The sequence below is a fragment of the Camellia sinensis genome, chromosome 12 (assembly GCF_055761805.1).
Source record: "Camellia sinensis isolate YWXY chromosome 12, ASM5576180v1, whole genome shotgun sequence".
In the NCBI taxonomy this organism is placed as follows: domain Eukaryota; kingdom Viridiplantae; phylum Streptophyta; class Magnoliopsida; order Ericales; family Theaceae; genus Camellia; species Camellia sinensis.
This window is the reverse complement of record NC_138972.1, coordinates 99127167-99188114: the sequence shown is the minus strand read 5'-3', so window position 1 is coordinate 99188114 and position 60948 is coordinate 99127167. Positions and strand designations below refer to the sequence as shown.

Below are 60948 nucleotides of genomic sequence, written 5' to 3'. Positions count from 1 at the left end.
TACTAAGTCCGAGAGGCCAATCCGAATCCTCTTGGGAAGGCCTATCCTAATCCGGAGTTCCCTATTAATCCCATTTCCATCTCTAAAAGCAAACACATATTAGTGGTCCCACCTCACTGTCAATCCCAATCCCTCTCTAACACTCGAAACAAACGGGCCTAATATAACTATGTGAAATTTGTAGCAATTTTTAAAAAAAATATTTTTAAATAAAAAAAATTAAATCAATAAACACTTTTTTGTTTTTCCAAAACCTCTCGTCTTTATCAGTCTGATGTTAGCTTATTTCTCCGCCAGAATCTTCATTATTTTGATTTTGTTATCGCAACAATAGTTGGCGGAGGTTGGTGATGAAATGAGGTTCGCTGATGTTTCTGTAATTAGGGTTTCGTTCAAGAAGTCAGTTTTCATCGTGAACAGAAACTTCAGTACTCGTTTCTGGGGTCGAATTTGAAAATCTTTTGGATTGATTGTTTCGCAATTTATGTCGTCGTTGTTCTAATCTATTTAATTGAATGAATATTAATGTTAATTTTGGAGGTTAAAAACCAAGTAGAAATAGCTAATTGGGGTGGAGTTTGGTGAGAAAATGTTCATTTAAGAGGTTATTAGATCATGGATCATGCTATTGGTGGAAAGTTTAAGTTGGGGAGGAAAATTGGGAGTGGCTCTTTTGGAGAGCTCTATTTAGGTAATGCATATATTATTATAGTTTAATTACATCTTTGTGTTTCACAATAATTTTCTTCAGCATAATTATGTATGAAAAGTTTGTGTGTAATGTAGTTGTTTTGTTCATTCAGGTGTAAATGTACAAACTGGAGAGGAAGTAGCTATCAAGCTGGTATTCTGATATCTCTTGTTACTAAATAATGTAGTTTTTTTATTGCATTGGTTGTATTTAATTGTACTTGTAACAATTTATTGATGTTATCAATTTCTTTTGTAGTTTAACATTCTGCATTTTATCTCTGTCAAGTTGTGGATGATGATTGAATCCTTGAGGTTGTCTGTGAGAACTTGATAGAACCCAGAAACTTGTTTTACGCTTGTTTTCCCTTTTATATGATTCCATATTTTTACTTTGATTTGACAATCTTTTAAAAGAATGAAAATTATTTACATTATGTAATTGATTGCATTTTTACTTGGCAATTGCTTTTACGATCAATCAGAAAATTGATATTTTCCCTTCATTTTAGTCTATATTACTTTCTAAATTTGTCTCTATGATTTGATTTTGACTTAGATCTTTCTTTTCATTAGGTTGATTGCTTTATTTTTTCGTTAGTGATCCTTAAGTAACAAAATTATTATACAAAGCTAGAAAGCAGTAAATTATTTGTTCAAGTTCTTGATAGAGAATTAGCAATGACTCCTGTAGTTTTGAATGAGGTCCATCCATATATATATACACTGAAGCCTTAAATAACCGCCACCCACTTTGGAAAACATAAGATGATCCTTTGTTCACTATGTTCTGGATATAAAATGCTGGGTGCAAAACTAGATTTCATTTATCTAAGTCTTATTGCATATTTCTTTGTATTGTATTGAAGGTACTGTGTGGCCACTTCATATTGTAGTTTGTATCCTTAATTTCACAAATTGTATTTTCAGGAATCTGTCAAGACAAAGCACCCTCAACTTCATTACGAGTCGAAAATTTACATGATTCTCCAAGGAGGAAGTAACTCTCTCTCTCTCTCTCTCTCTCTCCACCATGTAGTACTCAGGGCTTTATGGTTAGGAAGTAGTTTGTTTTCAAGGGGCCATTTTGAATTCTCAGTAGTTTCTATATTTTTATAGGAAACAGTAATCAGATTAGCTAATAAACTGTAAAAATATAGGGAAATAGGAAATCTGCTGCTTTGATGGCTTGTAGTTTCCTTTTTTTCTTTTTTTAAATGTATAAATATCGTTGGAATCTAACACCACTAAGGCTCCGTTTGGCAACATGGGTTTGTAGCCAAAAAGCCAAAAAGGCACTGTAAGTATAACATCACCCTCTCTACTTTCTGCACATCTTTTCGTAAAAAGTCAACTAAAATAGTCAATACCCAAATGAGGCCTAAGTTTCAAAATATCACTATGTAGCATTAGAAGTTTTTATGTGATGTAGCCATATTTTTATTGTCAAACAATCAGTATACAACTGTAATTCTTGTTAATGTTCATGACGCTTGCCTGTTGGCGTAAACTGTGCTTTGTACTTAATAAATTTCTTCTCTTCTTGTTATGTCCTGAATGAAAACACTTTATTGCTGGATGGATCGTGGTTGTTTTGCACTTAACTTCAAGCTATGTTTTAGTTGATGCTTTTTTCACCCTCTAACTTTCTTTATATTTATACATTTTCACAATAATTTTTGTATCTTATTTTTCTTACCAAATATCTGATTTTTTTATTTATGTAGCTGGGATTCCTAACCTCAAATTGTTTGGACTTGAGGCTGAGTACAATGTCATGGTAATTGACCTTCTTGGACCAAGCATGGAAGACCTATTCAACTATTGCAACAGGAAGTTTACATTGAAAACAGCATTAATTCTTGCAGCTCAGTTAGCAAGTACATGTAGCTATTCTTGATGAACAATTTTTCCCTGAGCTGCCAAGTAACAATCTAATGGTTCCATTGTTATCTTTATAGATTAACAGAGTGGAATATGTCCATTCGAGAGGTTTCCTCCACCGTGATATAAAGCCTGACAACTTTTTAATGGGCCTAGGGCGCAAAGCTAATCAAGTAAATGTTTTATGCATATGTTGGCTGTTGCTGCGTGTAATACATTGCTTTCTAATTTACAATTTGTCTGTTTGTTCGAATTTGGAATTTTGTACGCTCCATGATTACAATGATTATTGAAGGTAAATTCTTTTTAAATAGATATTCTTTTTTCATAAGCAATTCTTGTTTCAATGGTTCTACGGAAGCTCTTTACATATATGTATACAACTTACAGTTGTGCATAGCATAACTATACACTATACATTCACTAAAGTATACACATTTATAATTTTGCATGTGCTATTGTTGATGGGAAAATAGTAACGTTGCAATTAGATGTTGAGAAACATTCCAATTTGTTTTTTCTTCTTCTATAACAGTCACAATTCTTTATCACAGGTGTACATCATTGACTTTGGCCTTGCAAAAATGTATAGGGATCTTCAGACTCATAAGCACATACCATACAGGTAACAGATCTATTATATTTGTCTCATAGTTGATGCTTTGTTGCCCTTCTCATCCTTGCAGAACTCATTTATGTAGTCTTGACATTTCTGGATTTTTATCATGCAAAAACCAGTTTGGGTAGCACTTGCAGATATGGAAATTTTTTTCTGCATGCAAATTAGGTTCTCCACCAGCGTATGGTTCTTTCATTTATGTAAAGATTATTATATAGAATAATGTGTTGCCTACTCCTCCAACACCTGCTACATTCAGAAAACTCATAATTTATCTGGGCCCATAAAAGGGATGTTTAGCATATGAATGCCTGAATTGAACTATTTAGCCCAACAAGATAGGCATTGGTTTAAAACTTGTCTAAATTAATTTACGTAGGAAGGAAAAAGTAGACTTTTCTACAACATTATTTCTATCTCGTTGCATTTCTTAATCTATTGCATATGGTTCTTTTGCACCAGTCTTCCGTGGCAGGGGCTGAAAGCAGGCACCAAAAAGCAGAAATATGACAAGATCAGTGAGAAGAAGATGTTAACTCCAGTAGAGGTATTACGTCCAACCGCCTCCATTGCTGCGTTCTTAGGATAAATGATGAGATTGATTCCCTATCAAAACTGATGCTCTTACCTAACGTGGCAGTTGCAGCCCAGCCTTCTGATTATGGATTTAGTATTATACTTCAAATTGTTCTCGACAAATATAATTTTCGTATTACATAATGCCTTAATGCTGTTAGTCTTGCTCTTTCCACAAATTAGTTACAATATAGCTGGATCCAGGTTATTTATCAAAAAAAAATATATAGCTGGATCCAGGTTCAACTAAGGCTTGGTTTGGCATGTCTTGAAAAAGACAAATAGTCAAAAAGTTACTTAAAAAGCTATAAAGTTATCACTATTTACAAAAAAAAAATACAAAAAAAATAAATTTACACAAAAAAATACAACTCAACTTTTTGCTAAAGTGATGGGTTGTCCGCGTGATTGGTCTGCTGTACTGGTCTAGAAATGATTGCCTCCTTCGCGGGCAACCATTTAGACTGTGCTGTTCGGCCCATGGGGGGCCATGGGTCACATTTTGATAATTTGAACCGTTCAATATGTAAAACTCGTTGAGTACTATATGCCTATAAAAAATCACGTTGATCGGATATCGCTAACTATATGATCAAATCAGTTTTGTATAAAAAAAGGATGGTATTATAGTTAACTGGTGAACAAAAACTAATCCGATCAATGTGATTTTTTACAGGTATATAATACTCGACGAGTTCTACATATTGAACAGTTCAGATTATCAAAATGGGACTTGTGGTGGGCCCCACGGGCTGAACAACACAGACCAAATGGTTGCCCACGAAGCAGGCAATCATGTCCTTATCTCCTACACTCTGCCCAAAAAAAGGTGCCGTATAGTCTATTACTCTTCTCCTATACACTTTTTTATACAATTTTTTATTATACATTTTTTCGTAAAAAGACAAAAAGTTAACCCAAACATTCATCTTTTTTTCCTCAACTTGTTAGTCCAAAAAGACAAAAAGTGCACTTATTTAGGACACCTCAAACAACCCCCAAGTCTAATTACCCTTCGGGGCTGATATTGGGTGCTATACTATGACCTGTCTTTGGGCCTTTTCTATGTTACCATGTATCACACCTAGATTCAGTGGTTGGGCATGACTCTAGTCATTGATCATGTTGCTCTACTTGTAATATTGTAAGAATAAGAGTTTATTTGAGATTCACTTGTGTTCTATAGGTGCTTTGTAAATCATATCCATCGGAGTTCATATCATATTTCCACTATTGCCGATCGTTACGATTTGAAGACAAACCAGATTATTCATATTTGAAGAGGCTTTTTCGGGACTTATTTATTCGAGAAGGTAAATGAATACTACAAATATTCCTTACAGGATATATAATTATATGCTCAAGTTTGTTATCGCCAGTGTTGTTAGTATCTTATGATTCATGATACGTATCTTATGATTCTATATGTATAGAGATAAATCAATCATGGTTGTTGAAATCGCGATCCGGATCGTAGGATCCTACGATCCTACGATCCTATTTTGCCAAAACGATCTAGATCGTTGTAGGATCGATGTTATAACAGGATCGCAAGTAGGATCACATGGGATCGTGTAGGGTCGTATAGGATCGTAGGTAGGATCGCAAGTAGGATCGTAGATTTTATGATTTTTTACCTTATTTTTAATATGTATCATTTTAATTTTTATTTTTATCTTTTTTTTTAATAGAAAATAGGATTTTACGATCCTCGATCCGATCCACCAGACCCTCTCACCGATCCTACTTAGGATCCCAATTTTAACAACCTTAAAATCAATATGTATTGTCAATACGTATTGTCAATACAAATGTTATGTTGAATGTATCTTATGATCATGATGTTATATATGATAATGCGTAACATAATGCAATACATATGATATATGAATACTTTATTTGACATTTAAAAAAATTTACTTTGTGACAATTTATATTATTAGAAAGGTTCATCAACACCTATGAAGCACGTGTATAGGTCAAAGTTTCTAAAGACGAATGCCTAACTTGAGGTGTTTTATTTCATCTATTGTGAGGCTAGGCGTCAGCCTAAAGGCATTGAGGCATAAGCATTATGAATTTTTAAATTTAGTAAATAAATTAAATATTTTAAAACAGTAAAAAAATATTATTAAAAATTAAATATAAGGTGTATATATTTTTCTCCTCAAGATGTTTAACATTTCACTACAAAGAAGAAAGCTTTCTTTCATTTAAAGTGAAATTGTCATTCTTAGTTTTAGTAATCAAGTTTCTCACTTGAGCCTTAACTATGTCTTTTTTCTTGATTAGTCATTTACTAACTTTTTTTTTATGGAATATAGTTGCAAAATAAGTTTTTGTTTATTATTTTTATTATTTATTTTTTTCCTATTTAATACTTAAACCGTCTACTAGACCAAGTGTAAAAAGAGCTAAGACAAGCTCTTCATAGGCCTACTCCTCATGTGCTTATGTGTACAAGGTGCACCTAAGGCACATGCCTTAAGATTGTGATGCGTAAGCTTTTGGAGAGCATAGCCTAAACATCGAAGCCTTCATGCGTTTTGTCTTAGCCTTGTTACACAATCTTGGGTAGAACTCATCTCAAAAGCTAGCTATTACGGTGAGCGTGCCTTCACACTTATATGCTTAATATTACTTTAGTATTCAGGCGATGTAGGACTTCACTTCATACCCTCCCTCACGCCCAATGTGCTTACTCGACAGCACCTACGGTGTGCAGGCCAGGGACCCTACCCATCCCTAAGTACTCCGGCTCTAATACCATGTTACAGGGTCTTGGATACCCTTACGCTTATATAATATTACTTTAGTACTCAGGTGATGTGAGCCTCCGCTTCACAAGCCTCACCTTAGTAAAGCCTTTTAAAACTTTACTATGGGTATAAGTATTGGTATGGTACAGGTTCATTGATACTATAAAATTTAAGAAAGTAGGGCATTGGTACGGTTTGGTATGCTCGTAAAAAAAGATATTTATTTTTAAATTGAAGTAATGTAAAAATTAGTTAAATAGTTTAGTTAGTTAAGATCCAACCTACAATTCACATTTAATGCTAAAAGTAAGGTATAAACCAAAATTAAATGTCATTATATTAAATAAAATCATGCTAAGCACACAACAACAACAACAACAACAACAACAACAACAACAACAACAACAAAAAGTCCTATGAAACTAGCTTTACCTCTGTATTATTCCGACTTAGATATGACTTGAATATATACTAGGTACATCTATACATGATGTCATAATGCTAGCATAATGTAATATATATTATATATGATTACTTAAATTTTATTTAACATTTAAAAAAAAAAAAAAAATTTATTGTGACAATTAATATTATTAGAAAGGTTGGTTATTTTTTTAGAAAAAAGAACATTGTTAAGATGAGAAGTTTATTTTTTTCTTTTGTTTTGTCTTACTGTTTTACACATTTCTACTTGTTTGATATTAAGTATCCTATGCTATATTTATACCAAGTTTTTTTTTTTTTTGTACCAAGTTTCATCAAACAAAGCTTAAAATTTCTACTATTGATAAACTATTTGGGAATGTAGAAGTTTTAAGTTAAAATCTAAAACATCAATGGTGATTTAGGACAATTTGGGAAACATCTTGTACAATTATTATGAACGAGAAAAAAAAAATGAGGGTAAATTTTGAGGATATATTAATATATTGTTGTGTAATATCTTTTGTTTTACTTTTTTTTTTTTTTTTCCTCCACTCAACATTTTATTGTATTAGGTATTGATGCATGTATGTCTTTAATTCTAGGAATAACAAATTCTATTAGATGAGGAACCTAGGAGGTACCACCCTCGTGCAAAGAATTAAGAGATACACGCAAAGACTAAGAAACTATGCACTGAAACCTATTCAAAGGTCTCTACAAAATCCGATTTTGAGTCAAAGATGGGTCATCCTTCCTTGAGAACCAACTATACAAAATAGACTAAGATTTACTATAATCTTGAACAAAATTTGTTGTATTCTTTCTTCCAAAACTATTTACTTGATCACCAATCTCTCTTTTGGGGCATTTAAGCCCCTCACTTTCCAACTAATGATTTTTAGATTCATTAAACACCACTAAAGCCCCTTGCCCTTTCCTACTTCCCCCACTTCCACTCACCTTATCTCTACCCATGTAATTTACGGACCCCTCCAATCATTTTAACTCCCTACCCAATCTATCTTTTGCACCCTCTTTTTGCGTTGCCCTTTGTTGCAAGCTAAATTCCTCTGTCTCTCATCAATAAGCTCAATTAATTGCGTCATCTCCTTTTCAAAACCTTCACAATATATCCCCATAAATCAGCTAAACCTCTTCATTCTTTTGAGGACACAGTCAGACACCAACTTATTGCCATCTGCACCTCCAGCCCTGCATACTCGCAAGAGGCAGGTGGCACCACTACTAGAGGACTGCAAGACACAGGTTGCCCAAAGTATACTCCACAAACTCCTCCAGTCTAGGATAAGACTTTACCCCTCTCCTCCTTGCATTATGAACCTACTACACCTAGTTGATAGGAAACATTACTAGAGACCCTGTCCCAAAATGGAATAATATCCAAAGACCCTCTTGAAAATTCCTATTTTCTTTCTATCTTGCGTAGGCCGGATGACTCTGGAAGAGATTTCTCCAGCCTCACCTACCAGCATGCTCTTTCCATCACCAAGAGGGAGACTTTGGGGCTGTTTGGTGCATTTTATTGAGGCTGCTTAATAGTTAGTTTATTTTTTTTAAAGATTATTTTAGAAATCTGCGCCAAAATGTTTGTTACATATTCTCCTTACAGCTTATGATGCAAAATAGCTTAAATAAGCTATAAAAGCTAATTATGAAGAAGTTGGGAGAGAGATGCTTGTAGCTTTTGCTTTTTAATTATTAACTTTTAACTTACAATAAGTTGCACCAAACAAGGCCTTTGCACAACAACGACCGTCTTCTTCAGCGATTATTCATGGATCAACTCGAAGGACTTGTCTCTTGCCTGGAGAATAGGAATGGCAACATGACAGGTTTGTAGTCCCCGTCCCTGTCTCCGTACCTGTCGGGGCAGGGGCCAGGTGAGGCGGGACGGGGAATTTTTGGTATAGTTTGTCACCTTCAAGAGAGGGGATGGTACTATTGAAGAATGGATGATATAGCATATGAGAGAACAAATATTGATGAGTAATAAGAGTAGGAAATATTAAAAATGAAAAATAGAGGGGTAAAAAATAAATATATATGAATGTTTTGGTGTTTGACTTTTATTATATTTAACAAATTAAATTATATATTGATATATATACATATAAAAGTTATTTATTATAATCGGGGCAGGGACATGGAAAATGGGGCGGGTGAAGCAAATACTATCACTTCCCCGTTTTCTTGGGAAAACCCATACAAACTGGGTGGGGGATACGGGGCGGAGGCAGGGCAATTCCATCCTTGGAGAATCCTCATCATATTTCTACGTTAACCACAGGTAGGAAATGTTCCAGGCATTATAAAACCATGATTTCTTAGAACCTTACTTCTATAATGTTAATGATTATACATTTATTTATTGTGTTGTTCTTGCAAGATATTTGTGTTATCTATGAAGATATTTATTTTCCTCTATCATATAATTTTTTTTTTTAATATGCTAAAAAATATACAATATTATGATAAGTGATTCAAAAAATAGAAAAACAATAAATGATTGTTATCCCAATTTGACAACCATGGTTATCCCCAATTCAATTTCTATGATTATTATTATATTAGTATCTTTATTTTGACTTTATTCCTGCTGCAGGTTATCAGTTTGACTATGTGTTCGATTGGACCATATTGAAGTATCCTCAGATTGGTGCTAGTTCGAGAGGACAGGTCAGTGCTTGTAGAATTCGTGTTTTGAATTTCTTTTCTCCCAAGAATGTCATTGAATTTTGTTCCACTATAATTAGAATCCGAGTGGGAGTGCAGTCCTAAATCCAGCACCATCTGCAGAAAGACCAGAAAAGACCTCAGGTATTCTCTCTAAACATAACTAGATTTGGGAATGAGGTGAGTATTGACTACTGATTTGGGAGTGTAGAACTTCAGGACATAGTGATTGCTAGGTCCCATTGATGGCTTGACCTATGGGGATTTAGTTTTCTGACTGTGGTCAAGTCTGAGGTTGATGGGTTGTGTCAGGGTTATATGCCCTATTGCAGACGAAGATTGCTAGTTTCAAGTGTTGATGGGTTGTGTCAAGGTTATATGCCCTATTGCCGACGAAGATTGCTAGTTTCAAGTGGAAGCGCATTTTTTAAGAGCACTTAAATTTTTTGGTGACTTCATTTTTACAAGAGTGCTACTATTAGCACTCTATTAATTATTTTGGACCCCCCATTTATAAATTCTAAAGGAGTGTTGCTATTAGCACCCCATAACTTATTTTAGACTCCCAAATTTTTAGCCTTTTTTATTACAATAATAACTTCAAATAAAATTACTACAAAGGACATTATTAATTTTGGAACACCCCGTCTCACAATTAAATCTACACACCCACTACATCATGAATTAGGATTTATGAAAGCACTCACCTTCGTCACAACCCATCCATCTTTCCCAAATCTCACCTTCAAAACCTACTCACCTTCAAAACCTTGAAAACCCTTTGGCGTTAATATTCCAGCAGTAGCAGTGGCAACCATTTGATTTACCTTCATTTCTCCGGCAACGACAATGAGTGGAAGTTTGTCTGGCAATCACAACTCCATAAGATGAAAGGAGTACAATAATAAAAACTTAGAGGAGGTTCATAGTTTTGATGTTGTTCTTAACTCAGAGGAGATAGGGCCTTGTAAGGGTAGGTTTCTTGAAAAAAATGGTAAAAATAATAAAATATGTTTGTCATTTTTTCATGATTGAACTCCTGAACATATGACCGAAATTCGGGAACACAGGCCCAAGCATTGTTTATTTGTTCTGGTACCGGTAACCGAACATTTATTTTTTGTTCGGAAACAAGTAACCGGACATTATTCATAGGTTCGGACCTGTTTTACTGAGAAACTAAACCAATTATTATAATTGTTTTCCTGCAAGAGAAGAAATTATTATGAGAAAACTAAAAAATTATATGTATATATATATATATAGAGAGAGAGAGAGAGAGAGAAGAGAGAGAGAGATAGCATACCAACTGTGATATGGTGGATGGGGCAGCAGGGATAGTAATCACATTGCCTCATCTTCTTCTTCTTCGTGGGCTTTGTTAGGGTTTTTGTTACGAGTGAGATTTTTTTGGGGTGTGGGAGGTGTGCATTCAATTGAATAGGTGAAATGTTTTCATAAGGATAATTTTGGTATTATTTGTGGGAAGAAAAGAAATTATACGGGTTTTAAAATTTAAAAGTGAGGGTTCAAAATAATTCATGGGGTGCTAATAGCACAACTCTTCTAAAACCCTTAAAATTTCTTTTCTCCCCCCAAATAATACTAAAATTATTCTTGTGAAAATATTTTACCCATTCAATTGAATGTACATCCCTACACCCCAACAAGCCTCTCTCTCAAAAATCTTAACAAAACTCACGAAGGTGATTACTATTTCATCTCCACATATTTGTTCATGACCTGAAAAAATAAATGTTTGGTTATCTGTTTCTGAGCAAATAAACGATATTTGGGCCTATGTTCCCGAATTTCGGTCATATATTTGGAAGTTCAGTTTCGAAAGTTTTATTTAGTGTGTTTGCTTTCAATTTTCTGAATTTAGTTTTCTAAAACTTGTGTATTTTGTTTTTCATATTTTTTTGATTTTAGTGAATATTTTTTAAATTTTAAGCAATTTTTTTTACTTATTTAGATGCACCTTACTCAGATGTATCTAAATAGTAAAATATTTGTGAAAAAATATTTTGAAAAATTAATGAATACACAAAAATACGAAAAATATATTGAATTTTCGTTTTTTTATTTTTATGTTTTTTGGTATTTAGCATATTTTTTTATTTTTTTTTTACAAATATTATATTTTTTAAGCATATTTATGTTAGGTGTGTCTAAAAATTAAAAAAAAATTTCTTAATATATTAAAAAAATTCATTAAAAATATTAAAATATGGAAAATAAAAAAGTAGAGTTTTTTGAAAACTAAAACCAAACAAGCTTATTATTTTTGCCATTTTTTTTAAAATGAAATTTACCCTTATAAGGACAATCTCATTTGAGCTAAAAACACCATTAAAGTTATGAACCTCCTCTGAGCTTTTATTGTTATACTCCTCTCGTCTCATGGAGTTGTGGCTGCCGGAGAAATTTCCGCTCATTGTCATTGCTGGAGATGTGTAGGTAATCAAATGGTTGCCACCATTACCATCGGAATATTATCGCCAAAGGATTTTTAAGGTTTTGAGAGTGGGTAGGTTTTGAAGGCGGGATTTGGGGAAGATGGATGGGTGGTAATGGAGGTGGGTGCTCTCATAAGCCCTAACTCATGATGTAGTGGGTGTGTGGGTTTAATTGTGAGACGGGATGTTCCAAAATTATTGATGTTATTTTTAGTAATTTCATTTGAGGTTATTATTGTATTAAAAAAAAGAGCTAAAAAATGAGGGTTTCAAAATAATTGATGGGGTGCTAATAGTAGCATTCTCTTACAAAGTTGTCTCTGCTTCTAATGAATCCATCATGCTTGACTTGTATGTTTTATCTATTTTATCCAGTGGGGCAAGATATTAGAGAAAAATTCTCAGGTGCTGTCGATCTATTTTCCAGAAGACATCCTTCAGGATCTGGTCAGCATGGTGACCGTTCCAGGCACAGAACTTCAGAGGATGTAACTTCATCCAAGGATGTGGCATTGTTTATTTTTTCAAGATAAATTTTTTAGTTTGTTTTTATGACTTAATTGTATCCTCCAATATATGTCATGTGACTGCTTATCTTTTCCCTTCAAAGAATCACACATGTTTCCCTTCTTGCACAGCAGCCCTGGTTTAGGTGATACATGAGAACGAGTACCTGGGTGTGAGTAGGCAAGGTTGCCACACTTAATAGACGAGGGTGAGTAAAGAAGCTAGTAGTATGATGTGCTTAGAACTTGGAAAATATGAATAATAACAAGCAATAGTAACCTTGGTTGGGCTATCTATTTCACTTAAAAAGTTTTCTGTTAGGTTTTTAAGTCTAGTTTATCTTGAGCTTAAGCCAAATCTGATTTGCCAAGGGAAAGATTGAAGAAGGAATGACAGATCGGATCACGGGATAAAGAGAAAGAGAAACTTGCCATATTGGTATGAGCATTAAACCAGTCAATGCAAGTAAAGAAATCACGTCAAACCAAGAAAATAACAAGTGATAGTAGATACTATCATTAGAAGGAGAATTAACATTATTTGCTTACAAGAAACTAAAATGGGTAGGAAAAAATTTAGGGATACTTAAAAACAGTGTGTTTTTATTGACACTGATCTTAATGGCAATGTAGGGAAATGCAGTGGGTGATATGAAAGAGTATAGTAGGAGAGTCTCACTGCATAACATAGGTTTGGATAATTCTATGCGCATACCGCAAAAAATTTCAGTACACACACCCTTTATGTCGTTCGGATATAAATTTTCGAACAAAAGTCAAATGTTTAGACAAAAACTTCCACACACACAAAAAAAATAGTTGTTACACATTCCGTTCAACTGTTTATATCCAAACAACTATTTATTTTTGTTCAAAAGTTTATGTTTGAACATTTGACTTTTGTTCGCAATCCAAACGATACAACTGGCTGTACTGAGATTTTATGGGTTGTGTGAATAGGATTTCCTCACAGGCTAATGATATTAGATGTATCATGTATGTATTTGGAGATGAAAGAAGGGTAAGGACGTAGGGATCCCCAAATTAGATGGTGGAATTTAAAAGACAAATTTTAAACACTCTTTAAGAGCATAATGATTAAGGAAGGGAAATGAACATTGAATGCAAACAAACTACATGAGGTGTGAGATGGATCAGTTGTACTAAAAAGCAGTAAAAGAGATTCTTAGTGAATCAAAGGGAAGTGGGCTACCATCTAAAGAATCTTGGTGGTGGAATGAAGAGCTTCAAAAGTGATAAATAAATAAAACAGTTGTGACAGAGCTTTGGAATAATGAAAATTTTGAAAAATATGAAGTAGCTAAAACTGAAACTAAGAAATCATTTAGGGAGGCTAAATTGATATTTATAAACTTGCCAAAGATAAGAGAGAGAAAAGGAAAGAGACCTAAGGGTAAGGAAGATGAATGAGTGATAGTTAAGGAAGATACGATCAAGGAATGGTGGAGTTATTTTGAAAAGCTATTTAAATAAAGCCTTTTGAAAGAAACATAGACTTTAGAACTTGTTAATTTTAATAGTAATATTAATTATAGATTCCTTCCTGAGGTAAAGGAGGCTATGAGGAAGATTAAAGTAAGAAAAGCTATAGAACCAGATGGAATTGTCATTGAAGTTTGGGAGTGTTTGGGTGATGATGGAACATTTTGGTTGACCAATTTGTTTAATAAGATCTTGAATTCTAAGAAAATGGTTGATGAATGGATAAAAACACATTAGTTCCAACTGATAAGAACAAATGTGATATTCAAAGTTGCATCAATTTTGTGGTATTAAATTTATGAGTCATATAATGAAATTCTGGGAGGGAGCTATTGAGTGGAGATTAAGACATGAGACAATATCTTCAAAAATCAATTTGGTTTTATGCTTGAGAGATGTACCGTGGAAGCTATTTTCTACCTAATTTGAGACTAGTAGGGGGGCAGAAATAAGTAAATTTCTAAAAATGATAAAGTTCCTACCAAAGACCAACACCCAATCTTTACATTTTTTGTATTAGTTATGGATGAACTTTCTAGAAACACTCAAAGGGGATATTCCTTGATGAGAGAGTTTAGTTTACGAAACAAGAGGAGTAAATTTTAAGCTAGAATTGTGGAGAGATACTTCAGATTTTAAAAGGTTTAAGTATAAGACTAAGAATATGCAGTGTAATTTTAGCAAAAGTAGAAATAGATAGGGATGAAACTAGAGTATAACTTGATGAGCATGAAATACATGAGTGATCATTTTTTATATTTTGGGTCAATTATTCATAAAGACAGAGGTTGAGGAGGCCGTGGCCCATAGAATTAGAGTGGAATGCATGAAATGGAATGCTTCAGAATTGTTGTGTGTTCGTATGATTACTATTAAGTTGAAGGTAAAATTTTATGAGATTGCTTTAAGGCTTGCTATGATGTGTAGTATTAAATACTGGGCTACCAAAAAAAATGGTCCATACAGTGAGTGTAGCTTAAATGAGAATACTGAGATGGATAAGAGGTGTTACAAGAAAAGAAAAATTACGAAATGAATTCCGTTAAGAAGTTAGAAGTGATACTAATTGAAACATAAGATGAGGAAAAGCAGTTTGAGATGATATGGTCGATAAGAAAGGATGACTATTTTAAAACTTAGTTAATACGATAGTGAATGGAACCAATTGGAGGGAAATGAATCTATATAGTAGGCCCTAAATAATTGGGATAAATGACTTCTGATTTTTGAAAGAATTGCAGGGTCAATCTGACTGCCATCCCATTGGCTTTTCTTAATCGTTTTAGATCGGATTTTAAGCATAGCTACCAAGTGTAACTTAAATGACAACAGTCCAAAGCTAAATCCTGTCTTGGAAGTTACTACCAAGTTCCCCGAACTTCAGTTTTTATTATGTGTTTCTATATTAAAAATAGTTTGTTCTTTCTTCTTACTGGCTATAGCGCTGGTAGGTATTCATTTAAGTACTAGATTCGTTTACCAAATTTTGGAAATCGAAATTACCCTGGTTTTTTTTAATAGTATGATCAGGAAAACATTTGTTTACAGATTAAACCTTACCATAGCCCCTATATATGCTGATGATTAAAATTTTGATGTTCCGTTCTTACTAATAATTTTGCGTTTACAGGAACCTGATTCAGAAAAAGGCCTAACTTCTCGGAATGGCAGCTCATCAAAACAAGCTATCTCCACCTGCAGAACAACCTCCTCTGGGGAACCCATTGAAGTGCAGTCAAGGCGGTTAACCTCAAGTGGTGGGCTTGGGTGCTTGTCTACTACTCAAAGAATCCAACCTGGGGTGGAGCCGAAATCATTATCTTTTTCTCATACTTCAATCATGAAGGGTACCCATGATGACCCTCTTCGCAGTTTCGAGCTTCTCTCCTTGAGGAAGTAGTAGAAGGGGGTTGGATTTGTCATCAAATTGAGAAAAACCATTCTATTTGTTGAATCTTTAGCATTATCTCACTCAGTGTATATACAACACAATTAAATGTCACTTTTTCGTTTTAAACAACATTTCAGTGTTTCTGCCAACCTAAGGAGATTGGGATGTATGGTCAAGTTGGTAGGGTCATGGTCCAGCCAGTTGTGGCCCTCGTGGGTTTGACACTAAACTAAAACCAACCTGGACCGGACCACAATCCTACCAACTTACCATCTAACTTGAGCCTTAATAATCAAGCTGCATCAAAAAACAAATGAAACAGCCTATATTTTAGGGATGCATCATGACAAAACTGGCTTAAAAATGTGAAGGTCAGTTAGTTTCCATCCCAGAGGGTACGTACAAAAAATTTAGTAATCAAATGCAACTATACTGCTACAAGCATACACAATCTGACATTAAAACAGAATCATGCAAACATAGATTCATGATGGTGAGTCAAAGATCACAAATTAGACAAGGTCTCAAAATAACACTATTAATTTCAAATGGAGTTCGGCAATATTAATAAAAACAAAAAAATAACCGTTGGGGTCTCTCTTCCTGTGATTAATCCATAAACTAACGAAAATAAACCCGAAATGCAGATGGCAACACAACTTGCAAAAACCTATGAAACGATCTCCAGAGAAGAAGGGAATAGAAATTAGGCTGTGCTATGCTTCTTAAGCTTTGCAAGTTCCTGCCTGACAACTCCAGCTTTCTGCAGTCACATTAATAAAAACATATCAAACTCTCATAAAAACAAAAGGCTCCAAAGTCCAGCTACTTCTGTGTAATATATGAGATTATAGATATTTTCTTTACTTCATTCATGAAGCTTACACGGGTGTAATTTCTAACCAACCCTAGTTTATGCATCAACAACACAACTTCAGTAGAACATGTCCTAAAAGACTCTGGAGTCAAGTAGCCAACTATGCAGGTAATACAAAAAGTTGGCAGTTCCAGTGGTTTTAATGTAATCAAAGAAAAAAACAAGAGGTTGCATAGAACATTCCCAGTTCCTCAAAACCACTAAATAACTAAGTTGAGAAGAAATGCCAGACACAATTTCAGAAGTATCCAAACCTTGATTTTTGCAAGCATTAGTTTGAACCTATCAAAATCATTAAGAGAAGCCCTTCTCTTCTGCACAATAAGCTTCCTGCCCCAAGAACTGTTCTCCCATTTGTTCTTGACATCTGTCATAAGAGGTTAGGAGTTCAATTTCAGAATCATGCAGACAGCAGAGAAAGTGTACATTCAGCTGTTTTGTACTCACCAGCAGCATCCATGGCTGCAACCAGAGTCTTCTTCTTTGGAACCCTTTTAATGTCAATCGTGATATCGGTGAGTGAAAGCCTCTTGAAATTCATTTGGGTACGCACCATATCAGGGGCATCTACAAGAGCCTGCACATGAGAAAAAGGCTTAGGGCTGGTTTGGCATATACTGAAAAGATAAAAAGTCAAAAAATTATTAAAAAAATTAAAAACTTATCACTATTCACCAAAAAAATATATATAAAAAAAACAAATTACACAAGCGCCAAGTACAAGCATACACAGTGGTGAAGTGATGGTCAAGTACAAGCCATACATATTGAAGTGATGGTCAGTGGTACAAATTTACAACGCGGGGTGCACAAAAAAATTAACCTGGAATGGTGCTATTCAGCCTGTGGGGGCCCATCACGGGTCTCATTTTGATAATCTGAACCGTTCAATGTGTATAACTCGTCGAGTACTATGTGCTTGTAAAAAATCATGTTGATCGGATATTTCTAACTACATGATCAAATCAGTTTTGTATAAAAAAATGGATGGTGTTATAGTTAACAGTTGACAAAAAATTAATCCGATCAGATAGCTATCGATATCCGATCAATGTGATTTTTTACAGCATATAGCTACACATTGAACGATTTCGATTAGCAAAACGGGACCCGTGGTGGGCCCCCCACAGGCCGAACAGCACCGTCCAATTCAATGCTCGAAAAGGAGACAAGCATCTCCTATACAAACCGTGCTGCCTACAATGCACAAACTTCTCCTATGCACTAATTTATACAATTTTTTAATATACATTTTTTCGTAAAAAGTCAAAAAGTTAACCCAAACAATCATTTTTTTCCCCCCGCAACTTTTTAGTCCAAAAAGTCAAAAAATACACTTATTTAGGACATTCCAAACAACCCTTAAATAAAATGGCAAAATCCATTTATATCCGGGAGGCAGTAAATGCATCCTCGAACAACCTAACTTATTCACAAAAAATTAATGAGTAACGTATGCATTGTCAAAATGTTAAAGAGTGAACACAGAGAAAAATGTAGTGTATGTACCTACAATAAGCCACCTCAAATGACAACTCCATTTGGTTTTCAAGAGGAATGAGAAAGGTCAGAAAAAACAGATTTTTTTTTTTTTGGTTTGGGGGGGGGGGGGGGGGGATAAATAAAGACAAAACTGATAAATAAATAAATAAAAATAAAAACTGGTATGCAATGAATTAAAAGGAATATTGGTATGTAATGAAATTAGACAACAAAACTTCCTAACTAATGGTTTTTAGCTAAAATGGTTGCAAACACAACAAACCATGCCCAAATTAAAGATAAAATATACACCATACTCTTGCATACATCCTCAGGTAAAGCCCCAAGACTAGAATTTACCTACATTTGCAAGACTAGTTGAATGGTAGCAAATGTGACCATTCAATTAGCAGAGTAGACATGGACCAAGCATATAGCATACAACAATTTTTACTTTTCTTTTACCCCCTAATTTGGCCAGGTTGTGGGATCTAAAATCAAGAGAATCTAACACTGCAAACTCCAAAATATATGTAGCACACGTAGGATATGTAGGGTTTTAACAAGTAGCAGTACTAGACATCAATTTTTACCATTGTTTAAGACAACATCTAGTAGATCCGGCGTTTCCGGCCGAAGTTATTTTAAGCGAAAATGTAGTTATTACAAAAAAAAACAATTCACGTCCAAATCGTTTTGTGATTCCATTTGGAGGATTGACGATTTTCGCCCATATGATGAGCCTCATTTTTTCCATTTCGATTTGCCGGAGGTTGGTACTGAAAAGGATGAACGACTTGGTCGAAAATTGAAGTTGTTAGGACTCTACCTCCAGGGTGTAGTTTTACGCCAAACTGGTGGTCTCTCTGAAATTGCCGCCGATATGCCTGGGCTCGAAAGCGACATGCGCGACGCTCCTACTCAGACTGTGGAGTCTGATCCGTTTGGTATACTTGACAATGGGCAATGTGAATTTGTCGTTGTGTTGGACCGTTTTCCTAATCCTGTGTATACGCCTAAGTTTGAAGATGTTTTACAGTGGTCCAGTGGTGACCCACGAACTGGTTGTATGGTCAGGGGCACGGAAATAGATCGTTTTGTTGTATTTCGGCGTGTCTCTGTTTTAATGCCGTTGCAATTGACTGAATATTCAGTCGTTAGCTGTCAAGGCGTGAAAACATTTATCAACATCGGAAAGAATGTTGTATCCGAATTTCGAGATAGTTTTGGTGTGCTAAACGACGCGTATAATAATATTGTAAAAAACGCAATTATTTGTTATTTTGTATGGGAATGTCGCACAAAATCGTTCGTAAGGGCGCATTTGAATTGTAGATTGAAATATTGTTATTAATAAAATAATTTATTACAACGTATTTTACATCGGCCTCCGTTGTACATTTATTTTTTGGGCTGATATGGACCCTTCGACTGCGGCCTTTACAGCTTCTGCTACTAATTTGGATGCCTCATCTGTAGTGAGCCTTAATGATTCGGAATTATTGGATCCGGCCTCACTTACAGATGGGCCTATGTCGACTGGTCTGCTAAGCTGGGTGTTGGGCCCAGTGTTGATTAATAATGGGCCGTGTGTAGGCATAGTCATGTCGCGATGACTGAATAATTCAGGCCCATCTCAAATTGAACTTGCTGACAACCGTGCAACCATTATCCTTTGGGCCGAAGAACCGTATTGGCCCATTGGTGCTGATAATGTCATTGTCGATTGAAAACGTGATTCAGAATTACAACGTGTTAGTCTTGCCTTTGTCACGCTGCGTGCCACGTGCCAAATATCCACGCGGTGGTTGTTGAATACTTTGGACAAAACATTTATTAATGGTGGTCAATACGTTATTTCATCTGGGAAAGACGATGTTTGAAAGGCCAAAGTGGCTTTCATTTTGCAATATTTGACATTGTCGTTGATGTTTGTTTGTATCAATTTGTACGACGCTGCCCATAGGCATCCTTTTTTATCTGCGGCAGCATATCCGTTTCCAAAATATGTGATGTCTACTGAGCATGTAACTGGAAAAGTAAATCGAGCCTGTAATTGATCGTTCGCCTGTAATCGTGTGTCCCGTATTTCTACTTCGATGCGACCGGTTGAATTAAATGGACACTGTGGTCTGTAGCTTAGTTTGCATTTGTCAATTATCATTGACTTGAATGTGAGCTTCTGCCACATTGCATCGTCTATCTTCGGATTGGTTATTGATATATTGGATACCGGTAAGTTCGATGTCACGTCTATTATGTCGATTTCTAATTCACCTTCTTCATTTTCATGGAGCTCATCTGTCAATCCGGCGGGGTTGATTTCCTCTGACATAATGATTTTAGAATGTTGTTAGTGCAGCGGCCTCTCTGAATTGTCAAACACACAATTCGTCTATGAATGCGGACTGTATAATTCATATCGATATATAAAGGTTAAGTGCATAGAGTTGGGAGAATAATTAATCTAAAACGACGTCGCATTGAGACCATAACTCACTCTCAATGACGTCACTTACTCTCTCTGGTGACGCAAGTCACTCTCTGAAAACTTTACTGGTAGAAGAGAGTGAGGGAGTGACTTATATATGATCTCGGGAGCGTCCCTATATATTACTGGGACGCTCCCCCCCGCGCCACGTGTCGTCCCCTGATTGGTGCGTCCTTCCGCATTTGGTACCGTGTTGTCGGCTATAGGGCTCCGCTCCGCTCCCAGATCTGCGACCAGGATTAAAAGATTTAAAAAGGCAAGCGCAAACGGGAAATTTGAATTCAAATGATGGGTTCATACGTATGGCCCACGAGTTGCCTTCTTTTTGCATCCTTTGCCATATGTTATTATGGGTCGTAAAATTATTTCGTGCCATACGGTATACACGTACACGGTTTTAATGTCTATTATGCCGTCTATTTTACAAATTAATAACTGTTAACGTTGACCCACGTCACGGTCAACATATTACGCCTATAAAATAAAATCGAAGTGATGCATTTAATGGTCAGAGTTTCACCATCGATTATGGCGACTACGTTCCGATTTTCGCAACGGCGTCCATACACCCCAAGAACAAAATTAAATTTTAGTCGCCGTTGGACAACGTCCAGTAGATCCGGTGTTTCCGGCCGAAGTTATTTTAAGCGAAAATGTAGTCATTACAAAAAAAAACGATTCACGCCCAAATCGTTTTGTGATTCCATTTGGAGGATTGAAGATTTTTGCCCATATGATGAGCCCTGTTTTTTCCATTTCGATTTGCCGGAGGTTGGTACTGAAAAGGATGAACGACTTGGTCGAAAATTGAAGTTGTTAGGACTCTACATCCAGGGTGTAGTTTTACGCCAAACTGGTGGTCTCTCTGAAATTGCCACCGATACGCCTGGGCTCGAAAGCGACATGCGTGACGCTCCTACTCAAACTATGGAGTTTGATCCGTCTGGTATAAAATAAAATCGATGTGATGCATTTAATGATCGGAGTTTCACCATCGATTATGGCGACTACGTTCTGATTTTCGCAACAGCGTCCATACACCCTAAGAACAAAATTAAATTTTAGTCGCCGTTGGACAACATCCAGTAGATCCGGTGTTTCCGGCCTAAGTTATTTTAAGCGAAAATGTAGTTATTGTAAAAAGCCTCGTCATTGTGGTTCCTCAAATCGATGTGACCGGAATAATAATTATGCGGACCCAAAGACCGGGCCCAACATGTTTTTCCAATTCTAGATGTGCCTTCAATTCTAGAAGCTCACAGAATACACCCCATACTGTATCTGTAAATTGATGAACATACGGCAATGGTGGAGTAAATGAAATCCTGTCGTAATTGGGTGACAACTTGTCATAATTTAGCCAGAAACAATTTGGATTGCCATTTCTTACCAGTGCCAATGCTTCTTTACTTCCGGCTGCAAGAGCTTCGTGATATACATTTTCTTTGTTGTCCTTATTTGCGCAGCGACCCCTCTCACGGAATTCACCCCATTCCGTGTAATCCCCGTATTTGGAGATGTATTCCAGCACAGCCTGATGGTTGTTGGCCCCTTGTATATTTGGATGGAAATGGCGATTAGTGCGATCGTGAGTAATGTCAAAGAACTGTTCATCCTGTGTTTGAAAACGGTATCGAAATTGGGCGAGAGCATGCAGATGTGGTTCACCGTCCTTGTGTAATTCATGTGCAACCCTCACATAATTTGGTGGCCTGTTAGTGAACAACTCTCTAATTTTCTCTCTTTGTAGGTACAGAATATCTGAGATATGTGAGGAAGATGTTCTTGTTTTGAACTTTAAAATGATGTCGCATTGAGGTCATAATTCACTCTCAATGACGTCACTCACTCTCTCGAATGAAGCAAGTCACTCTCTAAAAACTTTACTGGTAGAAGAGAGTGAGGGAGTGATTTATATATGATCCCAGGATCGTCCCTATAATATTACTGGGACGCTCCCCCCGCGCCATGTGTTGTCCCCTAATTGGTGCGTCCTTCCGCATTTGGTGCCGTGTTGTCGGCTATAGGGCTCCGCTCCGCTCCGCTCCCCTCCCAGATCTGCGGCCAGGATTAAAAGATTTAAAAAGGCAAGCGCAAGCGGGAAGCTATTTAATCCAAAAATAATTGGGGATTTTGAATTATTTTGCAATGGATCTCTGAGATCTAGGTCAATTTAGGTGGTTGATTTTAAAATACGAGCCGGATCTTTTACTGCTGCATTGGTCCTTGTTGGTCGTCGGCGAAGAGAACGTCGAAAATTTAATCCGGCTCATCAACGCCTTACAGCGGCAAGCAGATGCTCTATTTGCCGGTCTGGAAGCTTGTTCCGCGTTAGAGACTCAAGCGACGTCTCCGTCCATGGAGACAATGGAACGATGTACAGACACATCTGTGAGTGTTGCGTTTGATAAACAAGATACATCAAACTTCGGCTGTGGACTTAGGAATAGTGACACAATTTCCTAATTACCATAATTGTATAATTGTTACTATTCCTTAATAAAATAATTTGTTCAAATTTGTTGTAGTTTTGTCCTGTTGTGTATTATATTGGACTACTTGGCCGTCCCGAACTAGTGTCCACTTCTTTCATAGTTTTGATGGGCCTATGTATAATGGGCCTATGAAAATCATTGGAGATGTTATGGACCTTGTCGCGTTATATGGGCCTCTGGGCCTCTTAATTTGCAGCAGTGTAATTGGGCCAATGTAGATAATTTGTTGATGATCCAAACCAATAATCACATTAATTAAATGTATCTCAACATTTATTATTAATTAATCATGAAAATGTATATAAATATTTTTCCACCGCCAATCTTTTACATAATATGAAAGTTCGTCGAGTACAATGGTCAGTGAGAGACAATAATTTACAGGGCTAATAATTCCAAAGCTGGATAATTTGTTCGTCATCCTGCATGCAATAAGCTGGGTAAATACAGTCTCCGTCAGGCTTCTGAGACCACTGTATGTCAGCCACGTATACATTGTGGCGGTGAACGTCCAGACTCCCAGCGCTTTCCGAAGGTTGTAGTTGAACAGGCATTCTATCTTGTATACCCCTTGATTCCCCGACATGGACATGTTTACGGCTCTGAACCACATCGGGTTCCTCAAAGTATCGTAGAAGACCCCTGACAACATCTTCTCTCTCCAGTGGATGTGGTTCGATACATCCGTTCGTATGGAATATCGAACAGCCACATTGGAAGTGGAATATCTTCCTGTGTTGGGCCTTCTTCTTCTCATTGCGATGCCTCTTCTTGATCGGTTCTGGTGAAGAAGGGCTGACTGAGTGTGTAGAACTCAGCGTTTCGGATCGTCCACGCTTGGAGCCCGGCGTGTTCATGTTTTTTCAAAAATTCTTTGTAACTAGAATCGGCTCCGGGGTTGCATAATATAATACTTGAAATCCCGCCTTTTATTTTGTTTGGACGGTCATATTTACAATTTGAAAAAAAATCCCGTTGCGCTCCAATAAATTCCCGCCAGTGTTTCAAATATTGTGGGGCCACATCATCGATTATGTTGCAAAAAGCCTCGTCATTGTGGTCCCTCAAATCGATGTGACCGGATCCAACATGTTTTTCCAATTCTAGATAGGCCTTCAATTATAATGCTCTTGGGCCTGTGTGGTCTTTGGGCTTCGTCGCTTATATTTTCTGCAACCCATTGATGTATGGCTGTTGAAACGATCCATCCTGTATCTATAAATTGATAGACATACGGCAATAGTGGAGTAAATGAAATCTTGTCGTAATTGGATGACAACTTGTCATAATTTAGCCAGAAACATTTTGGATCGCCATTTCTTACCAGTGCCAGTGCTTCTTGAAGCTTGGGTAACCAGCTTAGGGTATGATAGAATATCAACCCCTATTTATAAATGAAGATTAGGGTTTACAAGAAAGACAATTACAAGGTGATCCCTGAGGGCACACAATGATTACAGACCCTAGTGTATCTTTCGGCTAATATAATATGCCAATACTTTCGGCTAATATAATATGTTAACACTCCCCCTCAAGCTGGTGCGAAGATCTCTCTCATGCCCAGCTTGCCTAATATGTCATGAAATGGTTTATTCCCAATCCCCTTGGTGAGAATGTCAGCAAGTTGTTCACCAGACTGGACAAAAGGAGTACAAATGGTACCACTAGTGAGTTTCTCCTTAATGAAGTGGCGATCAATCTCAACATGTTTTGTCCTGTCATGTTGAACTGGATTGTGAGCGATGTTGATGGCGGCCTTATTGTCACAGTATAACCGCATGGAATCCGTCTGATCAATACCTAGATCACTCAACAATAATTTGATCCATAAAAGTTCACACACCCCTTGTGCCATAGCTCTAAACTCAGCTTCTGCACTTGACCTGGCAACCACATTCTGTTTCTTACTCCTCCAAGTAACTAGGTTGCCGCCAACAAATGTGCAATACCCTGAAGTTGATCTCCTATCAGTTACTGACCCAGCCCAGTCAGCATCTGTATAAGCTTCTACACGAAGATGATCATACTTTGAAAAATACAGACCCTTACCAGGAGCAGACTTCAAATACCTCAAGATTCTCATGACAGCCTCAAAGTGAATCTGATGAGGAGCATGCATAAACTGACTAACTACACTGACAGCAACAGCAATATTAGGACGGGAGTGAGATATGTAAATGAGCTTACCCACTAATCGTTGATAGCTCCCCCTATCCACAACTTCTCCTCCTTCATCATCCCCCAATTTCTGATTGGGTTCCAGTGGGGTGGCACATGCCTTGCAGCCAAGCATCCCAGTTTCCTTTAACAGGTCAAGCACATATTTTCTTTGTGAGATAAATATCCCATCCTTCGAGCGAGCAACTTCAATTCCCAGAAAATACTTCAAGCTTCCCAAGTCTTTGATTTCAAACTCTTGAGCTAAATATTTCTTCAACAGAGGTATTTCCCCACTATCATTGCCTGTAAGAACTATGTCATCTACATAAACAATAAATGCTGTAGTCTTACCGCGTGAGGAATGTTTCACAAACAATGTGTGATCTGCCTGACTTTGTTTGAAGCCATATTTGACCATAGCCTGAGTGAATCTCTCAAACCAAGCCCTTGGAGACTGTTTGAGACCATATAATGACTTCCGAAGTTTGCATACTTTGCCTTCTGTTTGATGATCCTCAAAACCCGGAGGAATGTCCATATATACTTTTTCTTCGAGGTCACCATGGAGAAAAGCATTCTTGACATCAAACTGATAAAGCGGCCAATCTAGATTAGCTGCTAGAGAGAGAAGTACTCTGACTGAATTCATTTTAGCCACGGGTGCGAAGGTCTCCTGATAATCAATGCCATATGTCTGAGTAAACCCTTTTGCCACAAGTCTTACCTTGTAACGCTCAATAGACCCATCTGCTTTGTGTTTCACAGTATATACCCATTTATATCCCACAGGTCGTTTGCCCGGAGGTAACTCAGTCAATTCCCAAGTGCCATTCTTCCTAAGTGCTTTCATTTCCTCAATCATGGCTAGTTTCCACTCAGAGGTAGCAAGAGCATCCTGAAAATGGTTAGGAATGCTAACAGAGGAAATATTGGACACAAATGCTCTATATGAGGATGACAAATGAGAGTATGATACAAACTGTGAGATAGGATGTTGAGTACAAGATCTCACACCCTTCCTCTTGGCGATAGGAACATCAGGATCAATGGACTCAAGAGATTCAAAGTTACCTAGACTCTCATCAGAAGCAGGAGATGGCAGTGGAGTAGCAGAGACGATCCCGTGTATCCAGTTAACTTGTTTTCTGTCTATGTCCAGGACATAAACATGCCCGTCCTTATTCTTGGTGACAGTGGGTTCTAGAGAAGAGGGTGGTGCAAGAACAACTGGTTCCATCATAGGAAGCACAGTAGCAGAGGGTGGTGCAAGAACAACTGGTTCCACCATAGGGGGCACAGGACTCACTTCACACCAAGGCTCCCCCGGAAATGAGGACGGTGACACCGGAGAGGACAAGAAAAAGGACTAGGACTCAAAGAAAGTGACATCCATGGACACAAACCACTTACGAGAAGAAGGGTGGTAACATTTATATCCCTTTTGAGTAGGAGAGTAACCAAGGAAAACACACTTGAGGGAGCGAGGGTCCAACTTACCACGAGAGGGAGAGTGATTATGGACAAAACAGACACAACCAAATATTTTGGGAGGAATAGAAAACAAGGACGGAGAACCGAGGAGGACGTGAAGCGGAGCCTGTTTGTTCAAGACCTGGGTAGGGAGACGATTAATAAGATGGGCAGCGGTGAGAACAGCGTCGCCCCAATAGGGCCGAGGCACATTCATAAAAAAACACATGCACCGAGCCATGTCAAGAAGATGCCGATTCTTGCGTTCGGCCACCCCATTTTGTTGAGGGGTATTGGTGCAAGAGGTTTGATGGATAATGCCATGAGTAGAGAAATATTGTCCTAACCCAGAATCTATGTATTCCCCGCCATTATCAGAACGAAATATTTTGATAGTGGCCCCAAACTGAGTACAAATCATCTTATGAAAAGTGCGAAACACAGAGAAAACCTCACTCTTATCTTTCATGAGATACACCCAAGTAGCACGAGAAAAATCATCAATAAATGTAACAAACCAGCGATGACCTTTCACAGACAGAACACGAGAGGGACCCCAAACATCTGTATGTATTAATGAAAAAGGAACGAAGCTTTTATTCAAACTGGGAGCAAAAGAAGCTCTATGTTGTTTTCCAAGTTGACAAGACTCACAAAGAAAGTCAGACACATGATGATTTGCGAAACTAGAAGGAAATAAATGCTTAAGTAAATGAAATGAGGGATGCCCAAGACGCCGATGCCACAACCATAAATCAGCGAGGGTAGTAGAAGACGTGGTGGAAGAATAAGCAAGTTTGTCTGGTTGATCGAGGAAGTAGAGACTATTTTCTGCACTACCACTGCCAATCGTCCTCCCCGTGACAAGGTCCTGAAAAAGACAATGATCAGGAAAAAACGTCACACTACAATTCAAATCCTGGGTAAGACGACTTAAGGATAACAGATTAACAGAAAACTTGGGAACATGGAGAACAGAAGATAGATGTATGGTAGGAGTGACTTGGACTAAACCTTTTCCAGAAATGGAAGAAACAGTACCATCGGCAATCCTAACTTTGTCTTGACCTGAAGAGGGCTTATAGACAGAGAAAAGATCAGAAGAGCCAGACATATGATCTGAGGCACCAGAATCAATAATCCAAGGCAAAGATGTATGACACAGGAAAACACAAGGAGAAGATGCTAAGTTACCTGAGCGGGCAAAGGACGAGGAAGCGGTACTGAGAGCAGTAGAAGATCGGCGGTCCAACAATTGGCGCAAAGCATCCTCCAGCTCAGTATCAGAAGCTTGGGTAACAGAAGGAGAATGAGAATCAAGGGTATCAACGGCACTAGACTGATGAGCCCGGGAATAGGAACCACGTCCTCTAGATTGGCCTGACCGACCTCCTCGAGAACCAGACCGATCACCTCGACCCCCGGATAGAGTCCCATGAAGCTTCCAACACGTCTCACGAGTATGCCGCGGTTTCTTGCAATAATCACAGAATACAGACTCTTTAGCAACAGACGGAGGAGGCAGGCTAAGACCATCTCGAGGAGTAGACAGTAATGCGGAACGGTCAGTAGAGACTGGGGACATCATAGCAGACCGGCGACTCTCCTCATTTTGTACATAGGCAAATGCCTCCTGAAGTGAAGGAAGAGTGTCCATACTCAGAACTCGACCCCTAACTGGATCATACTCCACATTTAGGCCGGCCAAAAATTTAAAGACCCGTTCCCGTGCGATGAACTTTTTGTACCCGACAGAATCAGTAGGGCAAACGGGTTTATAGTCTTCCAGGTGGTCAAGACGTTTCCAGCCGTTGGTGAGGAAAGTGAAGTACTGAAGAACAGTCTGCTCCCCCTGAAGTGAGCTCTCAATAGAGCGGCGCAACTCAAATGCCTGTGAAAAATTCCCTTTGCGGGAATAGGTAACAGCCACAGCCTCCCAAACGTCCTGGGCAGTCTCCATAGACAAGTAGCTCTCACCAAGTTCTGGAACCATCGAATGGATAAGCCAACTCATAATCAAAGAGTTGGTAATCTCCCATTGGTCATAACCTGAGTCAGTGGTACTTGGTGCCTGTATCCTGCCATCAACATACCCCATCTTCCCTGGGCTCTTCAAGAACATAATCAAACTTTGAGACCATGCAAGGTAGTTCTGACCATTAAATAGAGAGGTGGTGATTTTCAGACTAGGGTTAGGGTTCTCAGTCATGGTAGTAGGTAGAATGGGACTCTCACTCTTTGGCGTTTGAGAAGAAGGGGACACACTGGTGGAATCTGTCATGGATACAATACTACCGAACCCGCAACAAAACTAGTGGTAATCACAAACCCGGAAGGTGGTCGTGGGATAACATGCACAATGATCACTATAAAGACATACAAAATTAAGAAACCATTTTTTTTTGTTTTTTGTTTTTTGTTTTTTTTGTTTTTTTTTGTTTTTTTTTTTTGTTTTTGTATATATATATATGTTGAGTTATTTATATATACATGTATTTATATATAAATATATATATCAGGCTATAGTTATATATATATCAGGATATATATATATTTATATATACCTGGGTTTGAGATCAGAGGACGACGAGGGGAACGAGGGACGAAGACGACAGAGGACGATGAGGATGATGAAGACGAGCGACGAACTGCGGGAGGAGATCGACGAGCTGAGGAGCTGAGACGAAGACGAAGCAGATACGAGGGCTGAACTGCTGGAGGAGATCGACGAGCGGAGGAGCTGAGACGGAGACGAAGAAGAAGCGGAATGATGATGGTGGCAGAAGATCGATTCAGCAGATGATCCAACTAGTTATGCTTTGAACCCTAGCCCTAGAGGTGATGCTCTGATACCATGAAGCTTGGGTAACCAGCTTAGGGTATGATAGAATATCAACCCCTATTTATAAATGAAGATTAGGGTTTACAAGAAAGACAATTACAAGGTGATCCCTGAGGGCACACAATGATTACAGACCCTAGTGTATCTTTCGGCTAATATAATATGCCAATACTTTCGGCTAATATAATATGTTAACACTTCTTCTTTACTTCCGGCTGCAAGAGCTTCGTGATATACATTTTCTTTGCTGTCCTTATTAGTGCAGCGACCCCTCTCACGGAATTCACCCCATTCCGTGTAGTCCCTGTGTTTGGAGATGTAGGGGGGGAATAAATAAAGACAACTGATAAATAAATAAATAAAAATAAAAACTGATATGCAATGAATTAAAAGGAATATTGGTATGTAATGAAATTAGACAACAAAACTTCCTAACTAATGGTTTTTAGCTAAAATGGTTGCAAACACAACAAACCATGCCCAAATTAAAGATAAAATATACACCATACTCTTGCATACATCCTCAGGTAAAGCCCCAAGACTAGAATTTACCTACATTTGCAAGACTAGTTGAATGGTAGCAAATGTGACCATTCAATTAGCAAAGTAGACATGGACCAAGCATATAGCATACAACAATTTTTACTTTTCTTTTACCCCCTAATTTGGCCAGGTTGTGGGATCTAAAATCAAGAGAATCTAACACTGCAAACTCCAAAATATATGTAGCACACGTAGGATATGTAGGGTTTTAACAAGTAGCAGTACTAGACATCAATTTTTACCATTGTTTAAGACAACTTCAGGAACTTGTTTACAAATGCATAAGTTACATAGAAAATAAATTCTCAAAACTCAGATTATAAGGTTCCATCGGGTTACAGTTGGCAGCAAAAAGCTGTTAATTCCTTCTTCCTATGTCAAGACATCTCTAAGAACCTCAGTTTTCATTGTCTGCTAGATATTTCATTCTAGAGAAGCACAATGACAAATATACCAATAAAATCCACACCAAATCAAGAGAAAAAAACTAATTCATTCATTGAGAAAAAAAACTAATGAAATCTTGAAACACAACGAATACCAAAACACCAAGAACTAATGCTGTAGATGACATTAAAAAAAAATAAAAAATGAGAGCATATTACTCAAATACACACATGCAAGCCAGCTAACTCATGTTTACCATAAAACTTGTAATATGAAAATTAATAATCTAGAAAGAAATTATAACAGAAAATGAAACTTCATAACTTGTAGCTTCTATTATTGAAGCAGAGAGAGAGAGAGAGAGAGAGAGAGAGAGAGAGGGGTCATATTAGTAAATCCAAGATGCCAAACAAGACATACACGCTTGTAAAAATAAAGTTTCATTTTACTTGTAAAATAAATAAATAAATAGCTTCATTTGAACGTTCCATGAGTTTAGAAATGCTTAATTGTTTTCATATGTAATTTTTACAAACTAATTATAAGTGTGGATTGGCATATAAAAACTCGGTAATAAAGATTCCAAATATTGGCATTGAATGAAATCTCAATGCTAACCCATCTCATCAATTACAGCAACATTTCTAATCTTCTCCACCGTCCTTGTTCTTGAAAACAAATGTGCAACATAGGTAAAACTTTAAAAAAATGCAAGCCATCAATGATCATGGGTCAACAAATGCACCAAAAAGTTGCAAATGAGTTTTCCATGGATTTTATTAAGTACTACCCGCAACCTGTCCAACCACCTAGATGTAACCAATTGAGTATACATCTTACTTTGAGTTGAAGATGCACCCAAGGCCCAAAAGACTAACATAAAAAAGGAGATATCTTTTGATTCACATACACTTTAACCAACAAAAGAATGCAAGTAAGCCATTAATGTTTCATTGGGTAAAAAATGCACTGGGTAAAAAATGCACGAGTAACTTGTAATTGAGTTTGCAACTACTACTCGCTATGAAACAAAGTTGACTGTAACGGTGATACCATGCCATCAGTATCACCATCCAATAACTTCTTGCCATTTACCCTAAGTGGGGTTCACTTGCCATATGAAAGTTTACTGTTGGTTGGTGATACCAAGTCATACCATGACACTAGAATTTTACTCGCTATACCAATTGTGTGTATATCCTACTTGGAGTTGAAGATGCACTCAATAAGAGAAAGATAATGTACATTTTGATTTGCAAACACACTTCAACCAACAAAACATGTATATCCAAGCTCTGTTCTCTGACTCATCCAAATTAAGGATCGCATACACACACACATACGTATCAAAACAACACAAAGTTTGATGTTCTTTTGCAGTGTTCTCTGATCGTTATTGACATCAAATTGAAGTTCTAAGTTAACAAAAATGAGTATGCGAACTAAATATATGTAGTTAAACAAGAAAGGCACAGAAACGCTCATGAATACCCTGTTTTGATCGAGGACATCGACAATGACAACGAGCTTCCCATATTCCTTCCCGTAGTTGACGAGAGCGACCCTTCCTATCTCCACGTATCTTTTGAACGGCTACAAGCAATCAAGCCAAACCAAAATCATATATACATATATATATATATATATATATATAGAGAGAGAGAGAGAGAGAGAACTTGTGTTGCATCTCACCATTTTCGGAGATCTGAGAGCTCAGCTCAGCACAGCTAGAGCGACTATGGAAGACGGAGGCTGGAGGGGTGATGCTGAATTAGGGTTTGAAGAGTGAGGAGAAGAGTATATTAGGGTTTCTCTGTTTTAGAGTTGTTATCAGATGGACTCGATTGCAGGAGAGGTCGTCTACGTGTCACCAGCAGATTATCTGTATCATCATTTTTTTAGTGTTTTATTTTTAAAATTTTAATTTTAATTTTAATTTCTTTTTGTTTTTTTTTTTTTAATTTTTAGTGATGTAGGTAATAGGTTTATAATTGTACATAACTGTTTTGATGAAAAAATATAAATAAATAAAAATAAAACAGAAAAATAATAAAGTCAAGGAAAATTGAAATGAGGAATTCTAGAAGGAAAAAAAGAGACACAACTCTTCTCAAATTATCTTCATGGGGTGTTTGATAATTTCATGAAAAATTGTGAATACATTCTTCTATATATTTTCGTTAGAGCTTTAGAGCATTAAGAGTTTACATAGTAGTTAATGGCCTATAATTTGAAATTTTAGAAAAATAAGAACAAATTTAATAAAATTGTCCAGAATACCCTTTTAACTATAAATCCTTAAATTCTCTCTCTCTCTCCCTCTCTCCAACAAAGGCCTCTAATTGCCCTTGTGAGTGTTGTACCACGACGACGACTTCATCTTTGTCATTATCAAGATTTGTTGGGTTGGTCTAGTCAAATATAAGTCTGACTTCATCGATAACGAACTTTCATTTGATCACGATTCAAACTGGTCAAAAAGCCTTCATTTGTTCACAAACCTCTATTTTCGTTGTCGAGCAAGCACAATTTCATTCTTCTGTTCTCGATTTCGCACATCACCGGTGCAGATATCGATTGTTGTCGTTTGTTGCTCACAACTATCGTTTTCATTGTTCATAAACATTATATATTTATAAACTAAGATATAGAGAGTTGAGAGAATGTCTTGTTGATGATTGACGAAGTGTGAGACAAATTGACGAAGTCAGAGAAATTTCTTGTCTCATAAACTTAAAAGTTTGTAAAATTTCACTGAACAAAATCACCAGCGTCAGTGAAATTTCACTAATCACGATAGTTACATTTCAATTGGTTTTCAATTTTTGTTCTTTATTTTGAAGTTATTTTATTTGAAAACATTAATTTCTTTGTCACAAGATCGTGAAATTTCACTAACTCAACAAAATAAAATCTTACTAACTCAACATAATGACATTTTACTTTGTTGGAGAGTCACTGAAAATGGTCGCAAGGGAATTTCATTATTAAATTAGTGAAATTTCATTTCTCCAAATAGTTGTCAAAAAATGGTTAACAGAGACCGACGGTCGTCATCGAACATTTAAATAAATTTTGGTAGTGTTGGACAACCTAATTCAACATTTAAAATAAATTTAATATATTGACTAGGAAGCTACATAAAAAATCACAATTGAACATTTAAAATAAATTTTGGTGATGTTGAATAACCTAATTCAACATTTAAAACTAAATATATTAAATTAAAATCACTTAAATTCATTTGATAATCACAAATAATATTACTTAAAAATTTATGTACTCTTCAAATGTAAACTAAAATAAATGAAAATTTTAAGTGGTAAAATTGTATATAATACTCTACAGGAGTCCCAAAAACAACTAAGTAAGAAAAATCAAGCTCATGAATTATCCAACACTTACTTAAATTCTAATAATTTCATACTTCGTCATTTTAAGGGATTTCACCAATTTCCTCTTTAGCGACATTTTACCGAAATGCCTCCCATAAAAATTCTTTTTCCATCAAATTTTGAAAAAAATAAAAGATAAATAAAGAAGAAGAATTGTTACAACCACCCTATTATTAGCTTATATATCTTCTAATTTTTGTTATATCACCTAAAATTTCGTTCAACCTCTTGTTTTCATTGACAGGTCGTTAACAACAAACCATGCTTGCCAACAAAAATAAACGAAACGTTATTCTTTCTTTTTTCATTTTTCCTTTTTTTATTCTCACCATTATCATCTTCATAATAGCATAGTCAAACAAATTACCAAACAGGTTTATACATCATCTTTTTGAATTTCTTTTCACTTCCAAATCCAAAGAGAGACTTAGTTGGATTGATCGCGTAATTTTACTAAAACTTGATGTTGCATGCGCGCACGCATGATACTCTATTAATGGCAACACATTGAGTTTTTCTCTTCTAAAGGTTATTTCTAACTTTTCCATGCTTGCTAGCAAGTTGTGAGGTCTAAACATGAATATTATTATAATTGCACATTTGTGTGGCTAATTTTCTTCTTTGTTATCTTTGTTTCAGGTCAGAAGGTTGAATTATGGATTCCAAGTTTTGAAGGCTACTAATTAAGGAGAAATTTTTTAGTTTAGAGATCAATTTATATATGTAGAGAGAGGACAAGAATGGGCACCAAGATGAAGGGCCTTTTGAAAGGCCTACGATACATTACTCAAATATTCGGTTTGTTTTCTCTTTCCATTCATTTTTATATGATAGGAGTCAAAATATTTATAAAAAAAAAATCATTGTGAGATCCATGATTAAACTTTGTAGTTACAATATGTGTGAAGTCACCAATTGTTCACAAAAATTAAGTTGATAGGGAATGAGACAAACACTTCATGAAAGTAAGAGAACAAAGTATGAAAAGAGATGTAGAATAGAATGCACAGTAACAAAGATAATGGGGGTGACAAGATTTGAATCCAAAGCTCTAACAATATGTTAGATAACAAATTGTCCCAAAAAATTTCAACTGTTATAAAATACGTTCAATAATGTATATCAAGCTAATATATGTTCTCAATTAATTAATTAAATTTTATTTTCCCTAGTTATGTCTAATTTTTCTTGTCCACCAACTCATTTTCAAAGCTTGGAATGATTTTCATTGACACAAATCAAATGGACCCTTACAAAGGCACGCATATATGTAACTCCTTTGCTACATTTTGCTTTCCATGCACATTCTCAATATTCTTATACAATGAATTTGGCCTTGCAAATTAATGAATTTGTGTTTAGGGTGAATGTGCACCCTTTAATATCACCAAAAAATGATGGAAATTACCATCATTATTTTTTTAATCCTTGAACAAATTTATTTATTTATTTTTATATTCAAGTAATTTTCTATTTATTAAAAAAATGTCATTTTCAACTACTATGCATCTTGGGTGCACGTTGTTGAGAATGAAACCCTTGTTGAGTAATGCTTAGGGTACATTTTAGTAGAGTGAAAATATGTTGAAAAGTGAAAATAATAGAAAGTGAAGTAAAAGAAAGGAAAATTAAATGAAAATTTATTTTATAGCATGTATTTGGTTAAGATGAAAAGTTTGAAATAAAATTATAACAATTAACCAAAAGAATAATTTTTTTTGCATTTTTTGTATGGAACTGAAAGCTAAATTTTAATGTTGATATAAATTGTACACCAAAATTAAGTTTCTTGCATTTTTCGTTGTACTCTTGTTAAGAAAATGCAAGAAATTTTTAAAATTTTTAAATTTCTTGCACTTTTAGCATTTTCATCCTAATCAAAATCAGCTAAGTGAATTGCAAATTTTTTTGAAGATGAGGAAAAAGAACAAGAGATACAGATTGGTTATCCAACAGATGTAAAGCATGTGGCTCATATAGGACAGGATGGACCATCTGTAGATTCACCAAGCTGGGTAATTCTATTTTTCTCTCTTCTCTTCTCGTCTTTCTTTTATTTAGGTTGTGCCATGACATGAATTTTTAAGAAGTTAATTAGGCAAAATCTAATTAACCTAAGTATGGTCTTTTATTGAAACACTTCAATTTTCCATTTTTTTTTTTGTCCACTTAATTCCATTAATAAGTCAATTGCCAACCAATTTCCTAACTTAGTCAAAATTTTCAATTTTGCATTGTAAAACCTAATTCAAGTTTCCCCTGAAACCCTTCTCAATTTATGTGTAGGAAAAATACAAATTTAAGGTCTGTGCAATTAAATTCTTAATTCTCCAAAATAGTTCTGAATTAATAAAAACACATAAAATTCATCTATTGGGCCTAAGAGCCCATCTCTCAAATCTCAAATTGGATCGGGAATCGGTGCAGTTAAACTAATAAGGTTAATCGCGTATAAAAATTTATCGATCAGCATTCTAATTGAAGCGGAAAAACTTTTTAGGGACCTTTATTATAATTATTTAAGACTACTACGCCTCAATTATAGTAATTAAAAGTTTAAATTGGTTCGATCTTTACAAGCTGTGTTTTGAATTTTGAATTTGTAAAGAAATTTGTTGGGGTGGGGGAAGAAAGAAAATAGAACAAAAACAACCTTAACATTTTGTTTAGACAATGACTTTGATCACACAAAAATATCACCATCTTCTCATATTATAATTTGTGTAGATGAAGGGTTTCGAATCAGGTGAAGAATTACAATCAGCACCATCAAGTGTCAAGGGGCAATCTAAGGAGAATTCAAAAATCAATTGTGTTTCTCAAGGTTTGTTACCTTCATATCCCAACTTTGCTTACAAATTGTCACATATAGAAGGGATACAAGCCTAATGTGCTAGTTGGATTCATTTTGTTATTGCTTTTGTTGTGTGTGTTTATTTAGAAAAAAATATAAATAAATAATAAAAAAACACTTGCTTTGGATCCAATGTTGTTAATAAGTTGAAGAGAGGATTGAAGGTTTTTCTAAAATTCAAAGAAGTTGCACAAAAGATATATTGCCTTACTACATGAACCATACCCTATATTTAAATTAGGCCACAACATATATAGTGAATTTTAGGTGCTAGTAACTTTACGCATTATCTGAAAACCGCCTTCTAAAATTTAATAATATTAGAGATATTATCAAATCATATCATATGATAGTGAATCCTATATATACTTATTGAATTAGTGAGCCTCATATCTGGGGGCCATTGATTGCAAGATCACTTTATATAATTCAATGATATAACATGTGAACATAATAGATTGTTCAATAAGTGAGCTCCAGATGTAAGGATCTACTAATTACAAAAACGTATGATACGGCTCATTGTTATATATATTTTATTTTTTTTCAAACCTTTGAAGTTCATGTTTCGTATCAATATCACTTGTAGTTGTTAAGAAATGGTTTGGGTCATTGTTTTGGCAGACAAATCTTCAATAGCAGGGTCCTCAAGTCAACAGCCATCCACCAAACCAAGACAATCAAAGAGAAACTCATCAGGTAGTTCTAGAGGGACCCGGCAACCAAATGGTTCGGGTCCTGGGTCGGATGCACCATTGCAAAGCCTACCAGATATCCCCAAGAAATCAATAAGAAAGAAATCAAAAGAATTAGTGGGTGGAGAGGGGTCAACGAGATCATCATCAAGATCAAAAGTCATTCCTCCTCCTACTCCATATACATCTCCATTCTCGGATCCTGGACCAGATACCAAGTCCAAACCCGGATCCAACAATAGTGAGCTTACTTACACATCAAGTATGAGGCCTCTTGTAAAAGGAGACAAGGAATGTAATGGGATTTCTTGAAGAGTTATTGTAGCTATATATAGATTTGGTTAGTTGGGACAGAGTCATTCCTTTTATTTTTTTTGTTGGAATCTTATATACATATATACCATATCTTTAATTATATGGAACTAGCATTCATTTTTCAAAGCTCTTTGATAAATGGCCTTATTAGGTATCGTTTTCAAAATATTTTGGGCAAATTACAAAAAAAATTCCAGGATTTAGCGTGTTTTGCAATTTAAACCCCATGGTTTCAATTTCATCAATTTGAATCCAAACTTTTACTTTTGTCACAATCTCAACCATCTATCCATCTCTGTTAGCTTGGTTGACGGAAGAAAATTTGTAGTACACATCTAGCACTTTTACATTGGCTCATTTACTCAATATTAATAATGAAAAATTTGAACTTTAAGACAACATATCAATTCCACCATTTATTTTTCATCCATTAAATCAAAGCCATTCATCATAAATTTACCACACACTTGAGCACATTGTATCAAAACCTCTCTATATCCTTTCTCATCAACCACTTTTTACTTTTTTTTTCTCTCTCTCTCTCTACAAACGCACGCAGTGCCTCACTTTGCTAGCGCTATCTCCGGTTGATGTTTGGAGGATGCACACATCCTCTTTCTCCTCCTCCTTCGTCTCACCTACTGTCGCTGCTCTTCTCTCCTCTTACTACTTTACATGTATTACAGAATATTATATATATATATATATATATATAAAATATAATATAAAGATCTAGGGTGATGGTTTTAGGAGTGAAAGAAGAAGAGCAGAAGAAAGAGATGGAGAGAAGAGGCGCGGGCGGCGGCGGACGGCGGACGGCGGGAGAAGAGAAGAAAGAGGAGGAAGGCTACATTGTTGGGATAGGGGCTACACCCTAACAAATCCCTTTTTTCTACAAAATAAAAACCGAACTCCCTTTAGAATTTGATTGGAAGGGGTAATGGTAGCATGGTTGTGACGACGGGTAGAAAAGAAAAATGAAGAAGTGAATCGGCAGCCGCAGTCGAAAAAGAATTTTGTGAACCTCTAGCCAGTGCTGTTGCTATTTTGTTCTTTCCTCATTTCGTTTATGGAGATTTGGAGTTGGAGTGAGTGAGAAGCAAAATAAGAAGTGATTGTAGAGGCGATGTAATCGTTCGTTAATCTCGGTCAACATCGTTGTCACTCCATTCTTCTATTTCTTTTCTGAGAGGGTAATTTATACTTATAAATTGGGCCAAGCTGGGTAATGGGCCGTTATGGGCCACATTGCGAAGGGCTGAGTAAAAAGGCCATGAAGTTACTCCGGCCCAAGAGAGGTGTAAAGTTACTCTGGTCCGCGAGAGACCTGAAGTTACTCCGGTCCCAAAGAGCTTATGGCAAGTTTGGTCGTCACTCACAAAGTTATCCCGATTTGGACCGGAGTATTGGTTATTCCGGTCTAGGCATACCGTGGTTAGCATTAAGAAGAGCCAAGGTAAGAGCAGTGAATGGAAGAACCGAGCTAATGTTATCTCGGTCTAGTCTGCGGCTTAGCATAGCTATGCTTACCTTGGTCGTGTTGAAGTCTGACCATGGTAGAACCATCTCACTTAGTTTATGTAGTGAGGGGGGGTGTTGAAGGATAAGCATTATCTTTCAGGAGTATGAATGCTAGGAGGACTCTACATGGAGGAGTAAAAGTTCTACTAGGATTGTGCCACGCGGAACCTATAAAAGCTTACAACATCACCTATGGAGAGGTAACACAACTTTGATTCCTGAATAGACGGAGCTTTTGTCTACTTGTTTATTTTGCTGACTTAAGCATCGGAGGGGTTTTCGGCACACACCCGTCGGCTAGCTCACGTTTGTGTTTTTAGGGAGTAAAGCGACGACGTTTGGAGGAGTGCAGACTTGATCAACAAGATTATACGAGAAGATTTATCTCTTTCCCGTACAATTGGTGCCGTCTGTGGGAATAACAGACAGAACAAAACCTCTTGATCAAGTTTTCCTCGCTAGTTGGATGGCGCACAACGAAGATTTGCCACAGTTCGCCATCGACGGACAAACACCAGAGGGAGGTGCAAGGCGCGAAGGCCTACCTTCTATTCCTCCCATGGCGGACTTAGAGCCACAGCGACAAAATCCCAGGAGGGATACAAGGGGGAGGAGGCAGACTAATAGCCCTCGTCACTCTCGTTCACGAAGTCCTGACAGACAAAGGCGGAGGATTGATCCTCAAGTTTTGGAGGACCGCGTGAAGGAGCAAGATGAATTAATAAGGAAGATGGCGGCGGACATGGAGGCCATGAAGCGCCTGATGAAGGGAAAAGGAGTGGCGATAGGAGAGGGGCGCAAAAGCAAGACGCCCCCTCGCTGCTCAGAAGACTGTGGAAGGCATTCCACACCATCACAAGCAGAGAGTAGAAGCCTCAGGACAGGCGATACTCAATCCAGAACCTCCAGAACTAGTTTCTCCAAGTCTGAGAGAACGAGATCATTGAGGTCTTACACGGAGGGAAGCACCTATCAACCCTCGCGCTCGCACCAGACATCATCCAGGCAGACGGAGTTGCCAAGATCGTCCGATTTACGGAACATGTTGGAAGAAAAGGGCGCGCAACCCTCGCAGGGTATCTGCCCTTCAGCGGTTGGCTCCTCGGACGCATGGAAGCGTCGAGGTCGGAATGCCGTTGCCACGCCCTGCCTACGAACCAACGGACAAAGCATTAGCAAGGCTGCAGACCTCGCCGTTCGTTATGGTAATTGAAAACGCGCCCCTTCCTTCAAGATTCCTTCAACCCAAATTCACCACGTACGAGGGGAAGACGGACCCCTACATACACCTAAGCCACTTCCGCCAGGTTATGGCGGTATATCGGCGAAACGAGGCTTTGATGTGTATCCTCTTCCCATCAAGCCTTGGTGACCTAGGCTTGACTTGGTTCGAAAAACTTCCAGAATGCAGCATAGCCTCCTGGGCACAATTGGCGGAGGCGTTCGTCACGAGGTTCAGAACGAACACCAAAACCCCGATGGAGATTGACCAGTTACTCTCTATCGACATGGGCGAAAAGGAGACAATAAGATCCTATAATAGTCGCTACTGGGAGACATTCAACCAGATTGGGGACTGCCTTACCAATCTCGCCATTGCACAGTACAAAAGAGGCCTTCTAGTCGGTAACAGACTAAGGGACTCAATCACCACGACACCGCCCCTCACCATAGAGGCCTTGATGGAAAGAGTGCATCAGCACATCAGGGTGGAAGAGGATGTCGCCCGTGCCAAAAAAAAATCTGGCACGGCCGCAGTACCAGATAAAAAGACCGCAACAAAAATCAACGCGGTAGAACGTCCGAACAAAAACGGACGAGGCAGGCGAGACAACGGAGAGGACTGGGATAAAAGATGGTTGAGAGTCCGCACTGCCATAACCACGGTATTCAAGAAACCGATCTACCGGATTTTGAGCGAAATACGCGATGAACCTTTCGTCAGTTGGCCAGCTAAGCTAGGAAAAGCACAGAAAGACTACGACGAAAGATCGCGATGCACCTTCCACAAAGAAAAGGGGCACCGCACTGAAAATTGCATGCCATTGAGACAACATCTGGAAAAGTTGGTGGCTGCCGGTCACCTGAATAAATACATTGAAGGAGGGACGCAACCAGCCCCCTAGGACCACAATAACCCCAATGGAATGCCAATTGACGCCCCACCTCAAGGTGTGATCAATGTGATACATGGAGTATTTGAACCTGAGCGTGTATGCGAGCTCAAAGGATCGATCAAGAAGGCTGAGCACTTAAGGGAGGTACTAAGTGCCCAACCTACCATCAAAAAGGGGAAAACAGAGGCCACGAACGTCATGTCTTTTTCAGACAAGGACTTGGAAAAAATATATTGCCCTCACAACGATGCACTGGTCGTTACCCTCCGCATCAAGGATTATGACGTCAAACGAATTCTGATAGACCAAGGTAGCTCATATGAGATAATGTACTACGACACCTTCAAACAACTGAAATTAGAGGACAAAGACCTGGCACCAGCTGTATCCCCTCTGATCGGATTCAACTCAATGCCAGAGTGGCCAGTCGGCAAAATCATTCTTCCAGTCAGGGCAGGAAGCGTGACAAAACAAGTGGAGGTTTGAGTGTTGAAAGTCCCTTCCACTTACAATATAATCTTGGGAAGAATATGGCTCCAGCCATGAAATCAGTAGCATCATCCTACCATCAAGTAATGCGGTTCCCCAACGGAACCGGAGTAATTGAAGAGGTCTTTGGAGACCAGATTATGTCCAAGCAATGCTTTGTCACGGCTAACGGCAGCCGCGTTGCCAAGGGATATGTTCATTTGGTGGAAGAACCTGAGAGCAATGAACTGTTCGCAGATGTCGGTAAAGCAGCTGATCAAAAAGCGGTGGAAGACTTGGTAGAGGTAAGAATAGATGAAAAGAACCCGGATAAATTCTTTTTGCTCGGTTCGTCGTTGTCCAGCACTGAGAGATTAGAGGTCTTGGAATTCTTGACCTCTAACATCGAAGTGTTCGCCTGGACACCCTACGACATGCCAGGCATTGATCCAAACTTTATCTGTCACCAACTCAATGTCCACCCATCCGCCAGACCAATCATTCAGCGCACTCGCAGATCGGCACTCCACCACGTCGAGATAGTGGCGGAAGAGGTGGGAAATCTGCTAGAGGCAGGAGCTATCAGAAAGGTGCACTACCCTAGATGGATTTCCAACACAGTCGTGGTACCAAAGAAGAATGGCAAATGGCGTGTCTGCGTCGACTATAAGACAGTCAACAAAGCATGCCCAAAGGACAGCTTCCCCCTACCACAGATAGATCAATTGGTAGACCTAACAGCGGGGCACAACCGGCTTAGCTTCCTGGATGCGTACAGAGGCTACCATCAGATCGCCATGTACGAACCAGACCAGGAGGTCACATCCTTTACAACTCCAAGAGGACTGCATTGCTACAAGGTCATGCCCTTTGGCCTAAAGAATGCAGGGGCAACATTCTAACGGATGGTCACCAAGATGTTTGAACCATTGTTAGGCAAAACAATGGAAGCTTACATCGACGACATGGTGGTCAAAAGTAAGGATAAGAACGACCATCTAAGGGACCTAGGTGAGATGTTCCAGATTCTGAAGAGGCACAAGTTGCGCCATAATGCATCTAAGTGCGTGTTCAGAGTAGGATCTAGCAAATTCTTGGGCTTCTTGGTGACCAACCAGGGTATAGAGGCAGACCCCTCCCAGATCAAAGCTATTCAGGATCTGAAGAGGCCTAACTTAGTAAAGGAAGTGCAGCATCTCACCGGCATGACAACTGCACTCAACCGATTCATCAGCTGGCCAGAGAACTCCTTCTATTGTCCAGTCCATGGCCCTTTGCAATGTGGGGCTTGGACATAGTAGGACCACTTCCAACAGCGCCCGGAAACAGGAAGTTCTTTCTGGCAGCAACAGACTACTTCACAAAATGGGTGGAAGCAGAAGCATTGACATCAATCAAGGAAAAATATGTGAAGAAGTTTGCCTGGCAGAATATCATTACTCGATTCGGCATACCTAAAGCCCTAATATCAGACAACGGCACCCAGTTTGATGGCAGAATCTTTAGAGGCTTTTGTGAAGAATACAAAATAGAGTTCTACAATTCCACACCGACATATCCCCAAGCCAATGGCCAGGCAGAAGCGTCAAACAAGGTCATCTTGGATGGACTGAAGAAAAGGTTAGAAAGAGCAAAAGGCAAATGGGCTGAGGAGCTTCCTCATGTTTTATGGGCTTACCGCACCACACCTCGACGATCAACAGGAGAAACACCATTCTCCTTAGCCTATGGCATGGAAGTAGTAATCCCGCTGGAAGTGGGCCTCCCCACAATTAGAAGCGAAAATTTTGATCTAGACTTGAATGGCGAAGCCATAACATTGGAGCTCGACCTTGCGGAAGAAAGAAGAGAAAGAGCACTAGTTCACACCGCCTCATACCAACAAGAGTTATCCGGGAAATACAACAAAACAGTGCATCCAAGGCAATTCAAGATCGGAGATTGGGTACTGCGCAAAGTAATGGGAAACACTTTGGTACCAGGAGATGGCAAGTTAGGGCCTAATTGGGAAGGACCTTACAAAGTGGTTGGATTAGCTGGCAAAGGGGCATACCACCTGGAAGATGAGGACGGCAAAGCCATTCCTAGGCCATGGAATACTGCCAATCTCAAACTATTTTATTTTTAGCTTTTTTTTACGAGTATGTGTAATTTTCCTTTTTCTCAATAAAACAAAGTCGATTCTTTTCAGCATAGTTGTTTTTTGTAAGAGATTATATTAGTGAGTTAGGGACATCAAAAGCAAGGTTGGCCGGAATAACCAACACCCTTCCTAAGCCCAGGATAAGGATCCAGGCTGCAAGACGTTTGGTCGGAACAACCAAACACTTTACTCTAGGTTGGCTGGAAAAACTAATCTAGAGGTTGGCTGGAAAAACCAACACCCCTCCTAAGCCCAGGATAAGGATTTAGGCTGCAGGACGTTTGGTCGAAATAACCAAACACTTTACTCTAGGTTGGCTGGAAAAACCAATCTAGAGGTTGGCTGGAAAAACCAACACCCTTCCTAAGCCCAGGATAAGGATCCAGGCTGCAGGACGTTTGGTCGAAATAACCAAACACTTTACTCTAGGTTGGCTGGAAAAACCAATCTAGAGGTTGGCTGGAAAAACCAACACCCCTCCTAAGCCTAGGATAAGGATCCAAGCTGCAAGACGTTTGGTCGGAATAACCAAACATTTTATTCTAAATTGGCAGGAATAACCAATTTAGAGGTTGGCTGGATTAAACCAACTCTTGGTACTCTTTAGCCGAAGAAAGAACATCGGCTAAAGAGTGGTTGGCTGGACTAAACCAACTCTTGGTACTCTTCAGCCGAAGTAAGGACATCGGCTAAAGAGTGGTTGGCTGGACTAAACCAACTCTTGTACTCTTTAGTCGAAGTAAGGACATCGGCTAAAGAGTGGTTGGCTGGACTAAACCAACTCTTGATACTCTTTAGCCAAAGTAAGGACATCGGTTAAAGAGTGGTTGGCTAGATTAAACCAACTTTTAGTACTCTTTAGCCGAAGTAAGGACATCGACTAAAGAGTGGCTGGCTGGACTAAACCAACTCTTGATACTCTTTAGCTGAAGTAAGGACATCGGTTAAAGAGTGGTTGGCTGGATTAAACCAACTTTTAGTACTCTTTAGCCGAAGTAAGGACATCGGCTAAAGAGTGGTTGGCTGGACTAAACCAACTCTTGATACTCTTCAGCCGAAGTAAGGACATCGGCTAAAGAGTGGTTGGCTGGACTAAACCAACTCTTGGTACTCTTCAGCCGAGGTAAGGACATCGGCTAAAGAGTGATTGGAAGGTGTAGTTGCAAATATTTGCAAATGTTAAAGACCAATATAAAGTATCTCGGTAAGAAAATATTAGTCTGAATACAAAATAAATGCAAGCATGGCAGCAGACCAAACTGAAAGTTGAAAGGCTCTTCATTTAAAATTCAAAAATACAGAGAAAAGAGTTCATTCAAAACCAGTTTAGAAGAATGTTACTTCAGCCGGGTTACAATTGTCCAAAAACAGAAAAGAAAAGAAAATACAAAATCAGTTAAAAAGATCATCTATTTCGGCGTCAAGATCAGCATCAACATCAACCCGAAGACCAGTTTCAGATGGAAGCTCGGCTTCGATCGGAATTATGGTCTCTGTTGGAAGCACGGTATCAGTTGGTTGCTCAGTAGTCAGGTCTTCCACTGTGGGCTCTGCCCGAGCTAACTGATCGGCAGGATCATTGACGACCGGGGTGTCGTTAGGCTCGGTTTCATTATCATCTGAACCCTCAAGGAATTGTTGCTGAAGGGTAACAGCGTACTCCGCTAGTGAGCTCGGTATAAAGTATGAAGGAGGATTGAATACCTCGGCTTCAGGTCCATGACCGAGCTGCACCACGACTCCTCTCTAACCGCATTTGAAGAACAAATCCTTAGCTGCCTCACATTGTTGCATGTAAAGGGCCTTCCTTCCTTGAAACCTGCAGCATTCACATCATCCGCCTTCTTTTTTAGCTCGGCGATCTCTGCATTTTTCTTTCCTTCGAGCTCGGCCAGCTCACGCAGGTACTTGTCCTTCATCACGGTCAGGGCCTTTTGTTTGTCAGCATTAGTCGAGGTAACTAGTCCGGTTAGACGGGTTACCTCGGCCTCTAGCTCAGCTGTCCTCCGTTGGGAGTCTTTTAGCTTGGTGGTTTTTGCTTCAACTTCGGCCATGAATTGCCTTCCTGTTTTACGAAGCTCCAGCACACGCTTGTGTGCAATCTGACTCTTTTGCATGGCCTGAAAAAGAATGAAAAGAAACTATTGACCAGACCGAGCAAAAAAGTTGGAAAAATTAGGGAGGCCAGAGGGGCTACTTACCAGGATCATTGATTTCGTTGCTTACCGGATAGCCTTGAGCTCGGTCAACTGGTTGTGATGCTCTATATCAGGGGGCAGACATACACTCTTAGCCAGATTGAAGGCTAGCATATGGTCTTTGTCAGCCACCACTGAGTCAGTATCACAGATAGCGCGGTTTTGAAAAGTCATTTTTGGAGCCCACTTGGAGGAACTAGCCCGGTCAGAACGCTCCAGTTGAGGGCTCGGTGGAAGGATGGTTTCATCTTCATCAGTAAGACGTTGCTCGGTTTGGGTAGTCCGGGCGCGCTTGCTTGGGCGTGATGAAGAGGGTTGTTGAGATGGAAGGGCCACTACTATTTCCTGAGTCTGGGTGGTTGGTGGTACTTCGGTTGGGTGTGTTTTGGTTAGGAGGGCCCTCACTTTGTTCCTCTTCACCATCTCTTGTTCAGCAATAGTTCGGACCGGGTTAATTTGTGGCAATGTTGGATCTAGTTCAGGCGATGCTTCCAACAAAAAGTCTGTTACTCTGGCTTTTCGTCGACTGCTATATCTGTATGTCGGTTCGAAATTGAGCAGCTTGGCCCAACTTCTTTCAGGATACCGTAGTGCGGCGCGAAGTGTGTTTAGGTTAAGGTAACTGTACAGTGACTTGAGGTGGGCTGAATCTGCATAAAGAAGACAACTGTCAGTTCGGTTCAGGAACAGGAAACCAAAATAAAAAGAGGCATGCAATAGAGCCGAGGTAATTATACCGGTGGTCCCTTTATTCTAGTTTATTCGGTCACCAGGAATCTGGGCTTCTTGGTCTTTGAAGTTCCCAGAAACCCAGAAGAAGTCATTATCGTTTAAATCTTTATCCGGGGTATCTTGGATTATTTTTTCTCGGCGGCGTCGTATTCTCAAGTAATAAACCCACCCGTCTTCTTTTGAGCCTATAGAATATTGGTGAAAGAGTTCGGCTAAGCCGAAGTTAATACCAACACAGCGGTTTAGCTCGGCTGGAAAGGTAATAATGGTTTTTAGCCCGGCTGGAAAGGCTAAAAGGGTTTTTTACCCGACTGGAAAGGCTAAATGGTTTTAGCTCAGTTGGAATTCTGAAATTTTTTTAGCTCGGCTGGTAACAGGTAATCCCTATCATGCTACGCAGATGGAATTAAGGGGCAATTGAGAGGGTAATTTATACTTATAAATTGGGCCGAGCTGGGTAATGGGCCGTTATGGGCCACATTGCGAAGGGCTGAGTAAAAAGGCCATGAAGTTACTCCGGCCCAAGAGAGGTGTAAAGTTACTCCGGTCCGCGAGAGACCTGAAGTTACTCCGGTCCCAAAGAGCTTATGGCAAGTTTGGTCGTCACTCACAAAGTTATCCCGGTTTGGACCGGAGTATTGGTTATTCCGGTCTAGACATACCGTGGTTAGCATTAAGAAGAGCCAAGGTAAGAGCAGTGAATGGAAAAGCCGAGCTAATGTTATCTCGGTCTAGTCTGCGGCTTAGCATAGCTATGCTTACCTCGGTCGTGTTGAAGTCTGACAATGGTAGAACCATCTCACTTGGTTTATGTAGTGAGGGGGGTGTTGAAGGATAAGCATTGTCTTTCAAGAGTATGAATGCTAGGAGGACTCTACATGGAGGAGTAAAAGTCCTACTAGGATTGTGCCACGCGGAACCTATAAAAGCTTACAACATCACCTATGGAGAGGTAACACAACTTTGATTCTTGAATACACGGAGCTTTTGTCTACTTGTCTATTTTGCTGACTTAAGCATCGGAGGGGTTTCCGGCACACACCCGCCGGCTAGCTCATGTTTGTGTTTTCAGGGAGTAAAGCGACGACGTTTGGAGGAGTGCAGACTTGATCAATAGGATTATACGAGAAGATTTATCTCTTTCCCGTACATTTTCTTTTGTCGTCAATGGAGATTTTTGACGATCTAAGGCAAGGAGGAGTGATCTCCAATCATCCCTTCTGACTTTACCTGCTGCTCCAAAACTCTCACAAACTGGCGAACCCTTTCTCCGGTGGCTTCTCTCCCTTGCTCTCTTACTCCGACGTGACTTGTACCCCTTCCAATCGGCCCAACCATTCCAATGTTGTTCTCTCTCAATATACTGCATATATATATACAGTCAATAGGTAGTTGATTGACCAAAATGCCACAAGTTCGTTAGTTATAGTTAACAGAGATGGACGGACGGTTGAAATTGTGATAAAAGTAAAAGTTCAGGGTTCAAATTGATGCAATTGAAACCTGGGTTTTTTTTTTTTTTTGTAATTTGCCCAAATATTTTCAAGAAATAAAAATAAAGAAAAATTTGAAATCAATTATTTTTTTTTGAAAAAATAGTTTTTTTTAAAAAAAAAAATTGAAAACAACTGAATTTTTTTTTTTAAAAGGGGAGTATTTTTGAAGAATTTTTATTGAAATAGTTGTCAAACAATTTTTGTTTTAATTAATTTGCTTTAAACGAACAAAAAGAATTCAAAAAATACACCAAGTGTGTTTTGGCGAAAAAATTATACATGCTTTTATTTTGGCATAACTGTGAAAATTATACCACGTTGGATTTGGTTAAGTGAGATTATGAGTATGGTCGATAGAAATGGCAAATTCAACGTAAATCAGTGAATCTGTCCAATTATATCTATTTAAAGTTTGTTTAAACTTCAAACTCGTGCAAATTTATAAATGAGTGTAAATAGTTATACTTTGTAAACTCAACTAAAATTAAATTTAAATGAGTTGAACCTAAGTAACCGTTTAAATGCCTCCACTATTATTACCATCACCTCCATCACTTTTTCTTCCACCATTACTACTGCCACCACTGACACAAACCAAAAAAGTTTGATCCTAAAAGCCATTCTCAATTACTTTTGGATACAAAATATCTCTCTCTCAACTTTCTCTCTCTTCAATCAATTACTTTTGGGTACAAAATATATCTCTCTCAACTTTCTCTCTCTTCAAGTGTGGAAATTAGTTATTGCAACTGAACATGTAGATCTGCAAGAAGAGTACATTTGTCAAATCAATTTGATCAATCCTCCATCTTATATTGAAATTGCTGGACACATACCATACTTGGAACCTTTGGCTATGGGTCTTCTTGTTGGAAATTTCCTAAAAACTTTAAAATTTTAATTATTTTTTATTATATTTAATTTTTTTATAGTCTTATTTATTTGAATTTTAAATATGTGTTTAGTTTCAAAAGGAATAGGTGTGTCTGTTTCTAACAGATACCATAGATCTTTTTTATACATGACTCTAATATTGGAAAAAGATATACAACGTTTTCTGTTTTCTTTCTTCCTCTCTCTCTCTCCACTTTACTGTATTTTTATATTCTATATTTCTGGGCAATCGATACATTCTTGGCAAATTCTTCTAGTGCAACTGTGCATTGTGTCAGATCTTGTAAAGTTTTTGGGTTGTATCTTGGAGTCATTTATGATTGTTAAAACCTGCACGGAATGAGCGCATAACGACTTTAGGACAACGTCTTTGACGTGCCTCTCACAATCACACAGGCTATTTTCTAAACCATTTTCTTCATCTTCTTATTCTGTATATATGTATATATAGTTTTATAGAATCGTAAAAACCTATTTTTTCAGAATTTGTTTTGCTTTCAATTTTATTCTATAAAATTGATTTAAAATAATTATTATTCAATTCCCACAACAATCTAAAGTTGTTATTCTATAACTTATTCAATCTTTTCTTTATCTGTATTCTATAATTTGATTTGTTGTGCACAGACACTGTTAAATTTTTTTTTGAAATTTTTTTTCCCGATTAAATCTATTGCGTTGCATTCTAACATATAAAAATATGTTTTTTTTTTCTTCTTTTCACACAGTCAATTCGGTAAACGTCCCTTGTTGATTATAATACAATATAAAACTATTTGTATTGTACATGTCACCTTGTTTGATTCCATTGATTTGCATGAAGTATTAATTCAATTCAATTAATTTTGGTAGTGTAAACTGTGTTTGACACATTGACTTATATATATATATATATATATATATATTCAAGAAGTTGCAGAATTTGTTGATTTTGTTGATTCTGTGTAGTTTTTTTTTTAAAATTATTGTTATTATTATTAATTATTCTTAGGAAAGTTGTAGAGTAAAATCAAAATTTTTACATGATAAATTATTTTGTTTAGATTCATGATATTTAATTAGCATTGTTCATGTTATAAATTATTGTGTTCAGATTTGATTTGTATCAATTTGCCACATTTTATATCTATTCTTAAATTGTTGGCAAGTAATTGTCATTTACAAATTTAATAACATTTGTGATTGTTTCATTGTTGTCTCTTACTGAATAATTGTTTACTCTCTTGTACCTTAACTAATTTATTTTTATGGCTAATTTAGAAGAAACTGTTAGTGTGAAACCTGAAAAATTTAATGGTTACAACTTTGAAAGATGGCAAAAACAAACAAAACATTGGTTGACCGTGTTGGGTTTTATGTCTGCCATAGAAGATCAGGATTTTGTTAGATCTTGGTTGTCACCCGAACAAATAGAATTTCATTGTTATAACAGAATCCTTAGTGTGTTGTCTAACCATTTATATGATGTGTATCAGTCAACCACCTCGACTGCAAAATAACTATGGAAAACCTTAGAGGCTGAATATGGAACTGTAGAGGCTGGTATTGATAGGTTCATTGTCTCTAATTTTAATGGGTATAAAATGAAAAATGACATACTTGTAGGAGACCAAATTCATGAGTTTCAAGAACTACTTAGAAAAGTAGAAACGAAAGGGACAACTTTTAGTGAGGAGTTTAAAGTGTCTTGCCTTATCGATAAATTACCTCCATCTTGGAATGACTTTGCTAAGCGTCTTAGGCACAAACAAGGAGATCTATCATTAACTCAACTAATCAATACACTTAGGGTGGGAGAGAAGCATAGATCAAATCTAGAAACTAGAAAAGAGAAAACGCCTAAGGTAAATGTGGTGGAGATGAGAATAAGAATAGTTCCAACAATAAGAATAACTTTCGACCTAAATGTAAAATTTTCAAGAACAACCTTAAGTTTAAATCTAGAGGTCAAAGTGGCAAACACCATAATAACAACTACCAAGCCAATGCTAATTATTTTAAGGGACAAAGTGATAGATAATCTAAAAAATGGCAATGGATCGAAGTTCCCGTAAGGGTGTTTATCGCGCTAGAATATCAATTATCTGAAAGTCAGAATAAATGGTTAACTTCTAGTATTTCTCTATATCTCATTCACAACCTGCTGTCACTATTTATATACAACTAGGTGACTCTTGGCAATAGGTATAATAGAACAACAGTTACCATGTTTCATAGAGTTGTGTCTGTTAAGGATTGAATTCAAATCATTAACCAACTAACGGATAGATTCAATATTCTTGCGGGAAGGTTTATTATACTACAAGTGAGAAATTTTTCAGTGAAGTGAGTCACACCAATTTATGGTGTGGTCACTCTTTATTCCATCACAAAGGAGTGGCAAAAGGTTGTGCTATGTATGTAGAAGAACCAATCATTATGCTAAGGATTGTTTTTTTAAGAAGACCGATGAGTATAAACCAAGGTTTAACAATAAGCAAAGAAATCAAGGTCATAATGCTCAAGTAAATATGATTTTGGAGAAAGAAGAAATTGCTGGACCATCTTTTAGGTATAATCCTGAAATTAATTCTACTTTTAAATATCAAGATTGGTGGTTAGATTCTGGGGCTAATATACATGTGTGTTTTGATTGTGGTTATTTTAAAACTTTCCAGAAATCAAGTGGAGGAAGTGTAACTTTGGGAAATGGATTAATTGCACCAATACTTGGCATTAGAGATATAGATTTGAAGATGACTTCTGAAAAAATCTTAACTTTGAGAGATGTGCGATATGTTCCTAAAGTTAGAAGAAATCTTATTAGTGGATCGTGTTTGGTACAGTTAGGTTACAAAATTATAATGGAATTGAATAAAATTGTAATCAGTAAAAATGATATTTTTATTAGTAAAGGTTTTGTATGTGATGGTTTATTTAAATTGAATGTATCTTTTGAAGTTAATTATATCTCTCATAATATTTTAAATATTGAAGTTTGTGATTTGTGGCATAGGCCCTGTTTGGTACAGCTTAATTTCAGCTTATTTCAACTTTCAGCTTAATTTAAGCTATTTTGATGTGTTTGGTTTAGCTTATAGCTTATGGCTTATAGCTTTGTGGAAGTCAGAAAACAGCTTATTCTTTGAGTGGGGCAAGAGATGCTTTAAGAATAAGCTGGAAATCAGCATAAGCTGAAAGTTATAAGCTATAAGCTGTTTAGGCATAAGCTATAAGCACTTTCCCACAGCTCTACCAAACAGGGCCATAGAAAACTTGGACATGTGAATTTAAGGAAAATTAGAAAAATGATGGATTTAGAATTAGTACCTAAATCATCTATTGATGTTAAACGCAAATGTGAAATATGTGTGCAAACAAAATAACCTAAGAAACCTTATAAATTTGTAGAAAGAAATTCACAACTCTTAGACCTTATACATAGTGGCGTTTGTGATTCTCATAGACTACTAACTAGAGCAGGAAATAAGTATTTTGTAATCTTTATAGATGATTGTTATAAGTTTTGTTACTTATATTTAATTAAAACCAAAGATGAAGTGTTTAGTAAATTTAAAATTTATAAAACTAAAGTAGAAAATCAATTAGAAAGAAAGATTAAGAAACTTAGATCTGATAGAGGAGACGAATATAGTGTAGGTACCCTTAGTACTTTTTTTGAATAACATGGAATTATTCATGAAGTAACCCCACCTTATTCTCCACAATCTAATGAGATAGCTGAAAGGAAAAATAGAACTTTGATGGATATGATAAATGCAATGCTTATTAGTTCTGGTTTACCAGAGAGCTTGTGGAGGGAAGCGATACTCACTGCTTGTGTTATATTAAATAGAGTAATTGTGAATGATAATGATAAAACACCTTATGAAATCTGGAAAAAGCGAGTACCTAATCTTAAAATGTTGAAAGTGTGGGGGTGTTTAGTAAAAGTAGCAATTCCAGAACCTAAACGTAAGAAAATAGGACCTAAAATTGTTGATACCGTTTTCTTAGAATATGCTCAAAATAGTAGTGCTAATAGATTTCTAGTAATAAATTCTGAAATTAGTGAAATTACTAATAATACAATAATTGAATCTCGTGAAGCTACATTTTTTGAAGATATTTTTTCATATAAAACTAGGATCTCAAATCAGGTTGTAAATAGAACTTCTACTACTAGTACTAGTGTTATTCCTTTGAGAGATGATTCTGAACATCTAAACATAGAACCTAGAAGAAGTAAGAGAACTATAATAGAGAAAACCTTTTATACTTTTTTAATTGAAGGAGAACAAAACACTTTTATAGACGCTATGTCATCTTTAGATGCACCTTTTTGGAAGGAAGCCATTAATAGTGAGTTTGAATCTATACTTCAAAATAATACTTTGGAGTTGACTAATCTACCTCCTGGGAGTAAAGCTATCAGTTGCAATGGGTATTTAGGAAGAAATTAAAACCTGATGGAAGTATAGATAAATATAAGGCAAGATTAGTAGCCAATGGATTTACACAAAAGAAAAGAATAGATTGTTTCGATACCTATTCACCTGTTTCTAGGATTACAACCATTAGAATCTTAATTGCTCTAGCATCCATTTATAATTTAGAAATTCATCAAATGGACGTTAAAACTGCATTTTTAAATGGAGATTTAGATGAAGAAATTTATATGGAGCAACTTGAAGGTTTTGTGGTTAAAGGACAAGAACACGAAGTTTGCAAGTTGGTTAAATCTTTGTATGGACTTAAGCAAGCTCCTAAGCAGTGGCATGAAAAGTTTGATAAGATAATTCTAGAATTTGGTTTTAAGATCAATGGACATGATAGATGTGTATACTATAAAGAAGATAATGAAGAATGTATTATTTTGTATTTATATGTTGATGATATCTTGTTATTTGGAACAAATTTAGAGATAATTAAAAATGTGAAATCTTATTTGTCTTCAAAATTTGATATGAAAGATTTAGGAGAAGCTTATATAATTTTGGGTATGAAATTAGAGAAAACAACCAAAGGTATTCCATTGAATCAATCTAGAATCCTAGAGAAAATGTTAAAAAAAGTTTGATTATTATAATCTCAAACCTGTTTCAACTCCTTTTGATCCTAGCATGAATTTGAAGAAAAATAATGGTGTACCTGTATCTCAACTTAGATATTCTCAAATTATTGGATCACTTCTCTATATTGCTAATAAGACTAGACCTGATATTGCCTATACTATTGGGAGATTAAGTAGACATACCCATAATCCTAGTAAAGATCATTGGATTGCTGTGGAAAAAGTATTTAAATACCTAAGAGGAACTTTAGATTATTCACTCTGCTTTAGTGGTTTTCGTAATGTGGTAGAAGGTTATAGCGACGCTAATTGGATAACAAAGAACTTAGATGTTAAGTCTACTACTAGGTATATATTTATGTTAGGTGGAGCAGCAATATCTTGAGGTTCTAAAAAACAAACCGTTATCTCTAGAAGTACAACAGAATCAAAACTTATAGCCTTAGATACTACGTGTGCTGAAGCTGAGTGGATTAAAAATTTACTCCTTGATATTTCACTCGTGAAAAATCCTATACATGCTATTTCCATACATTGTGACAATAGAGCCGTAATAGAACTTGTGAGACAAGCACATACAAATAAAAAGATGAATAGGCATATGCAAGTGAGGTATAAGTCTATAAAAAGTTTAGTGAATAAAAATGTTGTATCTTTGAATTTTGTGAAATCTGAAAAGAATATCGTTGATCAGTTAACAAAAGGTTTATCTAAGAGTGTAGTCTTAGATTTATCGAGGGGGATGGGTCTAAGCCCATAGAGAGTCAACTAAGGAAGTAACCCGATTTCTGTGATTGGAGATCCCATGAAGGAAGTTCGATGGGTAGGAACAATCCTTATAGTGTGACTCGTATTCCAGCACTTTAAAGAAGGAGACTTTATTAAACTTATTATTTATATTCTCTTGCTCATCCTTAAGATATCAGTGCTGATATAAATGTGATGGTTAAGGAAGAGTATTTGCTCTAAATGAATCCGAGGTGGGCATACTCTCGCAAGATAGACATCTGTTACTTCTATCATTGGAGGATTCACTTAAGTGAGAGAGTCGTGAAGCCGCGACCGTGGGAATAGGGCTATTTTTTAAAACTCTCATGAGAACCAAGATTGAGCACATGACTGCTAATAGTGCTAACCCGCGCTACAGTTATGTATCATACCATATGTGTGACATGATGAATTCTGGTAAAAAGGATTTAGTTCAAGACCTGGTTCACTAAGATTCTTTCAAAATGAAACTGGTAACACTAAGTGAGGTTCAAGTTTAAAAAACACCTACACCCATTGTATGGTTTTAAAGTTGCCCATATTATTTTTATTTATTTATTTATTTATTTATTTATTTGACGGTTTTACAAAGTTTTGAAACTTGTGGGGGATCGTTGGAGATTTCCTAAAAGCTTCAAAACTTTAATTATTTGTTATTTATTATTATATTTTATTATTTATCTATTTCTTTTTATAGTCTTATTTATTTGAATTTTAAATATGTGTTTGGTTTCAAAAGCAATAGGTGTGTCTGTTCCTAACAAACACCATAGATCCTTTTTATACAGGACTCTAATATTGGGAAAAGATATACAACGTTCTCTGTCTTCTTTCTCCCTCTCTCTCTCCACTTTACTGTATTTTTATATTCTATATTTCTGGGCAATCGATATATTCTTGGCAAATTATTCTAGTGCAACTGTGCATTGTGTCAGATCTTGTAAAGTTTTTGGGTTGTATCTTGGAGTCGTTTGTGATTGTTAAAACCTGTACAGAGGGTGCACATAATGACTTTAGGACAGCGTCTTTAACGTGCCTCTCACAATCACACAAGCTATTTTCTGAACCATTTCTTTATCTTCTTCTTATTCTGTATATATGTATATATAGTTTTATAGAATCGTAAAAACCTATTTTTTTAGAATCTGTTTTGCTTTCAATTTTATTCTATAAAATTGATTTAAAATAATTATTATTCAATTCCCACAACACTTCTTTATAAAAAAATTCTAAACTTTTGATAATATCTATTATCTACATGGTTTTCCCTCTTTGCATGACTCTCCGATTTTCTTTTCTTGGAGTTCTTTAGTGTCTCTTTCTTTCTCTCTGTTTTTATAAGGCCAGAATGTATTTTGTTATAAATATTTATTTTCTTTATGTTTTCTTTTTATCTTGTCTGAGTTGTTAGGCTATAAACAAAAACATATAGAAGTTGCAAAGAATTTTGGGTATTTGTCAAAATTCATAGCAGTGAAAGTGAAACAGTGTTTGGTGCTCTGATTTCTTAAAAGAAATTAACATAAAAACATGGTGGAGTGCATTGCAACCCATATTTTGATTGATTCCTGGAACTGACACAAAATATAGATAATGGCATAGAAGTAACCCAACCGATGAGAAGAATTCCGATTATAGATTTTGATAGAAATATGCTTTTGCCATTTATTTATTTCTATTTCTTTCCTTTTATATATTTATTTACTATTTATTTATTTGCTATAACTGCAATTATGTGCTTCAGAGAACATTATATTAATACTACATATAATATAGTGCTACTCTCTATAATGGAATATAATTACTCCACAAGAGGATTTTTTGTTTTTGTTTTTCTTTTTCCAATGTGAATTTCTAAGAGAAAAAATTAGCAATGAGAATCAGCATACAAAGAAGAAAGAACCGCAAAGAAGACCTCCTCCATCCAAACTATCCCTGGAAATATTAAAATATTTTCCTAAAACCATTTGATTCGATTGTATGATTGTATAATGTATTGTTATTCTTCTTTAGAAACATCAATTATAGTTTGCTAGTTGTTGATAGCCAACATAAACCATGATTATTCGTAGTAAATTATTCCACCTGTTTTATTTTTTATGTATGATATTTTATCTATTTGAAGATTGGGTTTGTCACTGGGCAGTCTTAATAATTTTTTGTTTTTTATTATAATAAAAAAGACCAAGACTACAAGTAACAAAGGAATGACAAATAATGGTGTGCTTTAGACTATTTGTTGTATTGGTAAATCACTACAACAAAAACACACTTTAGTGGCACTACATTAGTGGCATATTTTTAGAAAATGCCACAAAAAATGATATTTAGTGGCACATTTTTGAAAAATGCCACAAAACAACAAACATAAAAGGTTCTAGTGACATTTTAATGAACAAGTGTCACAAAACTACAACAAAAACATACTTTAGTAGCACTACACTAGTGGCATATTTTTAGAAAATGCCACAAAAATGATATTTAGTGGCACGTTTTTGAAAAATGCCACAAAACGACAAACATAAAAGGCTCTAGTAACATTTCAATGAACAAGTGTCACAACACTACAACAAAAACATATTTTAGTGACACCATACTAGTGGCATGTTCTTAAAAAATGTCACAAAAAGAATATTTGGTGGCATTTTTTAGAAAAATGTCATAGAGCCACAAACATACAAAGCTCTAGTGGCATTTCAATTAAAAAAAGTGTCGTTTCACTATAACAAAAATGTCACTATAAAAACTTTTTATGAATATTTGCAATGGCATTTTTTAAAAAATGTCATGACACTAGGTAGGTGCAAATTACTTTTATGGCACTTAGGTGAAAAGTGTCATAAACAAATATTTTATAGCATTTTGAGAAATGCCACTAAGCCAAAAACTTTCCAAGCTTATAATGACATTTTTGAAAAAATAAAAAATGCTAATATATTTTCTAAATTTTTAAAATGCAGTAAATGATTAAAAATAAATAAATAAAACTCAATATACACTACAGAAAAAAGCATATTCGGCGACTAAATTTCCTAACCAAAAAATTTGGTCGCTGAAAGTATAACTTTTAGCGACCAAAACAGCATTAGTTGCCAAAAGTAAAGCTTTTTGGCGACTAAACAATTTTAGTAGCCAAAAGTCTACAATTGGCGACTAAAACTAAGTTTGGTCGCTGATTATATGGGTTTTAGTGACTAAAAAATTTTGGGCAAATTACATGTATCCCCCTCGAGGTTTCGCTAAATTACAAATACCCCCCTGAGGTTTGAGAAATTACAAATTTTCCCATGAATGCTATATTTGCATAACAAATTAGGGGGTAATTTGTTATGAAATTTAAACTTCAGGGGGAAAATTGTTCTGAATATACAAACCTTAGGGGCCGGGATGTAATTTTTGAAACCTCAGGAGAGCATCTGTAATTTAGCCAAACCTCAAGGGAGGTATATGTAATTTGCCCAAAAAGTTTTAGTAGCCCAAAGTAAAGCTTTTTGGCGACTAAAAAAATTAAGTAGCCAAAAGTCTATAATTGGCGACTAAAAATAAGTTTGGTCGCTGATTATATGGGTTTTACCGACTAAAAAAATTTTAGTAGCCAAAAGTAAAGCTTTTTGGTGCCAAAAAAAATTTTAGTAGCCAAAAGTCTACAATTGGCGACTAAAGAATAAGTTTAGTCGCCAAAAGTGGTCATTTTTAGCGCGGGAGAACTAAAATCCTAAGGCGGGAATAACATTTTTTGGTGACCAAAATTTTGGTAGCTGAAAGTGCATCTTCGGTGACCAAATCCGATTTTGGTCGACAAAAGTTAAGTTTTTTAGCAACTAAAAAACAATTAGTAGCCAAAAGTGGTCTTTTTTTATTGTGGTAGTAAATAGTTTATTTTACATAAATTATGTTCAATAAAATAATTATGTTTATACATATACTTTTATATTAATATAGATGTATGTACTATATAAATAATATGTGTTGCATATATAATCATGTGGTGCTATAGAGGTGTAGTGGGATGAGTGTGGTGTATAAGGTTTATGGTGCGGAAGGTTGGCGGTTCGAGTCTCTGCAAGAACGGATCAAATTGTTCTACAACGAATTATTGTCATGAATGGCACTTGATAGCGTCACGAATAGTGCCTACCATGACGTTAAAGTGTCACTGAAAGGTTTTAGTCTTGATGGTGTAATGACACTTACAAGTGTCACTAACTCTTTTTTTAATGGCGTTTGATAGTGTCACAAATAATATCTACAATGACATTAAAATGTCATTGAAAGTTTTCAGCCATGATGGTTCAGTGGCGCTTGCAAGTATCTACCGTAACACTCGTATCTACCGTGGCACCGATAGAAGTGGCACTTGTTCAAAATACCACAAGACCAAAAAATATCATTAGAAGAATAGTTTTGTGGCACTTTCAAATGTCACTAAACCTAGAAAATGTTGTAGTGAATTTCGGTATCCTTTTATAATTCTTCTAACCCTCTTTTTTTTTTTTTTAAAATAGGATCTAACTGTTCCTGATGATGTTGTCTAGCTATTGACTCCTACTATTCTTATGCTATCAATATATACAACAAAAATTATAGTGACATTTTCTCCATGAATTATCAATTATTAACCATCAATATCACTTCCCACACACAATAACATGCCTACATAAAAAAGTAAATTCCTAAAAAACGTTCTTTATAATAGATAAAACTAATAAAAATTCATAAAATATTTAACTTTAATGAACAATAAATATGATGGAAAAAAAAAATACCACGTGCAACGCACGTGCACAATTACTAGTATAAGCAATTGACACAGAACGTATTTATACAAACCAAGCAATTAACACAAAACATATTTACACCATTTCCAAAGCAAAAAGAGTTGAGCTAGTTTATGTTTTGATTACATAATGAAACTAGAAATTACTTCAAGTCACTCAAGAGACTTTGTTACCTTTTATTTTCACATACTATATTGTTACTTTTGCAATTAACTAATTGGATTGATCACACTACACATGCATATAGGAACTTTAATGAATAATAAATATTATGGAAAAAAATACCATGTGCAACACACGCATACAATTATTAGTATAATAATGAGAAACAAACCAAGCAATTAACACATAACATATTTACACCATTTCCAAAGCAAAAAGAGTAGAGCTAGTTTATGTTTTGATTACATACTGAAATTAGAACTTACTTAAAGTCAAAGAGACTTTGTTACCTTCCCTCTAAAAAAAAAAAATCAACTTTGTTACCTTTTATTTTCATATACTATATAGTTGCTTTTGCAATTAAGCTACGTGGATTGATCACACTACACATGCATATAGGATGGCCAGAAGAAAGACCAAGTCCTACCAGCCCAATTCTACCTGAGAACCCAAAGGTTCCCCAGCAGTTCTTCACACTGCTCAGCATTCAACATGTCATCCACCGCATCTCCACGATAAGTCAGTTGTTGCAGTTCATTAGGGATGCCACACGTCTCTTCAATCTTCTCCTTCATTTGATAGATGGGATCCGATGCCTTCAGGTT

At 36.7% G+C, this 60948-nt stretch overlaps 3 protein-coding genes across 7 annotated transcripts; 2 read left to right on the top strand and 1 right to left on the bottom strand.

The window, feature by feature from the left end:
* The first annotated feature begins 237 nt into the window (after positions 1–237).
* Positions 238–16136, top strand: LOC114286141 (casein kinase 1-like protein 10). Of its 5 annotated transcripts, none has more exons than XM_082899389.1 (12): positions 238–691; positions 804–844; positions 1621–1690; positions 2418–2566; positions 2652–2747; positions 3129–3199; positions 3656–3740; positions 4446–4598; positions 4956–5082; positions 9578–9651; positions 9729–9792; positions 15747–16136. In XM_082899389.1, exons 1-12 carry the CDS (start codon positions 616–618, stop codon positions 15752–15754), a joined length of 1014 nt encoding a protein of 337 aa, XP_082755515.1. In that variant the 5' UTR covers positions 238–615; the 3' UTR covers positions 15755–16136. The 5 variants fall into 5 exon arrangements, with proteins under 5 accessions (XP_082755515.1, XP_082755512.1, XP_082755516.1 ...); XM_082899386.1 differs by lacking the exon at positions 15747–16136 and adding an exon at positions 12483–14002; XM_082899387.1 differs by lacking the exon at positions 15747–16136 and adding an exon at positions 12483–14002 and having other exon boundaries at positions 293–691; positions 1621–1691; positions 2422–2566.
* A 329-nt stretch (positions 16137–16465) lies between these two features.
* LOC114324018 (Ribosomal protein L14) lies at positions 16466–32637 on the bottom strand. The gene is made up of 5 exons (XM_028271722.2): positions 32447–32637; positions 32246–32347; positions 17332–17461; positions 17139–17251; positions 16466–16770 (listed from the first exon to the last, which is right to left on the bottom strand). The coding sequence occupies exons 1-5, from the start codon at positions 32447–32449 to the stop codon at positions 16714–16716; spliced, it is 405 nt and encodes a 134-aa protein (XP_028127523.2). The 5' UTR covers positions 32450–32637; the 3' UTR covers positions 16466–16713.
* A 2252-nt stretch (positions 32638–34889) lies between these two features.
* On the top strand, positions 34890–38010 carry RIC6 (ROP-interactive CRIB motif-containing protein 6). Its single transcript, XM_028271724.2, has 4 exons — positions 34890–34947; positions 36064–36164; positions 36877–36973; positions 37628–38010. Exons 1-4 carry the CDS (start codon positions 34890–34892, stop codon positions 38008–38010), a joined length of 639 nt encoding a protein of 212 aa, XP_028127525.2.
* The last annotated feature ends 22938 nt before the right edge of the window (positions 38011–60948 follow it).

Coding starts and splice junctions, on each gene's coding strand:
- RIC6 (XM_028271724.2), top strand. CDS start 34,890: ATGGGCACCAAGATGAAGGGCCTTTTGAAAGGCCTACGATACATTACT. Junction 34,948..36,063: donor ATACATTACTCAAATATTCG/GTTTGTTTTCTC, acceptor ATTTTTTTGAAG/ATGAGGAAAAAGAACAAGAG. Junction 36,974..37,627: donor AATCAATTGTGTTTCTCAAG/GTTTGTTACCTT, acceptor TTGTTTTGGCAG/ACAAATCTTCAATAGCAGGG.
- LOC114324018 (XM_028271722.2), bottom strand. Junction 17,252..17,331: donor TGCAGCCATGGATGCTGCTG/GTGAGTACAAAA, acceptor CTCTTATGACAG/ATGTCAAGAACAAATGGGAG. Junction 16,771..17,138: donor TAATGCTTGCAAAAATCAAG/GTTTGGATACTT, acceptor ATGTGACTGCAG/AAAGCTGGAGTTGTCAGGCA.
- LOC114286141 (XM_082899386.1), top strand. CDS start 616: ATGGATCATGCTATTGGTGGAAAGTTTAAGTTGGGGAGGAAAATTGGG. Junction 2,748..3,128: donor TAGGGCGCAAAGCTAATCAA/GTAAATGTTTTA, acceptor TCTTTATCACAG/GTGTACATCATTGACTTTGG. Junction 3,200..3,655: donor CATAAGCACATACCATACAG/GTAACAGATCTA, acceptor CTTTTGCACCAG/TCTTCCGTGGCAGGGGCTGA.